This window comes from Cenococcum geophilum (assembly GCF_001692895.1).
Source record: "Cenococcum geophilum 1.58 unplaced genomic scaffold K441scaffold_28, whole genome shotgun sequence".
NCBI classification, from domain to species: domain Eukaryota; kingdom Fungi; phylum Ascomycota; class Dothideomycetes; order Gloniales; family Gloniaceae; genus Cenococcum; species Cenococcum geophilum.
The window spans coordinates 1,846,459-1,918,547 of record NW_027137586.1 but is presented as its reverse complement, the minus strand read 5'-3'; the positions used below and the strand labels follow the sequence as shown (position 1 = coordinate 1,918,547).

At 34.7% G+C, this 72,089-nt stretch overlaps 1 protein-coding gene across 1 annotated transcript; it reads left to right on the top strand.

Annotated features, from left to right (window-relative positions):
• Window positions 1-47,003: 47,003 nt before the first annotated feature.
• On the top strand, window positions 47,004-49,031 carry K441DRAFT_678463 (uncharacterized protein; the record flags this gene model as incomplete). Its single annotated transcript, XM_067651161.1, has 1 exon — window positions 47,004-49,031. The coding sequence occupies one exon, from the start codon at window positions 47,004-47,006 to the stop codon at window positions 49,029-49,031; it is 2,028 nt and encodes a 675-aa protein (XP_067502753.1).
• Between the last annotated feature and the right edge of the window lie 23,058 nt (window positions 49,032-72,089).

Here is a 72,089-nt window from a genome sequence, read left to right as displayed (position 1 = left end):
CGCCCTAGATAGTTAATCTAGCATTTCACTAACTAGTAGTAGTAGGTAACGGTTCTTAATTGTAATCTTATTAAGACCGTAATAGTTTACGTATAGCCTTATAGTTCTATTTAGTTTTAGGACGAAGAAGATCGGCGCGCCTAATGGTAACTTACTAGGCTAGATCTATCTCTTCTCTAGTAAGCTATTAAGGTACTCCCGTAGGATCTTAAGCTCTTTACGCAAGAGGTTATAAATAGGAAGGTTTGGCAGTTACTTACCTTCTTCTAGATTAATTATATAATCGTACTCTAAGTTCTATGGTAGGACTTTAGCTCTCCTACCTAAAAATACCTTTAGTAAGTCCCTTAGGCCTGCTAGAATATTTAATAAATTAGGGTTGTGTTCGTCTTCCGCGTTATTGTTAGGTAGGTCCTAGAGCTCCCTTAAGATACTTGCGGGCAGCGTCGTGCGCTATAGTAGTTGCTCGTATATAGTTGCCACCGTACATTAAACCGTTTCATACAGTAGCCAGTAGAGGGTAGGGAACTCCTTAACGCAGCGTTTAAGGTGCCGTAGTATACTCTTTGTATATTACTTAAGCCAGAGTAACCTATAGCGGTTAAAGTATCTTATAAGATCCTTAAGATCGCCGCCTCCCTATAATGTCTCCGTAACCTATCCGGCAGTTCCCTATAGGGTTTCCATTATAAAGGGGTTATTACCTATACTAGGCTCTATACCCATCTTGCTATTAAATAGGGGTTAGATCTAATACTCCTTTAGGTGTAGAGCGTACACTATTTTACCTAGGGCTATATTCTCTAGGATGTCCCTTAGGCTTATTAGTAATATACACCCTTCTAAATCTTTATCGTTCCACTATTTAAAGGCTCTAGTCTTAAAGCGTATCTTAAGATCTACTTCCGCAAGCCAAGGGTATCTAAGGATAAGGTTATAACCTATAAAGTCAGCCGCCTAAAAGGGTTGCGGGCCGACTACCTTAGTGCGGTTATATATATTAGCCACTAATACTATAAGCTTATAGGCACTATATAGCTTAATTTAATGCTTATCTAGGAAGCCTATAATAGGTTTCCGCCACCTTTATAATAGGATAAGTTTATACTCTTTTACCAAATTATATTATATAAGATTAATTTCGGCGCCGCTATTATATAGTGCTTAGAACTATTATACCTTACCTATAGGGAGTGTTATTTCTAGCTTAATAGCAATATAGAGAGTCTCTCCTTCTATATCTTGCCCTAGTTGCAGCTAGGAGAGGTCCGCGACTAGGGCTTTTCTTTTTTTGGATTGTTAGTGCGGTTATCACCCTACTTGTTTTTCTAATAGGATCTGCCTTTGGAGTTTTCTCTTAACTTCTTAGAGTATTCTTATAAAGGTGCCAGACGGGTGTTGGGTTAACCCTAGGAGTCTTTCCCGTTATTTAAGGTTCCTAACTTTAACCCTTTTAAAGTTCTCTTTAAGAACGGCTTTTTTAAAGGTTGGGTTTACCCTACGTTACTACTAGAGTGCCCGCGCTTCTGGTAACCCCCCAGCTTCCTACTAGAAGAGGTCTGGTTCCTTACCGTATCCTTAGCGTTTAGAACCGCTCGTTCGAAATCCGTATATACGGTAATCCGCAGTAGGGCTCCTACGCGCTTTATTTCGTCACGAATTGCTAGTTTAATTCTAGCCTAGATAAATCCGATCTTCTCTTTCTTACAGACGCTACCGTCCTTGTTTTTAAAAGGCTCTAAATCCATCTATTAAGCACGAGTTTCTACAAAGTTTATAAACTAGCGGAAGTCTTAACGGTCTAGCTACGTACCATTCCAGAATTGTTCTGTATTGTTATATTATATAATATATAGATCTTAGGTCCAACCCTTTAGGAAGGTCTATAGCTGTGGCCATATTATAATTTACTCTTTATTAAGTTAATTAAGCGCGATCTAGTTTAGTAATCGGTCTTTAATCTTGCTAATAATCTAGCGTGTACGCTTTTTAGTATTATCTTATATTATTAGCATCTTAAAGAAGTTGTCTACCTCGCGAACCCAATCGTCTAGCTATTAGGCGTTGGGTCTATAACGAAGTTCTAAACTGCCGGAGGCCTTAGCCAGTCGGTCTATATCCTTTTTCTATTTATTACGTAGGTGCCTCTCTAAGTCTTCCACACCTCCTTAAGTAGGTACTAGGTAGCCCCTAGAAAGCCCTTAGCCTTAACTAGGTTATAAAAGAATTTACCTAGCTTAGATTAAACCCTACTAAATCTAGATTTGCCCTTAGAGGGTTCTAATATATTTATCAGTGGCTTCCTCCCGCATGGCTTCTAAGAGCCTTACAACAGCTTCCCAATATCCGTCTTAAAGGAGATTGGTATAGAGCTTTTGACCTTCTAAACTTGGGCCTAAAGAAGCTCCTACTATAGAGGTAGTATTAGCACTAGTAGCTAGTGCGGGTTTCCCAATAAGCCTCGGGTCTTAAGTTAGTGTTTAGGTTTAGTTTCTTAAAGGGGAAGGCCCGCTTGGCTCGTAAGCAGTCTATATACCGCCACTATGCCAATTATAGGCCGGTGGTCTTCCGGGAGGGTTCTAGTTAGGTCCCTAGTTAAACGCGTTAGTATATTCCTCTGGCATTTCTGGCTTAGGGGAAGATCTTAGGGTTACCTTTGGCGCTTAATCTTCCAATTGGCCTAGGTGGGACCAAAGGGGTTCCGGTTGCTTTTTGGTAGCGTTATGACTGTTATAGAGGGTGTCTGCGTTTTTCTTAGCGGTAACCGTAGGTGTGCGAGAGTCTTTAAGCTCCTGGAGCATCTAGGTATTGGGGCTTATTCAGCCGTCTTGCCTAGAGGGTTATATTATTATAATCTCTCGCTATTAGAGGGACCTTCCTGCCTTTGCGCGATGGCTTTCTATAAGGTATCTATGGAGTTTCCATTTAGGTTATCGCGAGATTTTAAGGGAAGATAGTAGTTATAAACAAAAGATGTAAATAAATAATCTGGTCCTTAAAGCCGGCTACCCTTCTAAAAAAGAGTAGGAAGGATTTAAATATAAGGGGATCTTGTAGACAGGGGGCTATAAGGACACAATTGTGGAACAGGATAGATTGGTAAGAGAGACGAATCCTTAAGGAGGTAAGGCCTTTAGGATTGTGGAGACTATATACTACGGGCACGTGCCTCCGGCACGTGACCGGCGACTATCTGAGGGGCGTCTGGGGGTTGTCCTGAGGGCAACCCGAGGTGTCCGTAATAATATCCCTTATAATAAGCTATTTAAATAAAGTGTTCTTATAATAAGTTACACTAGCGCACTCTATAATATTTTTAAGTATATATTTAGTAAACGTATAAATAGCAAATATATAACTAAGTCTTTAGCGCTAAATATCCGCTATCTTATAGATTAGATTAAAAATGATTTAATTATATAATATATGTGGCGCTTAATAGATTTTAAGGCTCCTCTATTTCTATAGCGTAGATATAAAAACTTATAAAGGATAGCATAAATATATTTAACGCCTTTCTATTAACTATAGCTAGGTTACTATTTAATCCCCTTATATATAGCTTTAGTAATACTAATAAAAATATAAAAGTACTAAGAGAAGCTGCTAAATATATTTATATAGTTTATTATCCTAATATTATACCTATACCTCTACTAATATATATAATAGTTAGTATATAAATTGCTTAATAAATGTTAAGAGTAATAATATTATATTATTTATATTATGGATATACTTTTATTGTGCATTAGCGTATATAGGACGTTAGGTTTAAGGCGCCTACTATTTTTTAACTTAAATTAGAGCTGCTCTTATAGGGCAGTATTACTAATTTTAATATATAAATGTCTTATATTAGCGGTTTATTATATAACCCTTATAAGGACGGATTTAATAAGACTATAGATAATATACTAGAGGACTTTTAAATACTTGGGCTTATAGTACGTTTATGTCTTAATATATTAATTAAGTTCTTTTTATTAATATTAACTCTAGCTAGCGTATAATCTTCTTAGTGCGTAATATATAACATAGTAGTAGGCTATTTTATAGTGTAGATATATAAATATCTTTATTTTAGCTTATATAGATATCTTTATTTTAGCTTATATAGATATTATTATCTTAGCTTATGCGGATATTATAATATTAATTAAGTATATCTATTAAATATAAGGTAAAGACTTAATTCCTATATATAGAGTAGCGAAAAGGTATAAACTACTATTTTATTATTATAAACTAGCAATAATAGCCAACCTATAGTAATAGCTAACTTATATCTACCTATATTTAATATTTAGTAGCCTAGTGTTATATATAAGTATAATAATATTACGTCTTAGGAACGTAAGCTTATCCTTTATTTTACTTAAAGAATCTTTAAACTTATTAAACTAGTGATTTATAGCTTAAACATCTTTCGCTATATTAGTTACCTATTTATAAACTATATTAACGCGCGTAAAAATAGCAATTACTAAATATACCCTAATAGATTCTATGCTAGCAGAAGTAGTAGTAGTAATAGTAGTACTTAGCATACTAGTAATTAATAAAAGAGTTAAAAAGTAGCGGTAAAGTAGGTGCCTCTATAGCCGCGTATACTACTATAAATAGGAGTCTTAATAGGAGGGGAGGTCTAAAGGGAGGTATAGTAGCGTAGGTGGGGATAGTACAAGAATAAAGCTATATAGATATTAGTAATATCCGTATTATCAATACGCAGATATTATACCTTCTTAGTAGGCGTTTTAGCTAGACTATTAGTAGAAGCTAACTTTATATATTTTTACGCTAAAGTATAACCAGCTTTAGATCTAGTAAACTTTTCTATACGCGTGTTAGCTAATAGAATAATAGTATACTATTAGTATATACCTTTCCGCACAATTTACTACCTATATAATATTTTAAGCATATACCCTTAAAATAAAGCCTAGAGTTCTTCTTATAAACGCGATATTTATAGCTATACTTCTTATATAGAGTATATAGCGGGTTACGCAGCTTACTAAAGCTACCCTTAATATTCTAGACGTATATTAATATCCACTAGCGGCTTTTCTTTATATTTTCCTAAACACTAGCTTTTAAAGTATACTACTTATTTACTAACGGCACTTAGATAAGAAGGCACTTATTTATATTTATAGTACTATAGAAATTATAAAGGCTATATGTTAGCGACTTAGTCAATCAAGGCATAGGCACTGCAAAAGGGACGCGCAAGCCTGTACGATTAGATTGTCTATAAACGAGGATCTAAAGCTAAAGAAAAGAAAAGGAAAGGATAAGTAGCAACGTGAGGAGTTATATACAATCCCTAGTCACGTAAGAGTCACGTAAGCCCTGCGTCTACTATAACGTCTACTATAGCTGCCGCTTTCTACCAGTGCTATAACACTACCCCCCCCCCCTCCGTAAAAGCCTGCCCTTAGGCTTTATATATCCGTATTATGCCCATAGGGCGTTCTTATCTTTATGCTCTTCCGGTAGCTTATTATCTTTATTATACTAGCATTCCATCCATTTATCTAGGTACTTTAGAAGTCCCAGTTCATTAAGGAAACGGCTATAGAATTCTTAAAGCTTATGGGGACTGCTAATAAAGTTCTATATAGGGTACCAGGTAGGATCTAGGTTATAGCCTTTCCAACTAACGCAGTACTTTAGCGTTTTCCTTACTAGCTTATAGGCTAGTATCTCTTTAATTTCCTATTTGTTGTCGCTATTAACTTAAATTGGCAGGGGGGTTTATTCTTTTATCTAGGTAAGAGGTCGTTTATAGCCTTTTATAGCTTATCCCGCGAGAAAATAGGGTAAACCTTAATTAAATCTAGGAGCTCTACTTTATATAAGTTGCCTATTTTCTTAAGAACCTTATACAGTCCTGCTATCTAATAATTAAGCTTATAACTGGGCCGTTCCGTCTTCTAGTTCTTTATTATAACCCAGACTATATTACCTACGATAAAGTTAGGCTCGCGCCTATGCTTGTTTGCCTACTATTTCATTAATTTTTAGGCCTTTTTTAGATTTATATAGGCTACCGTCTAGGCTTCCTCTAAGCGCTTAGCGTACTGCTAGGCTTCCTTATAAGACAGTTTCTTGCGTACGGTCCGTAATCCTTCTAGTCTATCCCAGTTAAAGCTTATTCGTAGTAGATACCCCATTTCTAGTTAGATAGGTGCGAATCCCATAGAGTTATAGGGTAGGGTCGCCTGGGCGTAGTCCATTAGAGGTAGTAGTTCGCCTTAGTTATCTTAAAAGTAGTTAATAAAGGGCTAGAGTTTCTAGTCTAAGTATTAATTTATAATCTCTATCTAACCGTCTGTCTAAGGGTAATACGCTATAGAAAGCTTTAGCCTAATTTCTAGAATCCGAGTAAACTTATTCTAGAAAGCTAATATAAACTGCGGTCTATAGTCCAATATAATAGTATCTAGTAGTCCATAAATTTGGTAGATATAATGGATATATAGTTAGGCCGCCTCTTTAGCATTACTATTCTTGTAATAGGGGATTAAGAAAGGGCGTTTACTAAAACTGTTAACTAAGATTATAACTATATCATACCCGTCACGGTCCACTGGTAGTTCGTAGAAATCTATAGAGATATGCTACTAGGGGCACTCTAGTATTAGGAGTGGCTTTAATAGTCCTAGGGTCTTATCTCGTGGAATTATAAACCTATGGCAGTTATTGCAGTTCTATATATAATAGTTAATATCTATAACTATTCTGGGCCAGTAGTAATAGTTACTAATAATCTTATAGGTCTTATTTTTTCTAGGGTAGGCCGTAGAGACCTAGGTATATGCTTTAGTAATAAGCCGGGTTTATAAGTTCTGTTCTTTTACTACTACTAGCCGTTCCCGGTGCTTAAGCAGTCCATTTTTAAGGGACCATAGGCTGGTAATATCCTTTGCCTTTTCGCGGTACTCCTATAGAGAAGGGTCCGTACAGTTTGCTTATAGTAGTCCATTAATAAGGCTAAATTCTGTGGGGTTAATAGGACATATCTCGGCGCTTAAAGATTTAGTACTTAGTTCTTCCCGTATCTGAGGGTTAAGGTACTCTAGTTATAGTAGCGTCTAGGTCCGTAATAAGATCTTTGCGGCTATCTGGTTATTTAGGTCCTATTTACGTCTTATAAGAGTATCCACACGGTTAGTAGCGCCTGGCCTATATATAATTAGGAAGTTAAACTAAGATAGGATATCCGCCTAGCGCGCCTACCGGGCTGTAAGGGCTTTTATTATTATAAAATATTTTAAGGCCTTATAATTTAAAACCACTTAAATAGGTTCGGGGGTCCCTTCTAGCTATACTCGCTAGTACTAAAAGCTAAAAATAATAGCTAATATTTCTTTATTATAAATTGGGTAGTTTAGCTCAGCATCTATTATAGTCTTTAAGTAGTAAGCAATAGGGTGCTATTCTCCGTCCGTCTGCTTCTAGGAATAAATACTAGTAATAACACCATTTAATGCATCCGTTTCTAGCATTAAGGGCCGTTCTAGGTTATAGTGGGCGAGTAAAGGAGCGGAGACTAGCCGTTTTTTAAGTTTATTAAAAGCCTGCCTATATATAGTGTCGAAGTAAAAGGGCTAGTCCTTTATAGTAAGGCGGCTAAGGGGCTAAGTAACCCTACTATAGTTTTTAATAAAGCGTTAGTAGAAGTTATAGAAGCCTAAGAATAACTATATCCCTTTTACGGTCCATAATGGTTCCTATTAATTAATTACGGCTGTCTTTTCCAGGTCTGCCTTAATTCCGTCTATACTAATAATAAACCCTAGGTACTTTATACGCTTTACGCTAAATTCTAACTTCTTAATATTAGCCTAGAGACTAGCCTTATAGAGCCATTATAGGACCTTATAGACGTGCTCCTCGTATTCTAGCTCATTTTTAAAGTAAATTATAATATTATCTAGGTAGGCCATATAGAAGTTATTAAGGTAGTTAAAGAGAACATCGTTTATATATTATTGGTACGTAGCTAGTCCGTTAGTTAGTCTAAATAGGAGTACTTTACACTTATATAATCCGTATTAAGTTTAAAAGGTAGTAAAATCTATAAATCTAGGGTTGTCACGGAACCCTACCGCAGGGGCCTCCATAAGAGAGCCCCGTGCTCTCGCGTACACCTCGCGTATAGCTTATGTCAGCTACGCGTAGGTATATTACCTCCTTACGCCCTTGACCCTTACGATCGATCGCGTAACGTCTTGTAGACTCCTTGAATACATACGTCTTGTAGCCGTTGCCCCCGTCCCATAACATTACGTTACGCCTTTTTTTATTACCGACGCTTAGCCTACGACCAATTTTACGTCTCTGTAATACTGCAGGCGCTGCTAGAAGTAGCGTATCTACGAATTACCTTACTTTAGACTTTTAAGGAACCTATAATAGTAAGACGATATTCTTTACTAGCTACTATATTAAACTTAAAGAACAACCTAATACCTACACTTAACCTACGCCGCCAATTAATCCTAGGAGAATTTGATTTATTAGCCCTAGCCTTAACCCCTAAAGGGAAGCCTAGTGGCCCAAAAGACTATAACGACCTTAATAAGGTAGATACTGATAATGTCTTATTCTTTATTAATTATATAACTATAAATAAGCAAGCGGAAGGGTTACTATCTATTAAGATTAAAATATAAGATGCTAAGACGTTTATAAAAAGAGTAGCATAAGAACCTGATAAATACTACCGCCTTTTATAGAACTACTACCTAAAGCTTATATAAGCTAAGATGCGTGCTGCCTAAGATTGCGATATTATCTAAGACCTATAAGCTTATGAGGCGCTTGCTAATAATACGCGCTAAGAGACCGAAGACGACCTCTGTGTGTCTAAACGCGACGTCTAATAGTTAAAGAAGGTTGAGATTGCACTTATTGCTACGGTTACTAAAAAAGAGGGCATAATTAAATACCTATAATTTTAGCTTAATAAGCATATTTGTAATAACGCTAGACACCTCTTTACTGCATATAACGCCACCTAAGTTTCTATACCCTTGGCAACCTTACTAACTCAACGCTTAATAAAGGATTAATGCCAAGCAGCCTTACCTAACGGGAACCCCTACTAGAGCGGCGATAATAAAAGCTATAATAATTAAACCTAAGCTACCACCGTAGGGTCTAATATACGTTACCCTAACCCCCTAGTCTTTTAGGGAGACTGTAAGGAATATAGCTACTAAAAGATATAAATCCGCGAGAAACTAACCTAGAGCGCCTGCCTTTTTCCTACGGAAGACACGAAGATTGGCTACATTATTGGGCGAATAAAGGGTATACTATTTAATAGACTCTTCGCCTAATAGGAGACTAATAGCCCCTGGAAGTGGTAGTCCTACTAGGAAGTCCTTAATAATCTTAACCTAATATACTATAACTATGACCTATTAGCCACTAGCCGAGCTAAACTACGCGCCCTAAAAATGAGCCCTATTAAATCATTTAATAAGTTCTATGTTAAATTCCAGAAATATACCAGAGCCCTTACCCAAGACAATACTAAAGACTAGAAGGACCTCCTTAAAAAAGTTACTTATCGCCTTAGTTACGCAGCCGCCAGCCATAACTATAACGACGTCTATAATATAGTAGCAGCCCTATAGAAGATTAAACGACGACTAAATTAGATTGCTACTGCTAATCCTTACCTAAAGACCTCTCTATAGAAGCCCTCTAGGCCTACTAAACCTATATATACTAAGCTACTAACGCCTACTACCTTAAGTACCATGGGAGCTAATATTAACCTCTCTATACTAACCTTTTCGTAAAAACTCCTAGACGGAGAGTGGGAGCTACTTTAAAAACTAGGACGCTGCTATAGATACCGTTAAGAAGGCTATTATCGCGATAACCTAAACTGCCTAATAGCTAGGTTTAGTAGCCGCTGTCTAATACTTAACCTAATGCCCTAAATACTAAATACGTCACTACGCGCCACTGCCGTATAAGACGAAAACGTAGTAATAGCAGTAGAATCGGATACGGAAGCGGAAAATGCTAAGTCCCTACCCTAAGTTATAGGTTAGGACGCCCTAATAATGGAGGGATCTATATATCGGCCTGCTTAATAGATAACTTAGTAAAGATAAATAGACGGAAATAGATAGTTTTACCTGTAATAGGAACTACTACTAAAAAATAATATAAAAGCCGTTCTATAATTAACTGCGGAGCTACTAATAAATTTATAGATACCTAATTTGTGCGCACTTATAGCCTACCTACCTTACCCCTTACTAAAGCCCGCGCCCTATAACTCGCTAACGGTAGTTCTACTATATAGAAGATTACCTACATAGTATAACTCTACTTAGATATAAATGGGCATTAGGAAGAGCTCTAGGCCTATATTATACTACTTACTAACTACCCTATTATCCTCGGAATAAGCTAGCTTAAATAATATAACCCCGCTATTAACTAGGAAAAGAAAGAAGCAACCTTTAACTCTAAATACTATAGAGAGACTTACCTAGGACATGGCCTAGCCGCCTCTATTTACTTACCAGGATATTAACCTAAGAAACCCCTTACTACCCTACCTACGACCAACTGCTACTATATAAGTGCCGCGGCCTTCTACCGTATAGCACATAGGAAAGGCTAGACCGTTGCTATAGCCTCCTAATTACGACTATATAAGCTTAATAAAGAATAAGATTACGTCCTCTATAGTAACAGAATAGATATAGTTAACCTCCTAGAAGACAACGCCCCTACGGAACTTTACGGACTTTTACCTTTAGACTTTAAGAAGTTTATAAAGCTTAAAAAAGGACTTACTAATAAGGAACTCTATAAGCTCCTCCCTAAGAGGTATTATAACTTTATTAATATATACTCATAAAAGAGCGTAGATATACTCCCCCTATATCGACCCAATAACTATACTATTAACATTAAATAAGGAAAAATGCTACCTTATAAAAGACCCTACCTAATATCTAAAGATAAACTTCTAGTTATAAAAAAGTATATCAACGAATACCTTAATAAAGGATTTATTTGCCCCAGTATATCCCTAATAGCCGCCCCTATCCTTCTTACTAAGAAGCTAGGAGGAGGTATTAGATTCTACGTTAACTATAGAGGACTTAACGCTATTATAATTAAGAACTAATACCCCGTACCGCTTATACGTGAGACTTTTAAGCGGCTTAGTTAAGCCAAAATCTATACTAAGCTTAATATTATCGCCGCCTTTAACTATCTCCAAATACGGAAAGGTAACGAATAGAAAACCGCATTTGTATTACGCTTCGGCCAATTTAAATATACTATTATGCCCTTTGGCGTATATAACGGCCTAGGTACCTTCTAAAGCTATATTAATAACGCCTTATAGGACTACCTTAATGACTTCTGCTCTATGTACCTGGACGATATACTTATCTATAGCGACGACCCTTTTAAGTATACTAAGCACGTCTAAAAAGTCCTAGAGCGCCTTAGGGACGCAGGACTTTATATTAATTTAAAGAAGTGTAAATTCTTAGTTATAGAAGTAAAATACCTTAGACTAATTGTTATTATTAAGGGTATCCGTATAGACCTTAAGAAGGTACATATAATCACTAAATAGTAAGCCCCTAACTGCATTAAGGACGTATAAGCCTTTCTTAGTTTTACTAACTTCTATTAGAAATTTATATACAACTTCTTAGGCGTAGTAGTACTACTTATAGCAATAATATAAACAAAGGGCCTTTCTATAAAAGGAAGAAAAACGTACCTACGTTTTACCTAAACGCCTAAATGCGAGAAGGCGTTCTAAGACCTTAAAAATGCTTTTACTAAAGCACCTATCCTAGCTTACTTTACACTAGGACGATAACTCTACCTTAAAACCGACTCCTTAGACTACGTTAACGTAGGCGTCCTTTCTTAGATGGGTAATAACGGCCTCCTCTACCTAGTTATATTCTACTCGTCTAAGCTTATACTATAAGAGTATAACTATAAGATCTATAATAAGGAACTTCTCGCGATTGTATAAGTATTTAAGGAATTCCAACTAGAACTCTCCTTAGTAGAACCTAATTAGCCAACTAAAGTCCTTATAGGCCATTATAACCTTAAATACTTTATGACTATAAAGTAGCTAAATTAACGCTAAGTATACTAGAACGAGTTCCTCTTTAGTTTTAACTTTAAAATTATATATAGACTAGGAGTATAAGGTACTAAACCTAATAGCTTAACACGCCGCTCGCAAGACCTTCCTTAGTCTAAAGATAACCCCTATAATTAGTTCTAACAACAGACGATCTTAAAAGCACGAAATTTGGCCCTAGGTATACTACCTATAATAGAGCCAACTGTACCTTAGCTTCATACTATAGAACTAAAGTTACCTTCTAAAATTAATAAGCTTATTACCACGGCATATAATACCTCTATTAACTTATTACTATATTAACTCATTACCGCAAAGACCGCCGGCGCCTATATACTACCTACTAACCTCTAAAGCTTAGGCCAGATTAATATAGTAGCCTTAAAAGTAAAAGAGAATAGGCTCTATTATAGAGGCCGCCTATTTATCCCTAACTTAGAAAATCTACAACGGCAACTAATTTAAATGGCCTATAACCTCCAATCAAGCGGCTATCTAGGTAGAGGAGGAACCTACGAGCTTCTTAGCTAATACTACTTCTGGCCAAAAATAATAGACTTAGTTAAACGCTTTATAGGCGCCTACTATAGTTATAAGCACGCTAAGGCCTTTAATATAAAGTACTAAGGACTACTATACCCTCTACTAGTACCTATATAATAATAGGCAGATATCGCTATAGATTTCGTTATTAACCTACTACCCTATAAACGACACAGCCGTACCTATAAGAACATCCTTGTAATAATATGCCGACTTATAAAAGAGCGCCACTACGTCCCAACTAAAGGCGTAGCTATTAGCGATATTACTAACGCCTTTCTTTGCGAAGTTTATTAACTATATAGGTTACCTAACTTAATTACGTCCGACTAAGGTATATAATTTAACTCTAATATATAGAGACGAATCTGCTAACGCCTTAGCATCTCCGTTAAGATATCTATATCCTTCTACTATAAAACTACTGGGTAACTGGAAAACGCTAATGCTAGTATAAAAGCGTACCTACGATAGGTAGTCGCCTATAGTTAAGATAACTAGGTAGATTACCTCCTACTAGGTAAATTCGCAGCGAATAACTACGTCTTAACCACTATAGGACTTACCCCGTTCTTTGTAAATAAGGGTTATTACCCCTAATCTAGTATAGAGCTACCAGAACCTATTAATAAAAAACTGCTATATAGAAAACGCCTTAAGATGCTACTTACTAACTAGTATGCAGACTATATAAAAAATCTACTTAACTACTATAAGGGAGAAATGGCCTAGGCTTAAGCAAAGCAGTGTAACGGAACCTTGTAGCAAGAACTATAGTGGGTCCTATTATTGGGCTAGGTGTGTAGGAAATATAAGTATAAGAGTTAACATAATAATAATAACTAGTGGAGTGGTTGCCTAATAGATTAACTCTAATTGTATTCTGAGAATTACTATAAGGAAGGAACTATCTAGGTAGGGACTAAGGGTCCTTAAATATACAACCGTACTCCTATAAAATCCTTCTTATACGTAATATACGTCTTATATATAAGGTACATAAGTTCCTCTTATTCCTCTTATTTAATACGTAGTATATTATATAACCTTAGTTACTATTCCTTATTACATAGTTCTATCGGCTCCATTCTAGACTATGCCTAAATTAACTAACTAGCTTCTTTCGTCTCTTCTCTAAGTAGTCGTAATATTGTACTTAAAGTGTCCGTAACACTATCTCCCTTCTCTTTATCTTTGTTCTTAAAGATTTAAAATATCTTTAAGTCGTTTACTAGAGGTATAATATCCATCTAATTAATTTGGTTAATATTATTACTTATTATACCTAAAGCAATTTCTTCTTTACACGCCTAACGTCGTGCTTATACTATTGCTGCGATATTGTCTCTTAGTGAGATTATACCGTCTTTATATTCTCGCTGTTTAAAAGAGGGGTTAGTTTGTATTACGTTAGCGAACCTATCTTCGCGATAACCGTTTTCTTACTTAGAGTGCACTAAAGCAAATATTCGTTTATTCTGTAACGTTCGCTTTACTTCTAATGCTAAATATACGCGACCTATTACTCTTAATAGTTGTCTAGTTCCCTAATTAATTTATTTTAGGGTCTTATATTTAGTCTACTGCTATACGGCTAGATAGTAAACTGTCTTAAGCCCTTACTAAATTAGAACGTTCTTATAATGCGGAATAGAAGGCCCTAATACTTAGATCGCGGCATCTACTTATTTACTTTGTCTTAAAAAGGTTTGTTCTAAGGAGTAGAAGCTAATAGAATAAGGTTTATAGGAATTTAGCAATAAAAGAACGGATTCTTTTTTAATAGAGAAGGAAATAAATTTAAGTAGTTTGGCAACTGCTCTTCTTAGGTCCCCCTTAGGTAACTTATTCTTTAGCGATCCTTTTTTATTAATACTGCCTAACCTAATTTCTTCTAATACTCCTATACCTTTCTTATAGCGTTCTTTAAATTTTCTAGTAGCTTTTAGGTAGTCTTAGTATAGCCTATTTACTTAACCTTATACTATGTTTTGTTATTAATATCCTTATAATTAACGATCTTCGAAACTTGCTATTTGTCTTCTTCCTATCCTTTATATATATCTACTTTGTAAACCGGTGGCTTAATATTCCTATATACTAGCTTTAGCATTACGATATACTATATAGGGTAGATCTTTATTTTAGCTAGTAGGTTTAACTTAAACGTAACTAGTAAAATCCTTTACGTAATTTTAAAAGGTCCTAGTCTAATATAGTCTAACTTCTTACTTGGTCGTTAACTCTTAAAATTTTTATATAGTAGCTATGCTTTATCTCCCTCCTTAAGATCTAGTCCCTTAGATCTCTTAGTATTATAGTACCTTTTTATTCTCTTTTATACTTTCTTTGCCGATTTTATAAGGTCTATATAAAGATTTATTAACGTCTTTATTCTTTCTTTAACTATACTACTTGTTTTCTTTACTTGCCGTAGTAACAATAATATTCTTAGCTTATATCTATAATTCGCCTTAAATAGTAATATGCCTATTCCTTCTTAAGGTGTTATATTATATATAAACTATATAACTAGTAATAGTAATACCTAATTATTCTATGCATAATTAATATAATGTCTTAGATACTATTCTAGCGTCTAATTTAATCTTTCTATTTAACCGTCTGTCTGTGGATAATATGCAGTAAAAGTTACTACTTAAACTCCTTACTCCGCTAAGAATACCTCCTAGAATGCTACTATAAATCTTAGATCTCTATCCGATATAATCTTGCTTAGTGCTCTATATTTTATAAATACTTCTTTAATATAGATTCTAATAACATCTTCTACTAATATTTCTTCTGTATACGCTATAAAGTATCCCCACTTTATAAGCTTGTTTACTATTACTAAGATTACGTTATAATCTTGTTCGGTAATAGGATCTCTTAACTTTAGCAACTTAATAATAAAGTCCTATAATATAACCTCCTATAGTCTCTTTGGTATTTTAACAGGTTGTAGCCCTCTATATGGCTTATACCTCGTTAGTTTATTTTTTTTGCAATTTAGATATTCCTTAGTGACCCTTCTAGCTATCCTCTAGATCCCGTTAATAATATACTTCTCTTATAATCTTAATACTAAGCCTATAGCTCCATTATATCCTTAAGTTAATCCCTTATAGAATTCTTCTATAAATTACTCTGCTATACTTCTTAGGATATACTTTGCTTCTTAGTTTTTATACATTTCCATTTATAGATCTTTTAGCTATACTTCTAGAATTCTTTATACCTAAAAGCTTTCTAGTGTTTCGTAAACTCTTTTTAACTTATTGTTTTCTTAAGTTATTATAATTTTTGGATAATTATACCTAATTAATCTATCTATGTCTTTTTGCAGTAAAGCCCCTAATGGCTTTTTGTTATTTTGTAGTTTAGCTTTATAGCTTAGAGTATCTACCCGCGTATTATCTATACCCTTAGTATACTAAATCTTAAAATAGTATTCCGCAAGCATCTCTGCCTATTTAACCTATTTTTAGTTAAGTTCCTTTATTATTAGGAATCCTATTAGGTTCTTATAATCCGTCTTAACTATAAATAGTTTCTCTGTACCTTATAAGAATGCTCTTTATTCCTTTAATGCTGTAACTATACCTAATAACTCCTTATTATAGATGTTATAGTTTAACTTTAGTAGTGTTATCTTTCAACTATAATATGCCACTAGGTGCTATCTATCTTAATACCTTTATATAAAGTATGCCCCTAGTATATAGTTTAATATATCCGTTTTTATAACCGTCTCTAGTCCTAGTTAATAGATCTTAAGAACTAGCTCCTAGGTAAATAACTCTTTAACTTTTTTAAAGAGTTCTCTTTATTCCTCTCCCTATACCTATAGTTCTTCTTTCTTTATTAATCGCGTAAATAGCTTAATATTCTTTAACTACTGCGCTATAAACCTTCTGCAGTAATTGTAAAACCCTAAAAATAATTTTAACTGCGTAATATTCTCTAGTTCCTGCCAATTTACTATAGCCTTAATCTTCTTTAGATCTATGCTAAGTTAGCTTAGTTTAATAATAAATTTAACAAAATCGGTCTTCCTAGTAAAGAACTCGCATTTCTTAATTGCTACTAGTATTTATTTCTCTTATAGTCTCTTTAAAACCTATTTAACGTATTCCCCGTATTCTTTCTTAGTCATTAAGTAGATAATAATATTATTAAAATATACTATAATAAATTTATCTAAGTGTTCTCCTAATATATTATTAATACGCTTTTAAAACGTTACTAGTGCGTTTATAAGCCTAAATTGTATAACTAATGGTTTATATAGTCCTTCTTTTAATCTAAAGGCTACCTTCCATTTATTGCCTTCCTTAATTTTAATCTAATGGTACGCCTATTTTAGATCTATCTTTATAAAGATTTACGCGTTACCTATCCTATTTTAGATTTCGCTAATTAAGGGTAAAGGATACCTATCCTTTCTAGTGATGCTGTTTAACTATCTATAGTCGATACACAGCCTTAGTTTACTATTCTTCTTTAGTATAAATAGTACTAGATAACCCGTTAATAACTGCGATAGTCTAATATATCCCTTTTATAAGTTTTCTTAGATAAACTCTTTTAGTGCTCTACTTTCTTCTTTAGTAAGCTTATAGATTAAAAAGAACCTTAGACTTATTCCTAGTTTTAACTCTATTTTATAGTCCTATACTATATACTCTAACAGCTTTTCACTTTCTAGTAACCATAGTTTTTTGCCATATTTGTGGTATCTCTTTAGTATATAACTTAAGCCTCGCTTAGTCTCCTTATATATTACTCCGACTTAGTACTATACTAACTTAGCTTATTATCGCATCTTACGGCGTTAAGTATTTTTAATATTAACCTGACCTATAATCTAATTAATCCTTAGATTGTATTCCTATAACTAAGGCATTCCTAATACTGCCTTATTATTTCCTAATAGTAATATATTAAAAGATATCTTAATTTATCTCCCTTTAATGGTTAACTAAATAGGTCCTGTTTTAAGGTTAATAATGCCTCCTCTATAGGTTATTAGATCTCCTAAAATTATAACTAATAGGTAAGGTTCCTCCTTTTATCTATAAGGTAGTCCTATCCTTTTAACTGCTACTAGCGAGATATAGTTCCTTATTGCTCCACTATCTATTAATGCCTTAAACTATTAATTTTACTATTTAACTCGTAAATTTAGGTATTATCCTTAAATTCCTTTAAGGGTCTAAGGCTCTACTACTAGCTNCCTCTAGTCCTATAGGCCTCTACTTTTCCTAACTATTAGCTACTTAATCCTTATATACTTAGCTTGCTCTTTAGCTAATATCTAGTTCGCTTTTTGTTTTTAATATACTATAGATATATATTTTCTAGGCATTCCCACCACTATTATCCGTCTAAGCATTCTTCCGTAAGGAATCTTCCTAGTTAAAGTATTAAATTACCTTCCTCTTAGACTTCTGCTAGATACTATCCGTATATATATTTAGCATTCCTATACTATTACTCGTCTATTATCCAGTATATCCTTATAGGGTATTTCCAATTTTTTCCCTTTAGATTCTTATGCATCTTGTATATATTATCTATACACGCAATCTATAATAACGTATAGTGTGCTAGGTGCTTTAGGTTAACTCTTAGCTTATCTTTATCCTTAAGTTTAAACCTCTATCGTGCTGATTTAAACGTTGCGACTTTATTTATAGGTACTAAGATGCATCTCTTGCTTCTCTAGTCCTCTAAACGCTCCTCTAGATCCTTTAATATTATAATTAAGGCTCCTTTAATATAATTTATAGCCTTTTCCATAATTAGGTGGTCTTAGATAACTTTTTTATCTAGCTATATATAGAAATCTTCCCACTTATTATTGTGCCTCTATCTATACTACTTTTGGTATAGCTACTAGAGTATATACGGTTCGTCCGTAAGGAAGTATCTTCTTATTACTACGTCGTAATAGCCTTTTATATATTATTCTTTAAACCTAGTAGGAATTTCTAGATCCTCTTTGTCTTCCAGTTTAGTAAGCTATTTAGCTCTTAGTATACCTGCCCTAGACCTATTAGTAATTCTTTATACTAGTACTCTGTCCTTTATACGTCCTAATATACTAGATCTCTTATCTAGTTTCTGTTCTTACTATACAATAATTCTTACTCTAAATCCTTCTATGGTTTCTTTTGGTTTACATCTTACTAATAAATCCTCGAAGTCTTCTTACTTCTTAATCTTAGTATTAACTCTTTAATCTTTAGTCCGAACATTATATTCTGCTAGTAAGTCCTTTAGGTTTATATATCTGTCTCTTAGTTTAGTTGCTATTTGCGCTACAGATTCTCTAATCTGTAAAGAAGCTCCTCGCCTCTTACCTATAGGTGTCCTAATTTATACCCCAAATTCTTAGTCCTTTAGATTCTTTAATCCTAAGCTTGCTTTTAACTTAAGCTTAGCTCCAGCCTTAGTCTAACTAGGCTTACTTAGTATTCTTATCTCGTCTTAAGAGTCTTAAATCTCACTTATCTTGTCTTGAGAATCTTATGCCTATGGGAAACTTCGTCCCGAGCTTATTCGTATATCTTTAAACTAAGCTGCTGCTCTGCTCTATTGGTTATTATCCATTATAGGTCCTTAAGCTTGCCTTATTTCATCTTAAGAATCTTAGTTATCTCTTATCTTATTTTAAGAATCTTAAGTCTTTAGCCTTTTGCCTTTATTAAGTGCTAAAGTGGTTCGCTATCCTACTTCTTTTACGTCTTATAAAGCGATAGACATTATATCTAGTGGGGTCTTAATCCCTACTAATGTTCCCTATTTTGTAGTGGAATTATCCTCTACCTCTAGTATAACATTTTTAAGGTCTGCTTGCTCCTAGTAAGCGGCCCTTATTACCTTATCGTCACGAAATGTTTCGCCTATATTAAATTTATTGTCTTTAATATCCGATCTACGAACTGGTTTATTAGTTCCTCTATATCTTATAAATAATAGCTCCTATAGCTAATAGCTTGCGCCATACTTAGCGTCTTTATAAATTTGGTATACGTTATTATAATAAAACGTAAAACTTCTAATTAAACATTCCTTTGTTCCTTATAGTATACTATTATCCCTCTATATATATATGTTATCTACTATTAGTCTCGTTTCCTTTATTATATAGTATTTCTAACCATCTTTATAATCCCTCGCGAAGTGACCTTATTTTCCGTAATTTATATAAGCTCCTTTTCTAAACTATTGCTTTTGCTATAGAGTCTACCTAAACGTCTTCTGCTGCTAAGATCCTTGGTTTAGCCTCTGCTCTTTAGTCCTTTAATTACTAGATCCTTAACCTCTGGGTTTTTACGGTTTCTTACTCCATCTCTTATAGGCTTCTTTAGTACCACTTAGGTCTATTAGCTCTACGCTATACTATAGTTTCTAACTTAACTTTTGTTATTATGTACTCTGCGCCTTATATAACTATAGAACTCTATCCTAACCTCTCTTAGCCTGTTCCCTTTGGTAGATCCAATTATTAATCTTAATTACCTAATCTATTAGTTCCCTTAGGGTATCCGTATCTTCCATTAGGATAATTACATCCTAGACTTTAGCCTTAAGTCCCTGTTTATACTATGCCATAAGCGCCCTATTATTTCACTTAACTTATATTACTAACGTCTGGAACTACGTTATATACTTAATTGCTAAGGTTTATTACATAATGTCTTAGAGTTTTTTTTCTGTCGTGGTTACTACCTCTAGGTCTCTAAACATTTATATAAGTCGCTCTACGAATCCGTTTTAGCTTAAGAATATAAACCATACCACCTATTACTCTTAATAGTCGTCTAGTTCCCTAATTAATTTATCTTAGGGTCTTATATTTAATCTACTGCTATGCAGCTAGATAGTAAACTGTTATAAGCCCTTACTAAGTTAGAACGTTTCCGTAACGCGGAATAGAAGGCTCTGGATGCTTAAATTACAGCGTCTGCTTATCTGCTTTATCTTAAAAAGGTTTATAAAAAGGTTTATTTTAAGGAGTAGAAACTTATAAAATAAGGTTTATAGGAACTAGGCAATAAAAGAATGGACTTTCCTCTAATAGAGAAGGAAACAGATCTAAATAGTTTAGCAACTGCTCTTCTTGGGTCCCCCTTAGGTAACTTATTCTTTAGTAATCCTTCTTTATTAATGCTGCCTGACCTAATCTCTTTTAATACTCCTATACCTTTCCTATAGCGTTCTTTAAATTCTCTAGTAGCTCCTAGGTAGTCTTAGTATAGCCTATCCACTTAACCTTATACTATGTTTTGTTGTTAATATCCTTATAATTAACGATTTTTAATACTTGCTATTTATCTTCTTCTTATCCTCTATACGTGTCTGCTTTATAGACCGGTGGCTTAATATTCCTATATACTGGCTCTAGTATTGCGATATACTATATAGGGTAGATCTTTATTTTAGCTGGTAGGTTTAACTTAAATATAACCAGTAAAATCCTCTACGTAATTTTAAAAGGTCCTAGTTTAACATAGTCTAACTTCTTGCTTAGTTATTAACTCTTAAAATTTTTATATAGTAACCATACTTTATCTCCCTCCTTAAGATCTAGTCCCTTAGATCTTTTAGTATTATAGTACTTTTTTATTCTCTCTTATACTTTCTTTACTAATTCTATAAGGTCTATATAAAGATTTATTAACGTCTTTATTCTTTCTTTAGCTATACTACTCGTTTTCTTTACTTACTATAGTAATAATAATATTCTTAGCTTATATCCGTAATTTGCCTTAAATAGTAATATACCTATTCCTTCTTAAGGTATTGCATTATATGCAAACTATATAATTAGTAATAGTAATACCTAATTATTCTGTACATAATTGATATAATGCCTTAGATACTACTCTAGTGTCTAATTTAATCTTTCTATTTAACCGTCTGTCTGCGGATAGTATACGGTAGAAGTTACTGCTTAAACTCCTTGCTTTGCTAAGAACACTTCCTAAAATGCTGTTACGAATCTTAGATCTCTATCCAATATAATCTTATTTAGTACTCTATATCTTATAAACACTTCTTTAACATAGATTCTAGTAATATCTTCCACTAAGATTTCTTCTATATATACTATAAAGTATCCCTACTTTATAAGCTTGTCTATTATTACTAAAATCGCGTTATAATCTTATCCGGTAATAGAATCTTTTAATTTTNGCAACTTAATAATAAAGTCCTATAATATAACCTCCCATAGTCTTTCTAGTATTTTAATAGGTTATAGCCCTCCATATAGCTTATACCTTATTAGTTTATTTCTTTAGTAATTTAGACATTCCTTTATAACTTTTTTAGCTATCCTTTAAATTCCGTTAATAATATACTCCTTCTAGAGTCTTAACACTAAGCCTATAGCTCCATTATGTTCTTAAGTTAGTCCTTTATAGAAGTCTTCTACAAACTACTCTGCTATGCTTCTTAGGATATACTTTACTTCTTAATTTCCGTATATATCCGTTTATAAATCTTTTAGCTATACTTTTAGAATTCTTTATACCTAAAAGCTTTCCGGTGTCTTATAAACTTTCTTTAGTTTATTATCTTCTTAAGTTGCTATAATTCTTAAATAATTATACCTAATTAATCTGTCTATATCCTTTTGTAATAAAGCCCCTAATAGCTTCTCCTTATTTTGTAGTTTAGCTTTACGGCTTAGAGCATCTACCCTTATATTATCTGTACCTTTAGTATACTAAATCTTAAAATAGTATTCCGTAAGTATCTCTACCTATCTAACCTATCTTTAGTTAAGTTCCTTTATTATTAGGAATCCTATTAGGTTCTTATAATCNNTCTTAACTATAAATAGTTNNTCTATACCTTATAANAATNCTNTNTATTNCTTTANTNCTATAACTATACCTAATAACTCCTTATTATAGATGTTATAGTTTAACTCTAGTAGTGTTATCTTCCAACTATAGTATGCCACTAGGTGCTATCTATCTTAATGCCTTTATATAAAGTATGCCCCTAGTATATAATTTAATACATTTGTCTTTATAACTGTCTCTAGTCCTAGTTAATAGATCTTAAGAACTGGCTCCTAGGTAAATAACTCTTTAACTTTTTTAAAGAGTTCTCTTTACTCCTCTCCCTATACCTATAGTTCTTCTTTCTTTATTAACCTTATAAGTGGCTTAATATCCTTTAACTACTGCGCTATAAACCTTCTACAGTAATTGCAAAACCCTAGGAACGATCTTAACTATATAACGTTTTCTAGTTCCTACCAATTTACTATAGCCTTAATCTTCTTTAGATCTATACTAAGTTAGCCTAGTTTAATAATAAATCTAATAAAATCGGTCTTCCTGGTAAAGAACTTGCATTTTTTAATTACTACTAGCATCTATTCTTCTTATAGTCTCTTTAAAACCCATTTAATATATTCCCCGTATTCTTCCTTAGTTATTAAGTAGATAATAATATTATTAAAATATACTATAACAAATTTATCTAAGTATTCTCCTAACACATTATTAATACGCTTTTAAAATATTACTGGTGCGTTTATAAGCCCAAATTATATAACTAATAGTTTATATAGTCCTTCCTTTAACCTAAAGGCTGCCTTCTATTTGTTACCTTCCTTAATCCTAATCTAATAGTACGCCCATCTTAGATCTATCTTCGTAAAGATTTGCGTATTACCTATCCTATCTTAGATTTCGCTAATTAAGGGTAAAAGATACCTATCCTTCCTAGTAATGCTATTTAACTATCTATAGTTAATATATAGCCTTAGTTTACCATTTTTCTTTAGTATAAACAGTACTGGATAACCCGCTAATAACTATAATGGTCTAATATATCCCTTTTATAGATTTTCCTAGATAAACTCTTTTAACGCTCTACCTTCTTCTTTAGTAAACTTGTAGATTGGAAAGAACTTTAGACTTATTCCTAGTTCTAACTCTATCTTATAGTCCTATATTGCATATTCTAATAGCTTCTTACTTCCTAGTAACCATAGTTTCTTACCATACTTATGGTATCTCTTTAGTATATAACTTAGTCCTTTTTCTGTTTCTTTATAGGTTGCTCTTACTTAGTACTATACTAACTTAGCTTATTATTGCATCTTACGGCATTAAGTATCTCTAATATTAACCTAACCTATAATCCAATTAATCCTTAAATTATATTCCTATAACTAAGGTATACCTAATACTGCCTTATTCCGTCCTAATAGTAAAATATTAAAAGATATCTTAATTTATCTTCCTTTAATAGTTATCCAAATAGGTCCTATTTTAAGATTAATAATCCCTCCTCTATAGGTTATTAGATCTCCTAAAATTATAACTAATAGGTAAGGTTACTCCTTTTATCTATAAGGTAGTCCCATTCTCTTAACTACTACTAGTAAAATATGGTTTCGCGTTACTCCACTATCTATTAGCGCTTTAAACTACTAATCTTGCCAATTAACTTATAAATTTAGGTGTTATCCTTAAATTCCTTTAAGGGTCTAAGGCTCTACTATTAGCTCCCTCTAGTTTTATAGGCCTCTACTTTTTCTAACTATTAGCTGCTTAATCCTAGTGCACTTAGCTCGCTCTTTAGCCAATACCTAGTTCGCTTTTTATCTTCTATATACTATAGACATATATTTTCTAAGTATTTCTACCACTATTATCCATCTAAGCATTCTTCCGTAAGGAATTTTCCTAATTAAAGTACTAAACTTCCTTCCTTTTAGACCTCTGCTGGATGCCATCTATATATATATTTAGTATTCCTATACTATTACTTATCCGTTATCTAATATATCCTTATAGGGTATTTCTAATTCTTTTCCTTTAGATTCTTATATATTTTGTATATATTATCTACGCACATAATCCATAATAACGTATAGTATACTAGGTGCTTTAGGTTAACTCTTAGCTTATCTTTATCCTTAAGTTTAAACCTTTATCGTGCTAATCTAAACGTTATAACTTTATTCGCAGGTACTAAGATGCGCCTCTTACTTCTCTAGTCCTCTAAACGTTCCTCTAGATCCTTTAATATTATAATTAAGGCTCCTTTAATATACGTTATAGCCTTCTCTATAATTAGGTAGTCCTAGATAACTTTTTCATCTAACTATATATAGAAATCTTCCTACTTATCATTATGCCTTTGCCTATACCACTTTTAGTATAGCTACTAAAGTATATACGGTCTATCTGTAAGGAAGTATCTTCTTATTACTATATTATAACAGCCCTTTATATATTGTTCCTTAAACCTAGTTAAAATCCTTAAATCCTCTTTATCTTCTAGTTTAGTAAGCTACTTAGCTCTTAGTATACCTACTCTTAGTCTATTAGTAATTCTTTATACTAGTACTCTGTCCTTTATACGTCCTAATATACTAGATCTCTTATTTAGTTTCTGTTCTTACTATACGATAATTCTTTACCTAAACTCCTCTATAGTTTCTTTTAGTTTACGCCTTATGCTCTAATCCTTAAAGTTATCTTACTTTTTAATCCTAGTATTAACTTTTCAATCTTTAGTCCGAACACTTTATTTAACTAGTAAATCCTCTAAGTCTATATATTTGTCTCCTAGTTTAATTACTATTTATACTATAGATTCTCTAATCTATAAAGAAGCTTCTTACCTCTTATCTATGGGTGTCCTAATTCGTACTCCGAATTCTTAACCCCTTAGGTTTTTTAACCCCGAGCTCGCTTCTAACTTAAGCTTAGCTCTAGCCTTAGTCCAACTAAGCTTACTTAGTATTCTTATCTCGTCTTAAGAGTCTTAAGAGTCTTAAATCTTACTTATCTCGTCTTAAGAATCTTATACCTATAGGAACTTCTATCCCGAGCTTATTCGTATATTTCCAAACTAAGCTACTACTCTACTCTATTAGTTATCGTCCATTATAGGTCCTTAAGCTTACCTTATCTTATTTTAAGAATCTTAGTTATCTTTTATCTCGTTATAAGAATCTTAAGCCTTTAGCCTTTTACCTTTATTGAGTACTAAAGTAGTTCGCTATCCTACTTCTCTTGCGTCTTATAAAGCGATAAACATTATATTTAGTGGGGTTTCGATCCCTACTAATATTCCCTATTCTATAGTGGAATTATCCTCTACCTCTAGTATAACATCTCTAAGGTCTACTCGCTCCTAGTAAGCGGCCCTTATTGCCTTATTATTACGGAATGTTTCACCTAGGTTAAATTTATTGTCCTTAATATCCAATCTACGAACTAGTTTGTTAGTTCCTTTATATTCTATAGGTGCTAGCTTTTATAGCCAATAGCTTACGCCGTACTTAGCATTCTTATAAATTTGGTATACGTTGTTGTAATAAAACGCAAAACTTCTAATTAAACATTCTTTTGTTCCTCGCAGTATATTATCGTCCCTTTATATATATATATCGTCTGCTAGTCTCATGCCCTTTACTATATAGTAACTCTGCCTACTTCTATAGTCTCTAACATAATAACCCTATTTTCCGTAATTTATATAAGCTCCTTTTTTAAACCATTTCTCTTACTATAGAGTCCGCCTAAATGTCTTCTACTAATAAGATCCCTAATTTGGCCTCTGCTCCTTAGACCTTTAATTACCTAATCCTTATCCTTTAGGTTTCTATAGTTTACTCCATCTCTTATAGGCTTCTTTAGTGCCACTTAGGTCTATTAGCTCTGCGCCATACCATAATTTCTAACTTAGCTTTTATTATTACGTACTCTGCGCCTTATACAACTATAGAACTCTATCCTAGCCTCTCTTAGCCTATTCCCTTTAGTAGATCCAATTGTTAATCTTAATTACCTAATTTATTAGTTCCCTTAGGGTATCTACATCTTCTATTAGGATAATTACGTCCTAGACTTTAGCCTTAAGTCCCTATTTATACTGTGCCTTAAGCGCCCTATTATTCCACTCTACTTATATTGCTAGTATCTGGAACTATATCGTATACTTAATTACTAAAGTTTATTACACGAGGTTCTGGAGTTTTCTTTCCACTATAGTTGTTTCTTCTAGGTCTCCAAATATCTACGTAAGTTATTCTGCGAATTCTTCCTAACTTAAGAACATAAATCGCACGTCTTAGTTAGTGGTCGTCATTCCGTTTACCTATATCTCTATAAGGTAAGGTTTAAACTACTTAAGTGCTCTTCCTAATAAGAATAGTCCTGCGTAGGCTATCCGATCCACAGGTATAGGTAACTTTACTCCCTCTTATAAGACCTTAAAGTGCATCTACGTAAGGAATCCTTTAAGCTTTAACCTCTTTCCTATAAATCTCTTAATTGATAGTAGCTTAATCTTTACTGCTCCTATCCCGTTAAGTCTTTCTTCCAATACTATATTATTAGCTATTAGCTAGTTAACTATTTTCTATAGCTATTTAACCGTCACAGGTTGCTATAAGTTAGTATCTGCTATACTAGTATTACCTCCTGTCCTTAAAGTAGTTACTACCGTCAATAGCGTTATAGTGGCTGCTTTTGGTGGCATATTATTTAACTTCTTATATTAATACCGTAACTAGGTAGTAATTATGTAACGGAACCTTATAGCAAGAACTACGGTAGGCTCGTTATTGGGCTAGGTATATAGGAAATATAAGTATAAAAGTCAACAACGTAATAATAACTAGTGGAGTAGTTGCCTAACAGATTAACTCTAATTATATTCTGAGAATTACTATAAGGAAGGAACTATCTAGGTAGGGATTAAGGGTCCTTAAATACATAACCGTACTCCTATAAAATCCTTCTTGTACGTAATGTATATCTTATACATAAGGTACGTGAGTTCCTCTTATTCCTCTCGTTTAATACATAGCACATTATATGACCTTAGTTACTATTCCTCGTTACATAGTTCTATCGGCTCTATCCTGGACCGTGCCTGAATTAACTAACTAGCTTCTTCCGTCTCTTCTCTAAGTAGTCGTAACATTGTACTTAAAGCGTCCGTAATAACTGGCTTAGTATAAATATAGACGTTGCGAATTATATCTCTATCTATAATATATACTAACGTATATATACGCCTTAATATCGCCCTTATAGCGAGCTCTAAGCACTACTTTACCTAAAATAGCTATAGCAGGGGGTTATAATTAACTTTATTATGGGCCTATCACCTAGTAAGTAAGGTAAAAAGGTATATAACGCAATATATATAATAGTTAACCGCTATACTAAGATGGCCTTATATCTACCTATAGTAAAAACTATTACCAAAACCAAACTCGCGGATCCCTTTCTTAATAAAGTAATACGCCGTTTTAGAGCCCCTAGGGGGATTATATCTAATTATGGTAGTATCTTTATTAGTAAGTTCTAGTTGGAGCTATGCTTTACTATAAAGATAAAATATAGGCTAAGTACGGCCTTTTACCTATAAATAGACGGGTAAATAAAACGCCAGAACTAAACCCTAGAGCATTACCTCCGTATATTCTATAACAAAAAGTAAAGTAACTAGGCAGGCCTTTTATTACTAGCTAAATTCGCCTATAATAATGCTAAATATAGTATAATAGGTATAAGCCCGTTTTATACCTACTATAGGTTTTACCTACGTCTAAAATATAAGGTTTAGGCAGATAATAGTAGTTCTATTTTAGCCGCCTCTAAGAGGATTAAAAGAATATCCCTTAAACGCAAAGCGTTGGAAATACGCTAGGAAAGCGCTATTAAGGCGTAGGCGAAATACTATAATCGTTATTACTAACTATAGGCATATAAAGTAGGGGATTTAGTCTTACTATTAACTAAGAACCTTAAACTAAAAAGTCTAAGTAAGAAACTTATAGCATGCTTTATTAGATCTTTTAGTATAGCTAAACTAGTTAAAAAGTAAGTATACCAGCTATATCTACCTATGTCTTACCATATCTACCTAGTGTTTTATATTAACTTACTAGAGCTATATAAATAACATAAGGGCACTATTAGAGACCCTTTACTAGGGCCTATTAAGCTAGATAATTAAGAGGACTAAGAGGACTAATATAAGGTAGAAGAAGTACGTAAAAGGAAAGGATATAACTAGACCCTATCGTACCTAGTTAAGTAAAAAGGCTAGCTAGAAGAGTATAATAAATAGGTCCTAGTAGAGGACATTAATAAGGACGCAAAGGAAATATATAATAGTTACTTTACCCTAAGAGGTAAACGGAAAAGAAAGTAGGTAGGAGAATAAAAAACTTTTAATTATAACTAGGATTACGCCCCACTAGTAAGGCGACAATAGAATAATAGTAGAGTAATGGTAGTACGCCGATAGAAATATAGATACTCTACAGCTCTATTAAATCCTCCCTCTCCTCCCCTCCTTCCTCTTCCTTTTCCTCTTCCTTCTCTCCCTTCTTATCCTCCTTCTCCCCCTTCTCTTTATCCTTCTTACCCTTATCCTCCTCCTTATCCCTTATAATAGGAGGCATATTAGCCTATAAGCATTATTAGTATATACTACGCTAGCGAAACACCTACGCTATAATATATACTAAAGCGCGTATTATATTAAGAATTCCTTTAAGGTATAACAAATGGCCTATAATTCCTGTACTTAAAGTAGGGAAAAGTCTTTACCCTTTAGGCGCTAGCGGAGACCGTACTTAGCGCTAGTGCGTACTAAGGCCTCGATATCCTTTATAAAGGATTTTTAGGCGGTAGCAACGCGAGCGTTAAGGTTAGCCGTATCCCTACTAGTAATCTATTAGCGCTTAGCCCTATTAATAAGGGCGAGTAGCTTATTTAGGCGGCTATAGAAGGCCTTAAAGACCTAGTCTATTAGCTATTAGAACCTAAACTAACGTACTTAAACTTACTACTTAGTATAACTTATTTAGTTATTAGCAGTACCTATAATTACGGTTAGCCTACTTACTATAGGTAGCCCGTCCAGCAGTAGTTATACGCTTAGTGTAGTAGAGGCAGATTAGTTCTAGTAAGGCTAGGGAAGCGGCTTATAAGCGATGTAGAAGCTTTAACGGCGCCTAATAGGGTTAGCGATAGCTATAAGCTAGTATAGAGAATACTTATAGAAGGTTTACTAGCAGGCGAACCGGCGGCGTAGCGCTTGCGATTTATAATTGATTGGAAATTATAAAGAAGGCAAGTCGTAGGCTAAAAGAATCGGAATGGACTTAGAAGGGAAATCTAATATCCTACCTAGGTGGGAACTCCTACCTTTATAGATCTCTATAAGGCCCTAGCATTCTATTATCTTATTATCCTATTTACTTATTATCCTATTGTCCTATTTACACATTATCTAATTTACTTAAATTTTATTATACACTTCTTATTTAGCGAAGGACAATAATAGCGCTCTTATTGTATAATAGCGTCGGCTAAGGACAGCCGCTTAAGAAGGGGGGGTAATTATTAGGCTATAGAGACGCACTAGCTGTAACCAGCTTAGCGCAGGCAAGGCGTAGGCGAGGCACCTACAAAACATAATCACCTCGTATTAGAAAACAGTAGAATTCAGTTTTATAGTTCTACTTTATTAAGAACTAGATACCTATTGTATTCCGCTACTGTTATTATATTACTATATACCCTTAGGGCCTCGGCGTCCTAATAACTAAAAACAAATTACCTAGATTAACCTAAATAAACTTATAGAACTAGTAAGCTAAAAACTAGTAGAAAAAGATTAGGCATTAAAGACTATACCCTAAAACAACTATTAAATATAGCAAGACTAAATAGAAGTTAGTAAAAACACCTATATTACGCAGGATAATACAGATTCTATAGTAATAGATACTATTATAGAATATAGTACTTAAAGTTTAGTATATAGCCTTTTAGTTAATCCCTCTAAGCTATTAAAGGTAAGGTAAGTATCGGTAGAGTATATAAGAAAGAGAGAAAGGATAAAGATATATACTAAGCCCTTAAATATATTTTAAGGACACTATTACTAATAGGATAAACACTATACTTTTAATTCCAGAATTGGAGAGGGATACTATTAACCTCTCCCTTATATTGGGATAACTTATAATTTACACTAAGCCTATTTCTTTAGTATACTTAGTTTATCTTAGTAGTAGCTATAACTGGTTTAGAATATATATAGACTCTTTACCCTTTAAGATATTATATTTTAGTGGAAAACAAGGATCTAATAGACCTTTCTTTATTAAAAGGGAGGTTTTTATCCTTATAATAAGGACGGACAAGGTTTATACCTAGAAGAAGCTTTTAATACTATAGTAAATAATATTAGGTACACCGTTGGCCTATTTAACTAAAGTATTAACCCTTTGTTTTCCTAATTAAATACTAAATATAATATATTTAGGGGTGAATATCTAGATAATAAACATTAAACGCTATGTAATTGGAGATTAAATATAGTAGTTATAAGTAAACTAAGGTTTGTAAGACGTATATACTATAAGACCTTTAGGATATAACAGTTCTCCCACTATTTAGCCTCTTAAGTAGTTTATAGATTCCAAATTTCTATATACTTATTCACGCCTTTATATAGGGTGTAGATAATTTGCCATTTCCCTTATCTATAATAAATACGAATTTGACAGTATAGCAAAACTTAAGGGAGAGCTATTTTTGTTACAGTCTATACTTACACTAACTATGCTAAGATCGACGTAAATAGTGCGTATAGTGCTTAAGTGTTTAGTATATAACCCTTTTACGGTAGGATGTCACTCCTACTCTACTAGCACGAAATCCCAGAAAAATGCTCCTACTTAAGTATTAGGTTTAAATAGTACTACAAGACTAGGATAATATACCAAAGCTTTTAAAATATAGTTTTAGAGTTAAGAAGTTATTAAATTGTTATATACTAGTATATTTACTCACGCACCAGTAAGGGTAGTAAAGTAAGGAGAACTGTATTTTACTCTTTCTGCTCCTTTACTAAATTCTAAGACGTTGCGCTCTTTCTAAGTAGTTAGAGTCCATATAAGTTTTAAGTGGCGATACTTATAACCTTCTAAGCGTAGAAGTATAAATAGGGTGTTATTAAATCTATAATATTACGTAAGTGCCTATAGTATAAATATATATAAATCCTTACCTACTATAGGCCTCCCTACAGCTGGTAAAGCACTAGATTTAACCTCGCTAATAAATCTATTGATTTCTAGGCCTTGTAATACCGCCTTAGCTTTTACTAGGAGTTTTTATATAACTATAAAGTCCTAAAATATAGAACTAAGGAAAATATCTAAATCGTTACAGCGTTTCCTAGCTATATCTCCCTTATTCCTTCCTAATCTGTCCTAAGCGCCGATGTCTAGAGTATAAGCATCAGGAAAAAATTTTTTGGGCGCGTTGTTGCAAACGAAAATCGGGGTCTGCAAAACCTGCGTAAGTCGCAATTTTGGCAATTTGCGGCGATTTGCAGCAATTTGCTACAAACACATAGGCTACCTATGCACGCGCCTGCCCTATCTACATGTATGTGTTCGTAGCAAATTGCTGCAAATCGCCGCAAACTACATACTAAAATTGCGACTTACGCAGGTTTTGCAGACCCCGATTTTCGCTTGCAACGTGCCTAAAATTTTTTTTCCTAATATAGAGGCTCTACACGAGGCTCTATACAAAGCTCTGCACGAGGCTTTACACAAAGCTCTGCACGAAGCTCTACACGAAGCTCTACACGAAGCTTTGCACGATGCTCTACACGAAGCTCTGCGTACAGAGGCTCTACACGAAGCTCTACACGAAGCTCTGCACGAAGAGCTTTACACGAAGCTTTGCCCGAGGCTCTACACGAAGCTCTGTACGAAGCTCTGCACGAAGCTCTACACAAAGCTCTACACGAAGCTCTACACGAAGCTCTACACGAAGCTTTGGCACGAGGCTCTACACGAGGCTCTACACAAAGCTCTGCCATATAGAGGGCTCTGCACGAGGCTCTGCACGAGGCTCTGCACGAAAGCTCTACACGAAGCTCTACACAAGGCTCTGCACGAAGCTCTACACGAAGCTCTACGTACAGAGGGCTCTGCACGAAGCTCTACACGAAGCTCTGCACAAAGCTCTATATGAAAGCTCTAACACGAAGCTCTGCATAAAGCTTTACGAAGCTCTACACGAAGCTCTACATATAGAGGCTCTGCACGAGGCCCTCTGCGCGAAGCTCTACACGAGGGCTCTGCGCGAAGCTCTGCATACGGAGGCTCTACACGAAGCTCTACACAAAGCCTTTGTGTGTGCGCGTGACACCCTACTATCGGGTCCCCGCTTATCTCATGAATCAGACGCTCCGCAAAAGATTTGTTTCCGTGACACGGGATAGCGCATAGACCCTCCTGCTAACTTCTGGACCAATTAAGAACAGCGCCACTAATTCCAGCCCCCCTGCGCACCCCTGGTCCACCTGACAAAAATCCTCTGCGGAGCGTCTGAGAGCTTATGGGCGTCGCTTTGGGTGAGATTTGAATGTTTTAAAAATCAAATTTTGTGTATTTCTACAAGCGATGGCCCTTACTATAAGAAGTTATTTATTTATTTTTTATTGATGCAATAGATTCTTTAGGTAATTAATATTTATAATATTTATATAATTTTAACCCCACTACTAGAATATTTGGGGGCGAAGATACATCGTCGTAGAACGTAAGTTTAATTTTTGATTTGAATGTTTGTAGATTTTAGGCCAAAAGCTGGACGACTACCTATATCTAACTTCTTATATAATAAAGCGCTACAATATCGCTATAATAATAGAGGCGATAGAGAAGAGACAAAGGGGCTTTTAGCTCGTACTATTTTAGAGATAATTAGACGTAGAGAAGTATGTGTAATTTTTTGGTAGTAAGGGCAAGATTGCGATAAAATAGACTAAAAACGACCGACTGCCCTATGTCCTTAACTTCTTGTAAAATACGAGCTATAATATTGCCCATAACGTAGAGGTAATAGAGAAGAAAAAGAGCTTTTAGCTTGTTGTGTGTTTTAGAGATAATTAGACGGTAGAGAAGATATAGGTATGGGAGCTTCGAGCAGAGCTTCGGAGTAGGGCTTCGGAGCCAGAGCTTCGGAGTAGGGCTTCGAGCAGAGCTTCGAGCAGAGCCTTCGTTCAGAGCTTCGAGCAGAGCCTCGTGCAGAGCTTCGAGTAGAGCCTCATGCAGAGCTTTGAGCAGAGCAGTGAGGTAAGGATTGCGACCGACGAGTTTTTGCGACTGACGATTTTTTGCGACCGATGAAAATACAACTAACGAAAATACGACTAACTAATGTAGCCACGGACGTCGGTTTTTTATTGCAATAGATAGAGAAATTAAAGAGCTCCTACCTTATAGTATTTTATAATATAGACGTATCTTAGGAGACGTTATAAAAGGGTTGAGATACAGCGTTGTAATATACGAATGAGTCGTCGCCTAATAAGAAACATGGAGTTTCTCATATAAAGGGCGCCCTAAGGCTCTCAGACCCTCGGGGAGAAATTCCTCTTGGTGTGATCTAATTTGGGTCTAGGAGTCCACAGTAACTAGGGTAAGGTCCACAAGCGTAGCGCTAGCCCTTAGCTTACGTCGTGGCGCAATTTCTCCCCGGGTCTGATTCATGAGATAAGTCCCGCTATATTCCCGATAGCCTCTACACGTGCTCTGCCAAGTATACCCCTATATACACCTAGGTAGCCGACCTCATTTTTTACCCTCTCCTTACATCCTCCCTACCTAGGAAGACACAGAACGACAGCCAGCAGATGACCGTCGCCGGAGCCAGATGACCGTCGCCAGAGCTAGACGACCGTCAGAGCCAGACGACCATCGTCGGAGCTAGACAACCGTCGTCAGAGCTAGACAACCGTCGTCAGAGCTAGACGGACCGTCGCGGAGCCAGATGACCGTCGCCAGAGCTAGACGACCGTCAGAGGCCAGACGACCGTCGTCGGAGCTAGACAACCGTCCGTCAGAGCTAGACGACCGTCGTCAGAGCTACAACCGTCGTCAGAGCTAGACGACCGTCGCCGGAGCCAGATGACCGTCGCTAGAGCTAGACGACCGTCAGAGCCAGCCGACCGTCGTCATCGCCACACGACCGTCGCCAGGAGCCCCACCGACAACCGTTCAAACGACCCGCCAGCGAACATAATAAACGATTCGATCGATCAATCGAATCACAAGGTAACATGAAGAGGGCACAGATAGGTAGGCATAGACGGGTGGTATAGACGGACGGACAGATAGATAGGTAGGTAGGCAAGCAGGCAGGCAGGTAGGCAGGTAGGTAGGCAGGCAGGTAGGTAGGTAGGCAGGTAGGGCAGGTAGGTAGGTAGGTAGGTAGGCAAGCAGGTAGGCAGGTAGGTAGGTAAGGTAGGTAGGTAGGTAGGTAGGCAGGTAGGTAGGCAGGCAGGCAGGTAGGTAGGTAGGTAGATAATTTAGAGCCTCTACAAGAGGCTTCCCCCTTAACGCCTAAAGTAGATAGCTCTACATTTTATATAGTTATAATATAAATATGTATAAAAGTATATTATAGAAATCTATGGGAATATGTGATAATTTGGTTATTATATAATATAATTATAATTTATATAGTTACAATTTATACAGTTTTTACAATTCGTACAGTTTATACAATTCGTACGGTTTATACAATTCGTACGGTTTATACAATTCGTACAGTTTTTACAATTTGTATAGTTTGCGCGCTATTTATTTATAGGGTAGCGTTTTACTGCAATTTATTTATAGGGGTAGCATTTTGCCGCAATTTGCTATTAGGTGCTGCGATTTTGTTGCAAAACGTGCGTTTTACGCAAATTGCTATCGACCATATCCACCTACCGCAACAACGAGCCCCAAAAAAAATTTCCTGATGAGTGTATTTAATTATATTGGACTATATTTCTCCTATACTTATTATGCTTTTAGGAAAATATATTAGCTCTCTAAAATATCTGTCAGCTATTATAGTAATTTATAGTTAAATGCGAGAAATTAATAGTAGCTGTTGTGGGGAAAGCTTAAACCTCGTTAATAAGTAAAAGGGGGTAAATGAGGATAGCTAATAACATAGTAAAGGCGGCGAGGGAGTAGGTATAGCCCTAGAAATCAGTTTACTACTAAAAGGCTAAGTATTAAATTTAATAAGGCGGGAATATAGTATACCTAATATTTGCTAAGCTACTGCTAAAAATATACACAGCTTGTTAACTTACTATTGCTTAAGACTTTTATAAGGTGCCCTAAAACGGGTACCCTCTACTATAAATAAACTCGTTTCCTTTAGTTATCTAGGTCCGGATATAGCCGAAGTTTATTTATGGATATAAAGGGACCGGAATTGGGCCCCTTGTAAATTACAATTATAAAAAGGCCCTCTATAGTACTAAATATAGCTTGTTAAGTTAAACTAGCTCTGCTACTATATAATATCTATAATAAGTATACCAGTTAGTATTCCCTCCACTACCTAATATACCTAACCTTAATCTATTCCTAAAAACTCCAAAGTCTTAAATTAAAATAAGAAATATATACCTTATAAAGCACCTACTATGCAAATACTCTATATAGTAATATCTGTCTAGGCGAATAAAGCTTCTACTTAGTATAATGTCCTTGCTGCAATTTTTTCCTAGCTTATCCTTATAGGATATATTATATTCCCTAGAATATTTACCTCTCTTTAAAATTCTAATAGTCTTAATAATAGTGAAAGAGGGAAATTCGTCTAATATACTGTTAAGAATGTACCGCTTCTACCTATAGTAGGCGTTTGCTATATCGTTAAAACAGTTAGCACATGTTGGTTATAGCGGAAGTAGTAGAAGAATTATATATAGCTAATTGCTTAAATATGCTTATAAGTCATTTATGGCTGTATAAAGAATGTGTGTTAACTTATTAAATAAAGGCCCAATCTACTTAATTCGTTTACTGGCTTATTTATAACGCTTATTAGCGCCCATACTGCGTAAAGCGGACACTGGTCCGTAACGGCCAAATTTACAATTGGAATAATTGGTTCGTATATGGCTCTGTCGGCGCTAACTCTAGCGTGGGACTTAAGGAAGCTAGATAGAATTAAAACGCAATATAATAGAGAAGTAGCTAAGTATAGTAAATTGTAGAGCAGTTTAATAGAAAATTATGTTAATACTTAGGCTATTAGGTATATTAAGGTATAATAAGCATTATTGTTCTAGATTTTATTAACTAGAATTTCTAATAAGATAATAGAGACCCCCTATAAATAATAATGCGAGGATATGCACTAAGATTAATATTGAAACAATAAGTAGCAATATTTTTAATAAGATGTCTATTAATTATCCTTTAAAGATAGGTTAAGCTCTAGGCATATTAAGGGAAGAGGGGCCTACTTATAGGCCTAGACAGGCATGCTTTTAAATTTAGGGGTTCCTTAAAACGGTCCTAAATACTCTTTACAGCTTCCTCCTGTATAATGTGCCTTCTATCTCGCTCTAATAAATATATATACTAAATAAGGTCTGTAATATGTCTATAAACCCTCTATTAACAGCATTTAGCAACTTAGATAAAGAGGGTTAGAGATCCCTTCTTAGTAATATAAGTATACCTTTCCTCTATACCTCTTATAAGTATTTGGCAGACAAGCCTACTAGTGTATATATACTATCACTTACGCTAAAAAAGGTCCTTAAAGCCGTCCTTAAGAGTATAGACATTGCAAATTATCTAAAAATTGTCTAACTAGTAGTAATAAAGAAGTAAGCATCTGCTCTCTCCTTAATAGAAGAATCTAAACAGATAGAAGTACTCAGCATTATGGATAACGCTGGCCGTAAAGTAGCGATTGAAAAGCTTTGGTTATATAAAAGAAGACGTATAGAGAAATGGAGCTCTCGCTATTTCACAGCACCTATAATTGGAAAGCATAGTACTAATCTTATAGAAGTAATTATACATAACTACAAACAAGTTAGACTGATAATTAAGGAAGAAGGCAGCTTAAGTTAAGAACTAAAAGGTATAGTTAAAAGGCGGCTTAGAGTATTAGATTCTCTAATAGCTAAGAATTATAAGGATTATATAATAAGCGCGTAGATTTTTTAGGAGTTTCTAACTATTATATATAAAGACACTTATTAGCACACTAAGATAAAACCGTCGCAACTACTATACTATTGTAAAGCAAGCGCTAAGGGAATGGCCCTTAAATCTCTTTAATTATATATTACTAGCAGAGAGCTTTAAATTAGCTACTAATACTGCTAAGCTTGCTTACTTCGCAGCTAATAAACTTTATTCGAATGACTCTAACCTATAATAGTTAAAATGCGAAGCGATTTATATTAAAACTTATTACAAAGCACTAAAAAAATATACTAAGTCTACGCCTCTTAAAGCCTCCCTAGTAACCCTTCTCTTATTTTATCCTACCTAAATTGGAGGCTAGATCTATATAGCCTTTCTCTAAAGTAATTATACTCTTAACCGTTTTATAACTCTAGTTATATATCTACTAACCTTTATTAAGTTATTTATAGAGACTATGCTAGGCCTATTAGATCCTATAGCCAAACCTATTTAGTTATTTTACTTGAATTTATTAGAGAGCTGCTTTAAGTTTTAAATATAAGTCTTAAAAGCCTTAATAATATCTATCCTTAAGCGTTTAGGATCTAATATATTATACTAACTGCTAACTAAAAGACCGTTTATCTAAAGCGCTAAGTTTCTTATAACTATTAGGCCGTAGCTAGACCTATCTTTTTATTAGGGGTAAGCTGCTTACTAAAGTCTGAGATTAGCCTATTAGCAATAATATTACCTAGGGTTTTAGTACGTACCGCCTTAATATATTTAAACTTTAAGTAGCTAAACTCCTCCTGCTATAATATTAGCTATATCTTAAATTATTTAGCCAAACCCTAACTCACTTATATGAGTTTCCTAACTTAAGTCGATTCTAATATGCTATTAATAACATCTCTATTTACTATTAAGTTATAGCAATAGATCTTTTCCTCTTGCCCATTTATCTTAAGTAATGTAAAATAGCTACCTTTGCAGTTTAATAGGCAAAAGTATACTAGATAAGATTCCTCTCTATACTCTTTTTAGGCTTCTTTATAAAACACTTTAACTTTTTTTTCTCTAACCCGCCAGAGGCCTGGCGACGCGTTTTATCTTACTATTTCTACTAAATTGCTTAAATTGGTCTAGTAGGACACTGTAACTATATCTTATAAAAGACGGTTTGTTAAATATTATTATACTAGCTATTAAAAGCCATTTATTAAACTATTTACCTTAGCGAAGCCTATTAAATATATTGTACAGTAGCTCTATTCCGTCCTTTATAGCGACATTATTATCTTCTTTAAGCTTCCGCTTGCCTAAGACTTTAGTGCTAACATTCTCTATTAGGCAGTTAATAGTAGTATTTAAGGATTCCTTTAGTATTACCTCCTATGCTAGAAATATCTATATTAGTGTCACGGGACACCCCCGTGACACCTTATACACGTCCACCTATTTCCACCGACTTAGCAACTAGAGACTGACCACGAGACGGCAATTTACGGCAATCTGACGGCAATCTACTATATTCTGCTATATTCCGCTAAGTTTTACTAAATCCTGCCAAGTTCTGCTAGGACCACTACCTAAATCCTATTCTACTCCGTGTATGTATTAACTAAGCAACCAAGCTAATAATATATACCCTTTCTTCCCGTTTCCCTGCCTTCTCTCCTTACGCAACGTCTTAACCTTATTACACAGTTTATGTATATAGCTTAATAGTATCTACTTTACTACATATTATCGCCGCTTATACTTACTCCGTGACACTATATTGCGTTAACTACCTATACTACCGTTAAAATGCAGACCGAACCCGAAGCCCCTATAATAACCGCCGGTATTATATCCGCACTTTAAGAATAATTAATAGAAATATAGAAGTCTTTTATAGACGCCCTTATATAGAACTAAGCCACTTTAAATTAATAACAAGCTAAATAAGAAGCACGACACTAATAATTAATTAAGGACCTCTAAGAAGAAGTCTGTACCCTTAAGATGCCTACACTAAGACCTTAAGACTAAATACTGTCTCCAGAAATAAACACGCGGAACGCGAGCCCTAAACCTATAGTAGTTACTTACCCTAAACTAATTACTGCACCGCAACGATCTAAACAACTACTAGACCCTTTAATATTCACTAGCAAATAATAAGAACTCTAATTATTTCTAAGCTAGCTTAAAAATAAGCTAACTGGTAATGCTAACCGCTACCTAACTAAAGCTAACCGACTCTGCTACGCCCTAAGTTGACTAGGAGGAGACGTAGCTGACCTTATTAAACCCCTTTAACCGAACTTAGTACTAAGTCTAGTTGTACTTCTTAAAGCTATGTACGGTAACCTAAACCGCTAAGCTACTGCTTAGAGAAAGATAAACCACATAACTTAAGGAACAAAAAGCTTTTTAGTATACTTCTCTAAATTTAACCATTATATAAAGGAAATAGGCTGGAACGACTCCGCACTAATTAATAGCCTTATTAAATTCTTAAGTTCTAAACTAAAAACCTCCCTAATAGGCGTAGACCTACTAGGAGCCCTCAATGCCTGTATAAACGTTATTAATAAATAGTATAACGATATACTACGCCTGACACCGAAGCCTGCCCCCTGATATAATACGATAACCCCGCGAACGTTTACTAAGTTATTATCTCAGCCTAAGTACCCTGACGCCATGGATATTGACACTGGAATCCTAGATTACGCCCTACTAGGGTCCTCTAAATAAGAATAACGCCTTAAGCTAGGCCTCTGCTTTAAATGTGGAAGGAAGGATTATATCTTAAAATACTGCCTTGTCCCCCTATCTACGCACCAAAACGATCTACGAACGGCTAATACTAATAGCCGTTCACCGTATTAATCTTCCGGTTACCGTCCCCAATCTTTATCTGGTTCTAGCCCTATATTTAGTAAGTACTATTTATAAGGACGAAGCTCCAACTAACGCTCTATAAGAACCCCGCCCTAATTACCTCTAAAAGAAAGGTTTTAGAGCTAAGTCGCTCTCTAGGACGGCTCTGCTTTAGGATCTCATTAAACGCATTTAATGTTATAAACTCCGACTCTTGGGACCGTAGTATAACTATTAACTACTGTCTTTAGCAGAATGGTTAATAGGCTAATGCTCAAATCCTAATTAATATAGGAGCTAGCGGTATAGGATTTATTAATAAGATCTTTGCGTAAGATAATAGTTTTATCCTAACCCCCCTTAACTGGCATATTAATGTATTTAGATTTAACGGCAAACGCACTATCTTAGGCCGTATTACCTATGTAGCAGCCCTAAGACTCTAATACCTAAACTATAAAGAACTAATTAAGCTTTTTATTACCACCTTAGGTTACCTGGTAATTCTTAAATAACCTTAGATAAAGCTATATAAGGTAACTATTAACTAGGATAACCTTAAGCTTCTATTTACCGCCTCCTATTATAAGTAGAAGTGCCTTATAACTTACTGCCCTAACCCTAAACTAAAACCTAGGAAATCCACTAAGATCTACTAGCCTAAGATTTCTACCGATGTCCACCCCACGCCTAAGGAATCTACCAGATTCTACTAACCTAAGAATTCCACTAAATTTCACCAATATAAGATTTCCACCAATATCCACTAAAGATCTAGAAATCCCACCGAACCCCACAAACCAACCCTAACTACTGCACTACCCTAAACTAAGTAGAAGCTTAAGCTTAGTATATAGGAGTACTAGAAAAACTGGTACCCTATAATAAAAAGAATACTTAAAGAACCCAAACCTAAATCTGATACTAACTCTATACCTAACACTAAACCTAAACCTAAATAAGAAACTATGTAAGAGACTATAGACGATCTAAGAGAGCTTGATACTCTAGATATCCGTATAATTGGAGCTACTCCGCTAGCTTAGCTTGCTAAGAAGCCTAAATATACGATTTTTGCTGTTATGATAGCTGATATTAAGAAAGCCTTGGCACTAAAGAAGCACACTAACCCTATTACGAAGGTACTAGCAGAGTACTATTACCGCTTAAACGTATTTTTATGAAAGGAAGCTAATAAGCTACTAGAATACCGACTATATAACTATAAGATTATACTTAAAGAAGGAAAGCAGCCCGGATTTAGACCCTTATACGGAATGTCCTAAAATAAACTCTAAGTGCTATAAAAGTATTTAGATAAGAACCTGAGTAAAGGATTTATTAGAGTAAGCTCTTTACCTATAGCCGTATTAGTAATCTTTGTTAAGAAACCTAGCAGCGGTCTGCGCTTCTATGTAGATTACTAAGCCCTTAACGCCGTTACTATTAAGAACTAATATCCGATCCTATTAATATAAAAGACGCTAAACCGACTAAGTAAGGCTCGCTACTATACAAAGCTTAATATTATCTCTGTATTTAACCGCCTCCGTATAGTAAAGGGAGATAAATAGCTTACCGCATTTTGTACTTAGTATAGATTATTTAAATACTTAGTGACGCCATTCGGCCTCGCAAATGCTCTAAGCTCGTTTTAATATTACGTAAATAATACCCTACGCCCCTACCTGAACATCTTTTATACTACTTATATTGATAACATCTTAATATACAGTAATAACCTAACCGAATATTGGAAATACGTTAATCTTGTTTTATAAGCCCTGCACGGAGCTAGTCTATAATTAGATGTAGATAAATATGAGTTTTATAAGACGGAAGTTCTATACCTTAGGCTTCTTATTTTTATAAACGGTATATAAATGGATCTAAAGAAAATTGAAGCAATTATAAACTGGTAAGAACCTAAGAACGTTAAGAACGTAAGAGCCTTTATAGGATTTGCCAATTTCTACTAACAGTTTATTAATAACTTCTCCGCCCTAGTTTTACCCTTTATAGCTCTAACCTAAAAGGATAAAGCCTTTATCTTTAATAAGGAATGTAAGAAGGCCTTTACTTATCTAAAGGTTATATTTACTACCGCGCCTATACTTTAATACTTTAACCTAAACTAAATAAGTATTATAGAAGCTAACTCATCTAATTACGTTACTGGAGGCATCCTGTCTTAATATAACGAAGAGGGAGTATTATACCCTGTGGCATACTACTTAAAATAACTAAGCCTAGCCGAATATAACTATAAGATCTACGATAAGGAACTGCTGGCTATTATTAGATGCTTTAAGTAATAGCGACCCAAACTAGAAGGCGCTAGATTCCTAATTAAGGTCCTTAGCAATTATAAGAACCTATAGTACTTTATAACTATAAAACAGCTAAGCTACCGTTAGGCCCGCTAGTTAGAATACCTGTCTCGTTTCTAATTCTTAATTACGTACTGCTTAGGCGTTTAAGGCTAGAAGCCTAATGCCCTAACCTAACGCTCGNAAGANGCGCCAGCACTAAAANAGGNACNTTCTTACCGAAATNAGACCNTNCTTNNCCCNAAACTATTTAACCCTCCTACTAAAGATCTTATGGTATAAGTCCTTAAAATAACTAATTAATTAATTGAACAGATTATAACTAATAAATACCCAAATAATGAGTTCATCTAAGAGACGCTTAAGCTAATTTAAGATAGCGTTAGACGCTCTAAGAAGATCTCTTTAAGTAAATGTAAAGTTTATGGAAACCGCTTATATTACTAGAACCGTCTAGTTATCCCTAATTATGATAAACTTAAGCTTAAGCTCCTTAAACACGTATACGACCTACTGGTAGCTGGCTACCTAGGCTAAGGAAAAACCCTAGAGCTACTCTAACGGGAGTACTACTGGCTAAATATATATAACACGATATAAAGGTACGTTTTTAGCTATTACGTCTACCAATAAGCTAAAGCTTTGCATAAGATATATAACGGCCTTCTAAAGCCACTGCCTGTTCCGGACCGAAGATGGAAGGATATCTTAATTAACTTTATTGTTGACCTCCCTATAAGTAAGGGCTGTACGAATATTATAGTAGTTATAGACCAACTATCTAAGATAAGACACTTAATCGCCTGCCTTAATATGTTAATACCTACCGTTACCTAATTGTTTCTAGACCATGTATAGAAACTCTACGGACTCCCTAAAACGATTATCTCCAATAGAGGTAGCTAGTTTATCTCTATATTTTAGAAAGAACTAACTACCCGACTCCGTATTAAAGCACTATTATCTACAGCATACTATCTAAAAACGGATAGTTAAACGGAACGTGTAAACGCTATAATAGAACAGTATATTTGGATATACACGTTATACTTATAAGATAACTAGATTAACTAGCTTACATTCGCTGAGTTTACCGCAAATAATTCCGTTTTGGAAACTATAAAGGTCTCCCTATTCTTAGCCAACTATAGCTAGTATCTATAAATGGGTTTTAAACCCTTTAGTAATGTTTCTCGCCCTGCTCGTTATGCCTTATAAGTTACGGAAGTAAATGAATTTGTAAAGAAGATAGAGGAACTATAACAGTTTCTTGCTAACAAAATAATATGGGCTTAATCTGTTTATAAAGCTGCAGCGAATAAGAAATAAACCCTAGCACTGGCCTACTAAATTAGTGACTTTATCTGGCTAGATATAAGAAATCTAAACATAAAACGACCTGCTAAGAAGCTTAATTAGAAGAACGCTAGCCCTTATAAGGTCGAGAAGGTTATCTCCTCCTACGCCTACTAACTAAAGCTCCCTAATACGGTTAAAATCTACCCTATATTCCATACGTTAGTCCTTTGCCCTACTACTCCCGTATTAGACGCCCTACCCGGACAGATATAAGACCCTCCCCTACCAGTTAAAGTGGATAGTAAGAACAAGTACTTTATTAAAAGAATTAATGATATTAAGTATAATAAACGGAAACGTTAATATATATATCTTATAAAATGGAGAGGCTTTACTAAGCCCTTATGGGAACCTGTTAACTCTATAGGACTTATATAAGCCGCAGAAGACTTTCACAAACTCTATCTAGAACTACCATAGCCCTATCTCGCAGAAGCTTAAGTTTAAAGGGGGGGTACTATTACGGGACACCCCCGTGACACCTTATATACGTCCACCTGTTTCCACCAACTTAGCAACTAAAGACTGACCACAAGACGGCAATTTGCGGCAATCTAACGGCAATCTGCTATATTCTGCCATATTCCGCCAAGTTCTACTAAATCCTGCTAAGTTCTGCCAGGACTACCACCTAAATCCTATTCTGCTCTGTGTACGTGTTAACTAAGCAACCAAGCTAACGATATATACCCTTTCTTCCCGTTTCCCTACCTTCTCTCCTTACGCAACGTCTTGACCTTATTACATAGTTTATGTATATAGCTTAATAGTATCTACTTTGCTACATATTATCGCCGCTTATACTCACTCCGTGACAATTAGTCTATAAGTTTCTCTTCTTAAATAAGTAACTTATTGCCTCTAGTGCAAAAGTAGCTATTAATTCCCTATACTCTTTTTTTAACACAAGACTCTCTACTATTAGTAAAGTAAATAGGGAGTGAAGGTTAGGCTTTCCTTTATTTATTAACATTTTTAACTATTAACTTAAAATTTAGAGCAGCTATATACGCTTTAAGTCTACCTAAATATCTTTAATTAGGATATTAAGTTACTCTATATCTTTCTTAGTATACTCCCTACTTAAAATTAGTTTCTTAGCAGCTAATAGGTATTTAGGGGGTAGGCCGCTTACTAGATATTTAGGCTAAAGAGTATCCCTAGGCCAAGTTCTTTTATAAGCTTTATACTTAGCTTATACCCTCTACTAAGCTGCGTATTAATCTGCTTCCTTTGTATTGTTATTATTGGTTGTCTTACCTATATACCTAGTTTATTGACAAATCTTACTGTGTTTACAGCACAAAGTTCCGTTACATTTTTTAGGGTTCTTTTAGTTGGATTGATTTTTTAGGCTAGGTATAGCAAAAACTCCCTTATAGCTTTATTTTTTCAATTATTTTATAATTAATATCATTTTTTATTGAAATAAAATTTAATTATACCATAATGTGGCAAAAAAGTCTTAAGAAGTTTTAAAAAATAGTTGTTTAAAATTAAAAAGATTAATACATCTATTTTTATATTAAAAGTCTTAATTATATTTTATAGATTATTATGTCAATATATGATATATATTTCAGTGAAACCACTTTTTAGGAGAATTTTTTTATAATTAATAAAAACTTTAAGGGGTCGTTCGGTTGCAAAATTTCAGATCAGATCAGAACTGAAAGTCCGGCAGAAAAGGACGCGCTCCTTCCCAATTTGGTACGTGTTTGTGGCTTTGTGAAAGCACGGTTGTGTGCAATCCGAAGGCTTCCTCGTTCTCCAAAACCCAGCTCCACTCGAACCGTCAGCTTCAGCCGCACCCCAAAATGAGGATCATGGCGTGACGCAAGGCAGCCTGGCGTCACAGCCGGCCATCGAGGGAGCCTCGCCCAAAGGGGAGACTGCGTCTCACCCTAGCATTGGAGTTCTTCGGCCGAATATAACCCTTTACGGAGATTATGACAAATTGGGCATTTCCAAGGTTGTGGAGAAAGATCTCCTCAAAGGGAGCCCTCCAGATTACGTGTTGATTGCGGGGACTAGGCGTTAGAAGCTAGAATGGGCCTGTCTTGTAGAAGTCAGAACGGGATCTCGTAAGCCAGAACAGAATCTCAAAAGAGCTGGAAAAAGGATGGCGAAAGAGCCAGAATAGGATTACGCTGTTATACCACCCGAATCTCGACACACTCCTTCTTTCCACATCACCTGATCCGGCGCCGCTTTTACTACGCCCTGCAACCAAAACAAACGGCGGCGGTACAGGCTGTACTCCGTAGGGAGCGTGGACTTCAGAGATGCGAAACTGCAAATTGGGAAAAAGCAAAAATAGGAGTGCAGTTTGAGGCTAAGAGCCAAGCACAGCGATGCCCCAAATAAGCAAGCATGGCAAAAGGAGAAGAACTGAATGCGCCACCGATATAGCAAAGCCATCCAACTGAGAGACACGAGCGCTTGCCCCCGCAATTAAAAAGGAAAACCCCGTAATTACCTGAACGAGTACGGACACCGCGCACAGAATGATGTGTTGTCGGCGCTCAACTTTCAACCTCAAATTGAGTCGACATCCTTGTGTCTGCAAACTTCTCTTTCGCGTCACTTCGCTCCTTCTTAATTAACAAGGGCCGCAAACGAGCCGCCATACCGCGAGAATACCCTAGAACTTATCAGTTATTCATTCTCTTTGTGTCTCAAAATAATGCATCTCACCATTTCCAAGGCGCTTCTTACCTTGGTTTTGTTTGCTGGGCTCCAGGTGGTCGCAGCCTTCCAATCGGTCCAAAACGTCAACTTCGCCTACTGCTATGAATACAACGTATCAACGCTCAACACGTCCAATCTATCTGACAACAAGATCCAGTATTTTCTTTTTGACAGCGCGACAGGCGAGCGGATTCGCCCTAATGAACCCTACCTCACGCTCTACGGCTGCGAGGCTCTCTGCCACGATGGCTACCAGCTCTGGCCTGCACAAGACACTCTGCAACGACTGTTGCTTTGGGTTGTCCCGTCCTTGGTCCTAATTGCACATTTCCACTTTGCGCCTCTTTCTGCGGCAAACAGTCTAGCCGTCATTGCACATCTGCTTGGGGATCCAATTGACAGCATCTGGAGCATGCTGACGCGACAAGAAGCCAGTCGGCGGTTCTATCGAAGAGCAGCGAGCTCGAAGTTGTTGCCGAAACACGCTATTGCAACAGTGTGGAGTGCGTTTGACGAACTCGGATGGAGGGATGCGAGTGCGTACTTCTTTGAAAGTCTGAGAAAGCGAGATAAGGAGCAGCAGCCGAAATTGCGATCTCGGTCGCCCGAAGCGTCTTCAAGTCAAGTCCCCGCACCACTTGCCTCAAGGAGAAACGGCCAAAGGAGTAACAACAACCGCCGGTTGAATATTTGGAACCGAAAACCGTCCAAATCGCAAGACGTGAGCTTCAACGTGGCGCCTGACGAGACAGAGATCTACTACATTGAGCTTGCAGCACAGCGCTTGACATCGATTCGATCCGACTCTCAGCTCACGACGTGGGTAGCGATCATCTCGATGTTCGGCGGGCTAGGAGGAGCGTATGTGCGGACTTGGATGAACCGTTCGAACAACCAGACATCTCATACCATCGCCGTCGTAGTATTGCTCTTCATATTCATCTCTCTGGTCAAGATTAGTGGCAACATCGGTGCATTCACATCCTCTTCTGCGGTCATCGACATCATACAGGAGCTGCGAAGGAATTTGCAGAAGCACAACGAAGAGCAAGGACTTGCTGGGAGAGCGCCTCTTTTTCCGGCGATTTGGCTGGATGAAGACGCTCGTTGGGACGGAATACCACTTGATTCCAAGGGCAAACAGGCTGCGCAGGTCGCGGTCCGGGCACCCACTGAAGATGATACTGACGTCGAGGCAACTCCACTCTTACAGGAGGAGTCCGAGTATTTGGCAGACATCGAAAACGTGGAAAAATGGCCGTCGATGGCCGGGTACCTCGGCATGAACAGCTGTTGGCGTCCTCTAAAGCGCATCACGACCGTGGACAACTATGTCTACAGCGATCGCGAACCTGTTTCGCTACTTATGGTGTCGCTCCTCTTCGTCATCGGTGGCAGCTACGCCCCAGCGCTCTGTCTGGCGTACTTCACGCCCTTGAAAGGGTTCGGCTGCCGCTCACTGGCCTGGACGCTTGTCGCAGCGATGTGGGTGGTCAGCTTTCTTGCCGACGTCGCGATATTGCAGCCTTACATCAAGTCTGCGAAGAAGCTGTGGCACTGGACCATCTTCAAGGACAGCATTGTCTCTGTATACTTTGTAGGGTCCGTCTTCCTCATACAAGTTGGTTTGTTCAACAGCTGCTGGTGTCGCTCGGGGCAGTTGACGCACTCAAACGCCAATTTCATCAACCTGAATCCGCTGTCGGACAGCGACTGGTTGCAAGGCTGGTTTTTGTGGCTCATTACGCCTCTGGGCTCCGTGCTCTGGATATTTGGTCTTATCTGGCTGGTGGGCAAAGATGGAGAGAATGCGAGGATGCTGTTAAATCGGGATTTGAATGCCAGGCAGCAGGACATCATCCATATCAATAGGATTCGATGTGGCCTCTCAGCGGAACCACGGGATGAGCCGCCATGCAGGCCTGAGACAGCATCCAAAGGTGGAAAATCAGGAGGTTCTCTGTTTCCTGCCTCCGGGGCAACCGCTCCAAGAGATGAGATTGAACTCGGGGAGATGAAATAAGAAAGGAAAGGGAATAGACAAGCTGGCGACCTGTCACGATCACGAAGGAATGAGGCAGGGCTGCAATCAACGTGATATTGACTTAAGACTAAGCTGAAGAGGGAGAAACTACCTACGGGTCCTGGGAGTGGTTTTTACAAGTGTTTACCAGAAATGTTTGGGAAGAGATGTTCGGGGAGAGGTGTTTGGGACCAACGCGGTTTGCCCATCAGTTTATGTTGGTCCTTCAGGCCTCCCGGCATCCATCCTTGCCTCAATGAGGTGAGGTCCACGCTGTGCCGTGACAAGTAGCAGATTCCAAATCGATGTTGGAGTAAAGTATAGCGGAGTAGGGTACTAAAAGAGTTTTGCGACCGGTGAAATTTAGGGGGTTATTTAGCGGGGTAGCCGCCAAATCCCAGCGCATCAAGAACGTCGTTTTAAGCGGCACTTGAGTGGGGCTGAGATCAAAAGAGAGTTCGTGAAGGGGAAACCGATTTTGCAACCAACTGTACCCGCCGTCACTTGTAGGTAGCTTCTACATTCCAGAGAGAAATAGTTGTAGATAGAGTAGTTAGGAGAGAGAGTGTACTCGCCGGCCGTACAGTAACGAAGACCAACGATCCAGAAGCCGAAATCAACGATCTCAGACCCTGTGTGCCTCGCAAATGCGAAGAAACCGGGCACCGGCTGCATTTATGAACGGAATGTGAATGGGATTTGCCGTCACCGCAGTGGAGCAGTGCAGGCTGAATCACTTCGCACGGAGTCCGCAGCTCGGAGAGTGTAGCTGAAAGCTCCGGCGGGAGTGTGGAAATAACGTGTTTCACCAGTCACCGGCGAACACCAGTCACTGGCGCACCAAAAACCCACCAAAAATCGGAAAAACTGCATATCCGACAATGGCTTAATAATAAATTCTAAAATTTTATAATTAGCCTTTTATACCTATTTTAAACCTCTCATTAAATTTATGGAGTAAAGTTACTTAATAGATAGGTGATAAACAAAAAGCTACTCGTGGCACCCACTAGTAAGCAGCGCTTACTAGTGGTCCCGGGCTCAATGCAACAACCGAGCTCAATGCAACTTTTATATTTGTATGGCGTCTCATACAAAATCAACCTTTTCCAAGTTGAATAACTTAACAACAACGCTATAATAAATTATTAAATATATATACTTCTTTTTTTATACCTAAATAAGTATAAAGAAACTTAATTTTAATATTAATTTTCTATTTTATAGAAGTTTTAGTATTTACTGGCCTTAAATAAAATATAATAATAAAAAGTAGAGAAATACAATAAATACAATAAATATCAGCTTTAAATAAGTTATATTATTAATTTTTAAAGGATTATATATAAGCCTTTAAATTCTTATATAATTTCTATATAGTATTGTTAAGTTATTCAACTTGGAAAAAGGTTGATTTTGTATGAGACGCCATACAAATATAAAAGTTGCATTGAGCTCGGTTGTTGCATTGAGCCCAGGACCACTAGTATAGTTTATTAACTTGTCGCTGTATTAGCCCTGTCACGGGAGTCACCCGCGCACGTTCGTCCCGTGACACCTACGCACGTACCATCGCAACCCCTATATCTTCGACCACGTTTCCTGACCTGTTCCTGTTCTGCATCGAACGTCTTGAACCATCACGAGTTAATGTACTTAGCACGGTCAATAGCTAGCAATTAAGCTTATTCGCAACTGCTTTGTCGATTCCGTGACAAGCTCCACTACTGTTAACTAGGGAACCGTATGTTATATACTTTATAAGAGCTATATACAACTTCGTTATTATAGCTTAGTATCGCACCCACGATAAGGAGATATTATAATATATGCACTACACCCTATATCGAATTGATATGCTTAAAGGCGTCTTTGAAGGTTTCCGTCTAAAGGTAAAGGATTCTGATATAGGCCATTTTAATATACTAAAATTCCATACCCTTATATATTTTAAGGAAAATATCCGCCTATATAGATGCGTACTGCACTGGTATAAATAGTAAAGCTAGACACTATTATATTATTAAGGCGTTTTATAACTTAATAAATAAACGGGATTTACTATTTTAAATCTACTCTTACAACTTAAGATAGGTAGTAGTATTAGTAATAGAAGACGAAATAGCTTTCGCGAATAGTAATATTATACTACAGTCTTCCTAGCATTTAGAGGTATAGGTTACTTAACTAAGAAGGTATTTAGTAGTTATAAAGCTTTAGTAGCCTTAAAAAGATATAGATAGGGTAATAGATTTTATATAAAGGCATTTTAGGCTAAAAACGTGGCTTTATATATTTTATGTGGTAGACTGTTATAAAATCCTAGGGTTTTTAGACGCCATTATGGTATTTATCTAAAAGTATAAGTGAAAACTATAAGGTGAATATACCTAGAACTCTGATATAAACTAAAAAGAAAAGGACTTTTTATAGGTTAAGCGCTTGCTTATTAAAATATGTTAGTAGGGGGGGGGGGGTACTTGGGCAGTCTCTTTGAGCTTAGCGACGTGTTACGTGATAGCGCGCGGGCTATCGTGTAGATACCTTTTTGGGGCCTTTAAGCCCCTAAGCTTCTTCCTTATAGAGTATTATATATATTATTCCATTAGCCTGCTTAGTGCCTTAATAGGTTATAAGCCCTCTTACAGCTTTAATTAAAGCTCTATTAGCTGCTATTTTATTTAATTAATTTGTTAATATAAAGCCATATACCCTTAAATTTAGAGCCGGCACAGTGCGATAGAAATTTATAACAAACTAATATAAATACACACTACGCACGATACGGTTAAACCGATTAATTATATACTATAGCGGACACGGTATAAAAAAAGAAGGAATACTACAGCTCTCTTGGGGCTGTTTCTATATTAAAAGGGGAGAGCAACTATAAAGAATGGTATTATTAAATCGTACAACAACTTAAGCTTTATGACCTCCTATTAATAATATAAGGTACGGCTATAGAGCTACCTTAGTAGACGGATAAGTATAGAGATTGGCGTTATAAATAAATAATGGGACTTAAGGTAATTAAGGGCGTAATATTAGAATTAATTCGCGATCGACTTACTACATTAAGTAAGCCGCGCGACTCTATTAAGGATCTACTTAATTTAATTTAATTACTATGCACTATATAAGGCCTTGTTTATAACTACCAGATATAAAATTAATGGCTTAATCTTAGTCGTAAAGACTATACCTCGCTTAAAGCCTATATAGAAGCTTTTGTCTTAGGCATAAGGAAATTAAATGCGGCGTTAATGCCAATATTAAGGAAGAAAGCGCACGCCTAACTGCTTTATGTGGTAAAGGAGGAGTTTCCTATTTAGATAGCCAATTGTTAAGAGGCAGCTAAGAGAGTTACAAAGGAGGATAACCTTATTATAATTAAGGAGTTAGTAAGCAACCTTATGGACGAGAGTTGTACTTAACCAGCTACCTCTACTGTAATATTCTTAGTTAGCAGGAAGCCATTTAAAGATAATTAACTAAAATTTAATATAGAAGGATTAGCATTAAATAAGAAGTACAAATATTGCACGTATTGTGGTAAAAAATATTATAGTAGTAAAGACAGGTGCTTTTACCTTTACTTAGACCTTTAACCTTAGACGTAGAAACCTTCTAATAAGGACATACTATAGAAGCGACTCTACTAAATTTGACTTCTTAAGTTAGGACGACGGGTAAAGGCTTAGTAGGAGGCCTATTTATCAGCAATATGGCCATAGTTAATGACTTAGATGACAGTAACTAGGATAACTAGTTTCTTAACTTCTGTTCTAATATTATAATAAGCAGTAATTAAAGCGAGTTTATTAACTATAAGACTCTATTAACACCTATTATAATAGGGACGTTAGGAGGGACTATCTATTATATAACCGGTAAAGGGACGGTGCATATACCCTTACTAATAGACGATAATAGTACCTGTATGGTAGCTACTAAGGCCTTCTTTATATCTAAATCACCTTATAAACTCCTCTTAGAGTTAGCTCTTAAGAAGCGTAAGTGGCTTTATATTAGACCTAATAAGGAAATAGGTGGTTATATAATTTAGAGGTACTTAGATAATTTAATTATGGGTAAAGTAACGTATACAAACGGCCTATATGTAATTTAACTGGCTCTAAAGCCTTAATATATTGCGCACGCCATCGTATAGCAGCTTGATATTAATATACTGCATTAGCGTCTCGGCTATGTGGGCAAGGATATACTATAAAAGGTGGCTAAGATAGGCGACTTTAACCTTATAGGCATGCTGACTTAATATAAGGCCTATTACCTAGCGACGGTAAAGCGTTAGGTCTCTTAAACTACACCTATACTACCTTAGCGGCTATTTAAACGTGTATATGCTGATACCTTTTACCTTACCCTAGAGGGAGTCGGGAGTAATAAGTATATAGTAATTTTTGTGGAAGCGCACGCTAGATATATATATGCCTTCTTTAGAACTAAAAAGATAATCGCTGTAGAAGGGTTTTAAGAGCTTAATAATCTAGTATATAACTAAACTGGACGATATATTGGCTTACTCGTAATTAACGGCGGTAGAGAATTTGGTATTAAAGAGCTTACTAAATACGCTAAATTAATAGGTATAAACGTACTGCGTACGGCTTCCTATACCTCTAAGCAGAACAGAACGGCCGAACGCATTAGAGGCATTATATTGGGCATAGCTAAATTAATAATAATTAAGGCTAATCTACTAGAACACCTATAGGAAGAAGCTTATAAGATAGCAATTTAAATTTAGAATAGAATACCTTATGGAAAAGAGACTAGATTACCGTTTTAAATTAACGCTGAGTACTATAACTAGCCGTTTAAAATGCGTATACTAAATATATTATACCTATAACGTTATAGTATAACTACCTATGTCTATATTAAAGGACTAGAGAGCATATAATTAAGGAAGCTGGCTTTATAAGCTAAGAAAGGACGTCTAGTTAGTTATAAAGGTAATAACAGTTATATCTATTGTGTTTAGATACCGGCTGAGAACAAGATTGTATAATTGCGCGATATGACATTTAATGAGGCTCTAGATCTACTAATCGCTACGCTAGAGGATAAGCTTACTATATAGGAACTAGAGTCTAAACTACTACTAAAACCTTAAGGCTTAATTACTACTATAGTTACTATAGTCACCTACCCTGCTGTAAAAGTACTAGAAGAAAAGGAACACTATATAGATAAACTAAAAGGACCCTATACTCCTAACTTAGTATTAGGAGAACTAGGCCTAAAAAGGGCAATACTATAGTTATCTCCCTTACTAGAACTAGGCCCGTTAACACATTTAAATTAGTTATTAAATTGGAGCCCCTTAATGGAGTTAGGAAACTCCTTAGCGTTAGCGCCAGTCTCTAAGAAGGCGGCTAATCTATATAGAGATATACGATGGTACGCTACTATATTTTAAATAACCAATATATCTACTATAAAGGACGCAGCTAAGGCGCTATAAGCCTTTAAGAAGGCAGCCTAGTAGTTAACTGCTAACTCACTCCTAGTGGATATGGAGAGCATAATACCGTTAATTACTAAAAGTGATAATGAGGACTATAACGATTAAGATAACGTTAATTTAGATAATAATAGAGTCTACTGAATTAACTAATAGCTTAAGGGAGGTGTAGAGATAGAAGCTGCTAAAGTAGAGAAGCTTCCTACTGGAGTAAATACTTATAGCCGAAAGAAGGTCTTTTATATAGCGATTATATTCTTGTCCTATATATAGATACAGCTAGCTTCTTAAGAACCTTATTTAGAAGCTCTGTATAAGATTAAAATACCGCAAATGTTAAAGGAGGCTCTATAGTTACTAGAAGCTCCTTATTAGCGTTAAGCACTAATAGTTAAAATGACTTAATACTAAAAGGCTAAGATGTATTAACTGGTTAAAAGACTAAAGGGCGCACAAGCACTACTATTAAAGTTTATTTTTAACCTTAAATACAACGTATCTAGAGAGATAAACTAGTATAAGGCATAGTAGGTTATATATAGTAACCACTAAGTGGCGAATATCGACTATAATAGTATGTATGCCGCGGTAGTAACCTTAACTGCATAGAGGATACTACTGGCGTTAATTATAGTATATAACCTTAAGGCTTACCAGATTAACGTTATTATAGCCTTCCTAAACAGCTTTATAAGGAAGTACTTAATATATATATAATAGCTAAAAGGATTTAAAGATAACAATTATAAGTTGGTCTATTTATTACTAAAAGCGATATATAGCCTTAAACAGGCACCTCTACTATAGTATAACACCCTAATAGAGTACCTAAAGATGATAGGATTTAAGCCAATTAACAAAGATCCTTGCGTATTTTAATATCGCAAACACTAGGACGCCTATCTCTGCTTATACGTAAATAGTATTATAATTGCGGCGGCAACAATACTGGTGATTAAGGCCCTTAAGGAGCTCCTACGAAAACAATATAAGATTAAGGACCTAAGAGAGCTTTAATTCTTCCTAGGGATTTATATAGTACGCGACCGAGTTAATTAAAAGATCGCGATTGTATAGGACGCCTATATAGCGAGGATTCTAAAGTCCTTTAAGCTTACTAAAATTAACCTAAGAGCGACATTAATAGCTACTAGCCTTTAATTAAGAAAGCGCTATTTAGAAGACCTCGCAGATAAGGCCTATAAGAAGTAGTACTTAGAAGCTATTGGATCCTTTACCTAGCTCTTATATTAGATAAGGCTAGACCTATTTACGGCTATAGGAAAGCTATTATAATATTTAGCTAACCTACTTAATAAATATTAGGCGCATGTTAAGAGAGTATTTAAATATATTTAAGGTATAAAAGACTATAGAATAATATATAGCGGCAAGCAGTATAACCCTAGGAGACTTAACCTAGAGGTATACGTTAATGTAGCTTATAGTAATAATCTAGATAATTATAAATTAACTTAGGGCTAGTTTATTAAACTAACTAAAGCTCTAATTAAATAGGCTTTAAAGAAGCAATTAATAGTGGCGATATTATCTACGGTGGCAGAGTACCTAGTAATAGAATTGGCAGTATAAGAAGTAATTAAGATTACGACATTTTTAAGAGCCCTTAGCTATAACGGCACGGATCTAGCTCTAGTTTAGATTTATACGGGCAGTGTAAATATATAAGCACTTACTAAGGGCGAACGACCAGTGCTAAAAGAGCGCTATGCGGATATTAAGCTCTATAAGATTAAGGATAATATTAAATAGGGTAGGATTAGCTAGTAGACGGCTTAATAAAGGCTCTACTAAAGGTCGCCTATAAGGCGTTTAAGATAGGTATTAGAGTTACTAAAGTCTCCTAGGTTACCTAGTCCTAATTAGGAAATCATACTATAACTAGTAGAACCTCGGAATTAATGCCAATTAACTTAGTTTCAAATTTTAAAGGCTTATTAATACTACTTTTTAGCATAGGAGATAGGCGATTGAGCGTCATTAATATTCGAAATTTCCATTTTCCTAATTTCATTTCTTACTACTTATACTACCCCTACCTATTAACCACAACCTTATAGAGTATAGTATAGTCATCCTAGAGGAGTTTCCTATTCGCTAGAGCTTATAGAGCCTGGGAGGGTACTTAGGCAGTCTCTTTAAGCTTAGCGATGTGTTACGTAATAGCGCGCGGGCCATCGTGTAGATACCTTCTTGGGGCCTTTAAGCCCTTAAGCTTCTTCCTTATAGAGTATTATATGTATCATTCTATTAGCCTGCTTAGTGCCCTGACAAAATACACCCATTTATCTGCTGTTAGAAATGAGACGGAAAAAATGCGACCGACCTTAAGGGCTAAATTAGTAAGGTAGTATGTTGTATACTAAATTGGCAATGTTTTAACTAGTAGAGGTGTGATTACGTATAGGTCTAAGAGTATATAGATAATAGTAACCGTATTAGAAAGGGCCGCACGCTATTAGGTAAAAGACTTATAGGCTAACTTTAGCTAATTATTACTGTTCTAGATACTGGGGGGCTAGATAAGTACGGTGTATATATATAGTATACTGGAGCTATAGTAGAGCTACTTTAGCTGTTAAATTATGGACTGCCGCATCTAACATACGGCATAGTTAAGGTGAAAAGGTGGCCTTGCTCGAATAGGTAAGTACTTAGAGGTAGTCGCTTTTATTTAATACTATCTATTCTATAAAGCGCGTATATTGTTCTAGCCGCTACTTCTTATCTAGATTTATACTACATTAATAATTATATTAATTGGGACCAATATAATACTCTATACTTAGATAATTTTCTTAAAGAAGGAACTCGCATCGCATTATTATATAAAAGTTAAAGTAAATAGTAAAAGTAAATAATCTAGCATAGTACCTATAATATATAATATAGTAATAAAATTGTATAGGATTGTATAAGATTATATAAGATTATATAAAATTATTTTAATTTTAATAAATATTTAAAAGTATTATTAGCTAGTATAAAAAAACTATTTATATAATTGGCATACAATTTTAAAATGTTATATTATATTACCCTAATTACATGTTAAGGAATATATAGTTGACTTTTAAAGTTGTTAAGTTGGTTAACTGCGTATTATTTGACTTTTAAATGTATTAAGTTGGTTAATTGTATATTAATTACGCGAAACGCGCTTAATAAACTTTACTTAAATCTTAGTCTATGAACATTTTCCTAATATATCGATACACGCGATTCTGCTTAATAGGGCGCTTAGTTAAAGAGGTTAAATATAGGCGCTTACTGGGCGGTAATAGGGCGCTATAACTGGAAGACCTCTTTTTACTAAAACTTTAACCTTTTTTTATACTGTTTTATACTCTAGCTAGTCTTAGAGGCATTATTAAGCCCTCTAGCTTATAGTTTATTACTTTAGTAATATCTAGCCCCTTATAGATATTAAAGATGTTATTATCTTATCTACCTATATAAATAGTTTTATAGTAATAGTACTTAGCTATATTGACTACTCCCTTCTCGAATATCTTATATAGCAATTTACCTTCTTCCTTGCGCTTTAGGTACTGCTACGAGTCTTTAATAATAAGGGGTTTCTTAAAGGTATCCCCTTTATAGTGTCCTTTTTAGTAAGTTGTTACCTAACCTATAACGCAGCGTGCCCACTTAATAACTTTATTAAGGATAAGACACTTGGTCTAGCTATTATATATAATTTTAATATACTGTTTGCCGTCTAATATTAGAATAGTAAGATTAAACCTAAGCTGCTCCTTATTTATTTAGAGAAATCCTAACATTGCTAAGATAAATTATAGTCTGTCTTTATTAATATTAAATGGTAAAGATATAATGCCTCTTACCTAGTTATACTCCTATAGCCGTATAATAGATCTATAGAGGGTAAAGCCTAAAATAAAGCGATAAGTATTCTAAGCAGTAAAGACTTCTCTTATATATTCCCTAAATTAAACTATACCTATAAGGGTATATTGGTGTTTAGATTACTTTTTAGCTCTCTTAGTATATGTATATACGACTAATATCATTAAAAGCTTTTACTAGCTATTAGATTATCTATAAAACTAATATTTAGCTTTCGCTTTGCTGTATACCCTTATAAGGGCTGCTTAGTATATATAATAAGCTTTTATTATATCTTTAGGGCGGACCTATACTCCCTAATAAGGCCTAAAAATAATCTAATTAGGTTATTAAACTACTTTAGAATATTTTTCTATTCTACACTTTTAGGCTAGTTATGCCAGCCGCCCTTAGTATATAGTAGATTATCCCCTTCTTTATATTTCTTAAAAACGACGGCGCTTACCTCTTTAAGACCTTCCACTTCCCTAAAAAATACTTATATAAGCTAGGAATCCCTATATAAAGAGGGCCTAGCTCCTTCTTTAAAATATTATCTACGTATTTCCTATATTCGGACAAGTTAGCAAAGTTACTTATATTATATATATTTGGGGTTTAAATGTGAAATAGTAACGATTAGGGAAGAGGTATGGACTTTATAATAGTAGTGTATACCTTTCCCTAAATGACCTCGTTAGGTTCAATCCTAAGGATTGCATTTAGAAGAGGTAGGAACCGCTTAATATTAAAGTTATCGGAATTAACTAAAGAGCTAAGCCAGAGAAGGTTACTATAAAGGGTGCCGCAGCTAGCGCTAAAAGGAAGTACTTAAGTAGCGGGAAGATTTTGCAACGCTATAGTAAGGTCAATAACAAGATTTTTAAGCCCTATATATGTTAGAGGGAACTTATAATAGATAGATTAATAAATATCTTTATCGCCTATCTAGCGTAATAAGTCTAACGAGCTAGAGATACCTAAATCCTAATAAATTAAGTTAAATAAATTACGGAAGTCATTGAGCTTTTCCCTAATAGGCTTTGTTTTAATTATTTCTAATCTAAAGAGATTTGCTATCGCGGGCGAATATGCTGAGAGCTATGTCAGGAGGGCTGACGTGTAAGTAAGTAGGTAGACAAGGAGGGGAGATTAAAGAAGCTAGTATATAATAGACGGTATAACGGTAGATAAGTGTAGAGAGGTTAAAAACACATTAGGCGCGTCTTACAATAAGAAAATAATTAGGGAGAAAAGTAAGGGAGGAAGGAAGTAAAGTGTGAGCGAACGTAGAGACGATTAAAGATTAGGTATATAAAAGTTAAGCCGATCTAATATAGCTTAAACTAAGGCTTTATAGGGCTTAGTTAAATACTAAGCTATAATGACCTAAAGTGCGAGTATATTGTTTGTAGTCTCTAGTTGTATAGGCTAAAAATGTAATGTATATATAGGATTCCAGTATTATCGGAAAGTCGTAGGCAGTATTTATTAGTTTTAGTTTATTCCGCGACGTATAAGGCTTTAATACAGCGGGGCTTATATAGCGAGGCTAAAGGGGCGCCTATAAACGATTATATGGCTAGTTTTATTTCTTAAAAACAGGATCTAGTTCTTAGAACTAGATCCGGTTTCTAAAATTACACCCTTTTTATAGTAGTTAATTAGCCCTTGTCCTAAAACTAAAATTAGGGTCTAGTCTTTAGAATTAGATCTGGTTTTTAGGATTGCAATTTAAGCTAGAACTGAAAATAGTCCGTTTACTTAATACTTTCCAATATGTAATAAGAAGGCCTATATACAGACTTAAAATCTAACCTTAAATTTAGGTAGAGGCTATAGCCTAGGAGGTAAGGTTTTTACCTTCTTATTTTTCGGCATAATATATTTATTAGGTTTAACAAGATCTGCGTTATTAAAAGTATATTTGTAGCCTATTATAGTAGTAACGTATTAAGGTGTTAATATTTTTGATGTTCGCGTATAGGCCTTTTTTATTGCGCCTTTCTTAGCCGCATATAGGATACCTTTTTGGTTATATTTAGTACGTCTAGAACCTAGAATTGGGATATAGTCTTTAAAATCAAAATACGATTTTTAAAATCGGATCCAGTTCTTAAAATAAGATCTTATTTTTAGTTAAAACCTAGGCTAATATTAAGGGGTAAATCCTATATTTATTCTCAACATTCCCACCTTATTAATATAAAATTTAGAGCCAACTCGCACTCTAATTACCCTATAAAACGCTAGTAGGCTATTAATTATCTAATACTATAGCAATATATCTAAAGTAAAGGTCTCCTTTTACTTCTAAAAATTCTTATTTATGGCTCGTTTTAACCTTAGTAGTGACCTTTTTACTAAAGGCTAATAGATTAAAGCGAGACTATAACGCAGATTACTATATCCTAATATAGCGTAATAGTCGATTTTATACCTATATATCTATAAATTAACTTTTATAGCCTCCAAACCTATAAGATCTAGTAGGCCCTCTTCTCTCTATTACTATATAGACTACTAACTACTTTAAAGGAAAAGTTCTATCCTATACTAGTTAAGAAGAAGCTAGTATACTTTAACTGGGTTAAAGAGAGTAGACTAATAAAGGCTAATTCTAAAATATTTAGATTAGATAGAGGACTAAACAAGTTATAGGCTAGCTAACTTATCCCTACTAAGTATATAAAAGTGGAGAACTCGTTAAACTTACTGTAAGCGAGTCTCTCAACTTCAATCTAATATGTAAAAACTTGTTCCTTTATATGTAAACAATAACGAGATATTCTTAATATAGAAGCAACTAGATAGAAATAAAATACTAAGCCTATAAAATTCTAATTAACGCCCTAATTCTTAATAAATGCCAAAAGAGATAAATGTGGTCGCAAAAATCTTTCCTTATAAGAAATTTCTTATTTCTTAGGCTTTTAGAATCTCTATCTTTAGTATAATCCGCCTTTCTCTTATATACCCTTTTGTTTAATATCTCTTTTAATAGATCCTCTAATACTTCTCCTAGTTAATCTTTTTACTTATATAGCTTGCCCCTCTTAGCTATCTCCATTATAATACCTTTAAGTGGTTTATATATTTTAGTATAATGGCAAAGGAGATAGGGATTCTTAGTATAGTATAATATAAGTCTCTTTAGTGGTATATCCACAGCTAAAACCCAGGTAGGATATCAGCATATTACTATAATAGGGCCGAGTATAGATACGATTGCTTTATAACTAGGGCTTTAGAGATGTCTTAAGTCCTCTATTATATAATAAGTAGGTAACTATAAGATGAGATACTTTAGTTATCTGTGTAAAATCGTAGCATTAAAAATAGTTAATACTTTAAATAAAGGAGATACAACTTTAAGAAAGGTTGTGAAATTAGCTAAGCTATTTTCTACTTATTTATTAATATTGCTAAATAAATGTAGGGGTTTTATAAATATACTTAGAGTTTCTAGTAAAATATATTTAGAAACCGCGACTGTATTTACTAGTTAAGGCAAGTCTATCTTAGCCTTGCTATAGTCCTTTATTAGCTTAGGTAAGCCTGTTTTAGCTTTACTATAGCCTTTTAAGCCCCTAAGGTAATTAAGGTATATTTTTTATATATATCCCCAAACTATATCCTCTTATATATCGCCCTTTATATTGTCGTCCTTTTTATAAGAACTAACCTTATTGGGTATTTAAGTAGGTATATAAGATACCTATTTCTGCATAGAATTAAAAAGCTGCGATTATTTCTTCTCCCTACTAGCAGATGCTATATCTTTATTAATAATATAATTTTAGGATAACTTAAGGTTTCTAATAGGTTAATAATTAAGTATATTACTTTTAGGGCAGTAGTATATAGTAACGTTTTTACTAATTAAGGACCTATTGTGACGGCGCTAGAGCGCGTCACCTGCTAAATTCTGCCCAAGTTCTGCCATATTCTGTCATACTATCTTATACTATTTCGTACTGTCTGGTACTGTTTTGTACTATTTAGTACTGTTTTCTAGTGTTAGCTCGCCTACTACCAGCGCCTTGGCGGCTCGCGCTACTTATTTGTTTATACTAGCCCTAGCGACCCCCTTTTCTTCTCCTTAGCTTAGTATCTTTGTAAGATAGCATTCTATTAGCTTTGGTTTAGAGGCATTTATATAAGCCGTCACATTATACTAAGCTCTCCTTATATTGCCTGGGAAGGCCTTACTAATATCCCATCCTAAAAAAGAAAACTTCGTCTATAACAACGCGTTAACGCGCTATACTTAGACACTAAAACAACTTTACATTGCCTAGAAAGGCCTAGATAATATCCTACCTTATAAGCTAAATAGGACTAAACCTATACCCCTAGAATTAAAACTAAAGCGTATAATATTAATAAACCTTAGGAAGCTAACAATAGCACCTAAAGTAAGCTTATTTAAGAGAGCTGCCTCTACCTAAGAGGAACCTAAAATCTAATTAGGATTAGAAATCGAAGATAATAATAACGTTATAAACGTACATAAGTAGATTCGCGCCCTCGCAGCTAGCTAGAAAGCCGATTGTCTTAAAGCAAGAAATATATAAGAAACCCTATAAGAGATCCTAAAGAGCCTTGCGGCCCTATAAAATAGCCTAGCTTTCCCTTCTTAAAGCCCTAGCTAACCTATTTACTCCACTAAATACGATATACTAGGGAGTACGGATACTATAACGAAGTAATTAAAGTCCGCTAAGCTTCTTAACCCCCTACCACTATTTAATAAGATAGACCCTACCTTTAAGAATTAGAGGATTTAAGTACAAGAAAAGCTCCGTATTAACCATAACTATTTCCTTTCTAAAGAAGCTAAAATACTCTACCTTTTTAGTTAAACTACTAGGGACGCCTAACAGCACCTTTAAGCTAAGTTTAAGGACAATTCTCCCGTCCAATTTATATCTATTAATAAGATAATACGGCACCTAGCGGCTATCTATATTAACCTAAATAAAGTACACAACGCCTAGTATAACTATAATTGCCTAATAATAAAACCGAACTAACCCTTTACTAAATTCTAGACTTAATTTCTATACCTTATAAGAGAAGGCTAGGTTTCCCTTAAGAACTACCGATTAGACCTATATAATAAGCTAATAATTTAGCTATAAGAAAAGATTGCTATAACCTTAAATAACCTGCTAACTTATAATAAACTCGCAACTTATTACCTATTATTAGATTTAGAACTAAAGTAAATTAACACCCGCCCTAATTGGTAGAAATAACCCTATAGTAATTAAAGCTTATTAGCCACACCTATAGGAGCTAGAGTAGGAAAATAAGCTATAACCGCTCTTGTACTAAAAGTGGTTATAACTATATACCGGCGAGCCTCGCCTAACTAGCTACGTACTACGCTATTAGCTAGTACTTATTGCAATACTCTAATTAACCCTACCTCGGCTACGTGCTATAACTATAATAAGAAGGGTTACTTTGCCTTATCTTGCCCGGAGCTAAAGGATATAGGCGATATTAAGGAGATAGAGGGAGGAGAAACGTCTAACGAGTTAGGAAAAAAAGAACCCTAGGGAAAGACTCCCCCCTAGGGTACCCTATTAATCTTAAAGAGATTAATCTTAGTTAGTTAATAGGTGGAAAGTATTTTATAGTTTTATATATAGTATCTTAAAATAGATATAGAGTTAATATAACCGCCCTAATTAACACTAGAGTAAATGGCTTCACCTTTATAAATACTGCTTATATAAATAATATTACTAAGTTTCTAAATACAGAAGCCATCTAACTAGAAAAGCCTATCTAGGTAAAAGGCTATAACGGCTAAGCCGGTTAGCCGGTTAGCCGGTTACCTAGGTCTTAAAGTTATATATCGCCCTTAATAGATAACGCTAATATAGTATCCCTTTTTATATCCTAGACCTAGGGTCCTATAATATAATCCTTAGACGAAAATAGATGTCCTATTTTAATATTTAGCTAAATATATAATAAAGATAGTTTATCTAGCCGGAGGATAGACTAAAGCTGCCCTCTTTTATTAGAGAAATCCAAACTAACCGTAAAATATTAGCCGTAAGGGCGGACCCTATCTACTAGTAAAATATCCAGGCCCGTAACCTAGCCTTTACTTAAGAAAACGCCCGCTATAAAGCTAGAAAAAACTCTATACTAATAAAGATACTCTCCTAAAGCGCTATATTTAAAGAAGACTCTATATATAAAAGCGGGATAGATAGTAACGTAGATAATATCTAAATCGCGTAGATCTAACCGGTATAGAAAAAAAACGCATTAATAGGATATAAGGGATAACCTTTAAAAGATATAATAGAAGCTAAAAGAAGTAATGGTAACGCTAGTACTATAGAAGTCTCTAAAGTTATATACGCCCCTATTATTATATAACCCCCCCCCACTATAGATATTACCGTAATTAGCACTATAGCGTTTCACTTTAATATATACTAAAAGGACAATAAGGTCTTTATAATAAGCCTATATAAGATTAACCGAATTATTAATAATAGGAAGAAAGAGCTAGCTAAGGAAACTGACGAGGAACTAGTTAAACGCCTCCTTTTTACTATCTATATAAATTACAAGGATGCATTCTTAAGGGCGGCTTTAGATAAGTTACCCCCACTACTAGATGTACAATTATAAGATTTAATTAGAAGCTAATAACTCGTTAGGTTATAGCCCCATTTACTAATAATTAACGGACAAGCTAAAAGTAATAAAGTAGTACTTAATTAATAACCTAGATAAAGGGTTTATTAAGCTAAGTTAAGCCCCTTTTACTTCTCTAATCCTATTTATAAAAAAGCCTAATAGAGGCCTTTATTTTTATATTAACTACTAAAAGCTAAACGCTATTACTTAAAAGGATTAGTATCCTATTCCTTTAATTAATAAAACCCTTACACGTTTAAGCTAGGCAAAGATCTTTACTAAACTTAATATTTATTAAGCTTTCTACCAAATTAGGATAGATCTAGTATTTAAAGATTTAATAGTATTCCGTACCTGCTATAGTTCCTATAAATATAAAGTTCTTCCTTTTAGACTAATAAACGGACTAGCTATATACTAAAGATATATAAATAACGTTCTTTTTAATTACCTAGACGAATTCTGCATAGTATACTTGGACAATATTCTTATATACTTAAATAATAAACTTAAATATTAAGTTTATATTAAGAAGGTCCTAGAGAGACTACTAAACACAGGCTTATAAGTTAATATTAAGAAATGCGAGTTTAGGGTAAAACGTATAAAGTACCTTGGGTTTATCGTAACTATAGAAGGAATTAAGGTTGACCCTAAAAAGGTAGAGGTAATCCGCAACTAGAAGCCCCTTTATACAGTAAAAGGGATCTAGTCCTTCCTTAGGTTTTGTAATTTCTATTACCGGTTTATCTATAACTATAGAGTTATAGTAAGGCCTCTTATATAACTACCCAGAAAGATATACTTTTTATCTTTAATAATAAATATATAGAAGCCTTTAAAGGGTTAAAAATCGGCTTATCTTCTCTTTAATTCTTCGTTACTATAACCCGGACCTTAAGTTAATACTAAAAACGGATGCTTCTAATAGAGTTATAGCGGGAATCCTATCACAGTTACAGCTAGACAGTAAATAGTACCCTATTACCTTCTTCTTAAAAATAATAAACCCGGCTAAGTATAACTATAAGGTATATAATAAAGAAATACTAGCTATTATCTAATTACTATCCTAATAGCGTATAGAGCTTAAAAGTATAAACTTCTAGATTAAGATATACACAGATTATAAAGCCCTAGAGTACTTTATAACTATAAAGTAGCTTACTAAATAATAAGCTCGCTAGGCCGAAATACTCTCCTAATTCTTCTTTATAATTATATATCGTTCTAGTAAGCAAAACTCTTAGGCTAATGCATTAACCTAAAGGGAATAAGATATAGGGCCCTAGGATGAGCTAAAAGCCTAATACTGGACGCGCGCCCTCCTTTACCCTAAATAGCTTAACCTATAGATCCTTAAGGAGCTAGACTCCGAGTAGAATAATATAGCACCTATAAAAGAAGTCTTAAACAAACTAATAGGGCTAGTTAATCGCATTTTAACTATAAACTGCACAGCTAACTCCCTAAAGGCCCTCCGCGACTAAGCTATAAAAGGTAACCCTAATTTAGAAATAGAAGAAGGACTACTTCTATACTAAAAACGGCTTATAGTTCTAGATGTTAATAACCTACGGATAGAGCTAATCTGTAAAGCCTACTGTTAAGTCTCTATAGCACACCCTAGTTAAGATAAGACCTACCAACTATTAACGCCCCGCTACTACTAGTAAGGACTTTTATTAGATATAGATTAATTTATTAGAAACTGCCACGCCTATAGACGTGTAAATGCCCCTAGGGATTAAACTTTTAGGTAGCTATAACCGCTGCTAGTCTTAAAACGCCCTTGGCAATATATTATAATAAACTTTAAGTCGTTTCTAAAGGACGCCCATAGCTATAATGCGGCCTTTATTATAATTAACCAACTATATAAGTAATCTGTCTCCCTCCCTTATTTTAAGACCATAATGGCAAAGAATATAGCCCGCCTCTATATTAATAACATCTATTAATTCTACGGCGCCCCTAAATTAATTATCTCTAACTATAGTCCCTAGTTTATATCGGATTTCTAAAATAAACTCTGCCGTATCCTTAGGATTAAGATTAAGCTCTTTATTATATTCTACCCTTAAACCAACAGCTAAACCGAGATTATAAACCAGTACCTCAACTAGCGACTACGTCCCTTTGTAGACTACTATTAGGACAACTAGTTGGAACTACTACCTATAATAGACTACGCGCAGCTTATACTCCCCTATAATAGTATAGGGATATCGCCATTTAAACTACTCTACGGGTATACACCATAAACGTCCTTTAATTGGGATAGGCCTACTAAACCTACTATGGCCCGTAAATGCCTTAGCTATAAAGAGGCCCGGGCATTTACTAAGAGAATATACGGAGCCTAGAAGACTGCTTAAACAATTATAAAAAAGGCGTAAGAGAAGAAGGAGTCCAATGTAAACCGATATTATTGCAAAGTAGACTTTTAAGTAGGAGATAAAGTATAGGTGTTAATAAAGAACTAAAAAACCTAAAGGCCGAGCCATAAGCTAAACCACTAAATGGCTAGCCCATATAAGATTCTTTAAAGGGTAGAACACTTCTTTAAGATTAAGCTACCAGAGTTAATAAGGATCCACCCTATTTTTCCCCCGGACTATAACGGAACCTTATAGCAGGTACTATAATAGGCTTATTATTAGGCTAGGTGTGTAGGTAATATAAACTAAAGTTAATAACGTAATAATAACTAGTGGAGTGGTTGCCTAACAGATTAACTCTAATTATATTCTAAGAATTACTATAAGGAAGGAACTATCTAGGTAGGGATTAAGGGTCCTTAAATATATAACCGTACTCCTATAAAATCCTTTTTATATATAATATACGTATTATATATAAGGTACATAAGTCCCTCTTATTCCTCTCGTTTAATACATAGCATATTATATAACCTTAGTTACCATTCCTCGTTATATAGTTTTATTAGCTCTATTTTAGACTATGCTTAAATTAACTAACTAGCTTCTTCCGACTCTTTTCTAAGTAGTTATAATATTGTACTTAAAGCGTCCGTAACACCATCTCCCTCCTCTCTATCTTTATCCTTAAAGATTTAAAATATCTCTAAGTTGTTTACTAGAGGTATAATATCCGTCTAATTAATTTGGTTAATATTATTACTTATTATACCTAAAGCAACTTCTTCTTCCTCGCACGCCTAACGCCGTGCTCGCACCATTGCTGCAATATTATCTCTTAGCGAGATTATACCATCTCCGTATTCTTGTTATTTAAAAGAGGGATTAATCTATATTATATTAGCGAACCCTTCTTTATAACAACTACCCTCTTACTTAAAGTGTACTAAAGTAAACATTTATTTGTCCTATAACGTTCGCTCTACCTTTAATACTAAATATATGCGACCTATTACTCTTAATAGTCGTCTAATTCCCTAATTAATTTATTTTAGGGTCTCGTGTTTAATCTGCTACTACGCAGCTAAATAGTAAACTATCTTAAGCTCTTACTAAGTTAGAACGTTCTCATAACGCGGAACAGAAGGCCCTAAATACCCATATTACAGCATCTACTTATTTACTCCATCTTAAAAAGGTTTATAAAAAGGTCTATTTTAAGGAGTAGAAACTTATAAAATAAGGTCTATAGGAACTTAGTAATAAGAGAATAGACTCTCTTCCGTCTAAAAAGGGAACAGATCTAAGTAGCTTAGCAACTGCTCTTCTTAGGTCCCCCTTAGGTAACTCATTTTTTTATAATTTTTTTTATTAATGCTGCCTAACCTAATCTCTTCTAATACTCCTGTACCTTTTCTATAGCATTCTTTAAATTCTCTAGTAGCTCCTAAGTAGCCTTATTATAGCCTATCCACTTAACTTTATACTATATTTTATTATTAATATCCTTATAACTAACGATCTTTAAAACTTACTATTTGTCTTCCTCTTATCCTCTATACGTGTCTGCTTCGTAAATTAGTAGCTTAATATTCCCGTATATTAGCTCTAGCATTGTAATATACTATATAGGATAGATCTTTATTTTAGCTAGTAGGTCTAACTTAAATATAACCGGTAAAATCCTCTATATGATTTTAAAAGGTCCTAGTCTAATATAGTCCAATTTCTTACTTAGTTATTAACTCTTAAAATTTTTATATAGTGGCCACACTTTATCTCCCTCCTTTAGATCTGGTCCCTTAGATCTCTTAATATTATAGTACCTTTTTATTCTTTATTATACTGTCTTTACTAATTCTATAAGGTCTATATAAAGATTTATTAACGTTTTTATTCTTTCTTTAGCTATACTACTTGTTTTCTTTACTTATTATAGTAATAACGATATTCTTAACTTATATCTATAATTTGCCTTAAATAGTAATATGCCTATTCCTTTTTAGGGTATTACGTTATATATAAACTGTATAACTAGTAATAATAATACCTAATTGTTCTATGCGTAATTAATATAGTATTTTAGATACTACTTTAGTATCTAATTTAGTCTTTCTATTTAACTGTCTGTCTGTAATAATATACGGTAAAAGTTACTACTCTAACTCCTTATTCCGCTAAGAATACCTCCTAAAACACTACTATAAATCTTAGATCTCTATCTAATATAATCTTACTTAGTGCTCTATATCTTATAAATACTTCTTTAATATAGATTCTAGCAATATCTTCTGCTAATATTTCTTCTATACACGCTATAAAGTATCCCCACTTTATAAGCTTATCTACTATTACTAAGATTACGTTATAATCTTATCCGGTAATAGGATCTCTTAACTTTAGTAACTTAATAATAAAGTCCTATAATATGACTTCCTATAGTCTTTCTGGTATTTTAATAGGTTATAGCCCTCTATATAGCTTATACCTCGTTAGTTTATTCCTTTAGTAATCTAAATATTTTTTTATAACTTTTTATACTAAGCCCTAGATCCTATTAATAATATACTCTTCTTAGAGTTTTAATACTAGGCCCCTAGCTCTAGTATATCCTTAAGTTATTCCCTTATAGAAATCTTCTATAAAATGCTCTGCTATACTTTTTAGGATATACTTTACCTCTCTATACTTATATAGTATTTCCTCTTCTAGATATTCTAACTACTCCTTTAGCTATACTTTAAAGATTTTTTTACACCTAAAAGCTCTCTAGTATCTTATAGACTTTTTCATTTTCCTAAGTTACTTTAATTTTTAAATAATTATACCTAATTAATCCGTCTGTGTCTTTTTATAGTAAAGCCCCTAATAGCTTTTTATTGTTTTATAGTTTAGCCTTTTAACTTAAAGCGTCTACTCTTATATTATCTATACCCTTAGTATACTATAAGCATTTCTGCCCATCTAACCTATCTTTAGTTAAGTTCCTTTATTATTAGGAATCCTATTAAGTTCTTATAATCTATCTTAACTATAAATAGTTTTTTTATGCCTTGTAAGAATGCTCTTTATTTCTTTAGTGCTATAACTATACCTAATAACTCCTTATTATAGATGTTATAGTTTAATTCTAGTGGTGTTATTTTCCCACTATAGTATGCCACTGGGTGCCATTTATTTTAATATTTCTATATAAAGTATACCCCTAGTATATAATCTAATGTATTCGTTTTTATAACCATTTTTAGTCCTAATTAATAGATCTTAAGAACTAGCTTTTAAGTAAATAACTCTTTAACTTTTTTAAAGAGTTCTTACTATTCCTCTCCCTATACCTATAGTTCTTCTTTCTTCGTTAATTTTGTAAATGGTTTAATATCCTTTAACTATTACGCTATAAACCTTTTACAGTAATTGTAAAACCCTAAAAACAATCTTAACTATATAACGTTCTCCGGTTCTTACCAATTTACTATAGCCTTAATTTTTTTTAGATCTATACTAAGTTAGCCTAATTTAATAATAAATCCGATAAAATTGGTCTTCTTAGTAAAGAACTCGTATTTTTTAATTATTACTAGCATCTATTCTTCCTATAGTCTCTTTAAGACTTATTTAATATATTCTCCATGTTTTTCCTTAGTTATTAAGTAGACAATAATATTATTAAGGTATACCATAACAAATTTATCTAAGTGTTCTCCTAATATATTATTAATACGCTTCTAGAATATTGCTAGTATATTTATAAGCCTAAATTATATAACTAATAGCTTATATAGTCCTTCCTTTAACTTAAAGGCTGCCTTTTATTTATCGCCTTCCTTAATCCTAATCTAGTGGTACGCTTATCTTAAATCTATCTTTATAAAGATTTGCGCGTTACCTATCCTATCTTAGATTTTACTAATTAAGGGTAAAGGATACCTATCCTTTCTAGTAATACTATTTAACTGTCTATAGTTAATATACAGCCTTAGTTTACTATTTTTCTTTAGTACGAATAGTACTGGATATCCTACTAACAATTACAATGGTCTAATATATCCCTTTCGTAAGTTCTCTTAGATAAACTCTTTTAGTACTCTACCTTCTTCTTTAGTAAGCTTATAGGTTAGAAAAAACCTTAAACTTATTCCTAGTTCTAACTCTATCTTATAATCCTATACTATATACTTTAACAGCTTTTTACTTTCCAGTAACTATAATTTCTTACCATATTTATAGTATCTCTTTAGTATATAACTTAGTCCTTTCTCTATTTCTTTATAGGTTGCTCCCACTTAGTACTATACTAACTTAGCTTATTATTACATCTTATAGCGTTAAGTATCTCTAATATCGACCTATCCTATAATTTAATTAATTTTTAGATTATATTTCTATAACTAAGGCATTCTTAGTACTGCCTTATTATTCCCCAACGGTAATATATTAAAAGATATCTTAATTTGTCTCCCCTTAATAGTTAACTAAATAGGTCCTATTTTAAGATTAATAATACCTCCTCTATAGGCTATTAGATCTCCTAAAATTGTCACTAATAGGTAAGGGTGCTCCTTTTTCTTATATAGTAATCCCATTCTTTTAACTGCTACTAATAAGATATGGTTCCTTATTGCTCCACTATCTATTAGTGCT